The sequence below is a fragment of the Amphiura filiformis genome, chromosome 14 (assembly GCF_039555335.1).
Source record: "Amphiura filiformis chromosome 14, Afil_fr2py, whole genome shotgun sequence".
NCBI lineage: Eukaryota > Metazoa > Echinodermata > Ophiuroidea > Amphilepidida > Amphiuridae > Amphiura > Amphiura filiformis.
Genome location: NC_092641.1, coordinates 18,741,605 through 18,796,366, shown reverse-complemented (window position 1 = coordinate 18,796,366; position 54,762 = coordinate 18,741,605). Strand labels below are relative to the sequence as shown.

Sequence of the window (54,762 nt, the reverse complement as noted above, 5' to 3'; positions counted from 1 at the left end):
TGGAATACGAACGACGAAAAGTAACGCCATAGGGATTACACGGCGACCGAGGTGGCGTACGGTTAACGTAAGGTTAGGGTATTGCGTTTTGTTCGTTTTCCATAGTGACGTATAGTTTTATTGTCAGTTTGCCAGCAATAGTATGTATTTATTTCTTTTGAAAAATATATAACAATAAAATCTATTTAGTTTACTACAGAAATGTCACATCATTTACAAAATATAATGAATGTCTGATTTACACAACTCGATTTTAAATTGGCATTTCTTCAAACCCGATTTTCTCGAAAAGTTGTTTATTCGCGGCGCCCAACTATACGCCACTATGGAATACGGACGACGAATTGGCAGGCATTCCTCTGCTGTTTCAACCAAGATATCCCTCATTGATTCCCATGTCATCTCTTCTCCTTCGTCTATAAGTTGCTCAAACCTGTTCTCCACTTTGATGGAATACTCCATTCGGATCTCTGGTTTCTTCAGCTGTTCAAAATCTACCTTCTTCGTGATATTCGCTCTCTTCAACTTTCTCAGCTTGCAACGAAGTGTGCATACTACTGGAATATGATCACTTCCGCAGTCTGCCCCTGGATGTGTCTTCGCATGTTTCACTGCTCTTCTAAATCTGTCATTAATGGTTATGTAATCTATCTGGTTCCTTGTGCGATCCCCAGGGCTCTTCCATGTATATATTCTTCTGGGGTGCTCCTTAAACCAAGTGTTTGTGATTACCATGTTGTTTGCTTCACACCACTGCACCCATCTATCACCACGCTCATTTCTTTCTCCAAGTCCAAACTCGCCTACTGTTTTGCCATCTTGTCCTTGCCCCACCTTTGCATTCAAATCTCCCATGATCAGTTGTATTTCATCTGATTTGCACTGAGACTTTGCTTCCTCCAGTTTATCATAAAAAGCATCAATCTCCTCTTCTTCTCCTCTTTTTAAAAAAATGCTAACCTAGGGAATTACTCAGGCAGAGAGAGAGATACCGAGTTAATTTAGAGGAATACTACGGCATAGGCACAGAATCTGTTACTTCGACGTTGTTAATGTCAGCATTCTGTCCTGTGCGTTTGTGGTGCTCTGCCATTGCTGATGTATTTGAGGCGGTGTCGGCAGTGTGTTCTTTCAGCCGATCTCTTAAAACTCGCATCGTTTCTCCAACGTATACTTTATCGCAATCTCCACAGGGAACGCGATATACCACAACTGATTTGTCATCATTCCGCGGTTCATTCTAGGGCGCGACAAGTACTTGACGAGGGATTGGATGTGGTTTGAAGACCGTGGAGATGTTGTAGTTGCCGAACACTCCTGATTTTCTTAACAACAAAAGTTGTCTTTTTGGAAATGGAGTCTTGATCGCTCATAGATTTTTAAACTTTTTAAGTTGCCAAGAAAAGTGAGAGAATCGATTTTAGACCCTTAAATTCTTTCTGCAACCATAGTTGGCCGCAATATATCACTAACCGCATAGTCCGAGGGTTAGGGCTAGGGCTAGGGTTAGAGTTAGGGTTTGGGGTTTAGGGTTAGGATTAGGATTAGGGTTAGGGTTAGAACTAGGGTTTAGGGTTAGGGTAGGGTTTACGGTTTGGGGTTAGGATTAGGTTTAGGGTTCGGGTTAGTTTTAGGGTTAATTATATACATATTTATTGTCGATTATACTAGTCATAGTATATCATGTGTATGTAATTTATTCCGTAATCAATAAGTATAATAAACAAACGCCTCTCTGACAGAACGACTCGTAGCATAGTGATATAGCCTGTTGACTATGGATTCATAGATTTTTTGCCGGAAATTTATAAAATGGCTGTATTTCTAAAATAAAGATGATGAAAAGTAGAAACAAAAACCCACCCACTTGATGCATAACTAATATCAGTCTACTCTCTTAAGGTAATACACTATTTTAAAGTGTTGCGATTTGGTAGTTCACAACATCTTGCGAATGGTAGTGAGCTTCGGCAAAAATTGCATTGCTCATTTCCTTGCGAGCGTGTAGAAGGATTCAAATATCACAGAAATGCTTTTATAGGTCCTGTGGTTCTTGAGTTATGTTGAAAAGAGGGCTGAAACAACAACACTTTTGTAAAATGTACATAACTCATTAAAAACAATAAATTAAGCACGTTTTCAAAGTATATGATTTGTAGAATGAACTTTTGCAAAACATCAAGGTGTTAATTTTCAATAATATATTGATCTAGATAATGAAAATCGATTTTTAGGTTGCTTCGACCAACAATACCTCGTCTACCCTTAAAACCAAAGATTGTGTTGAGGGTAAAGTCGAAAATTGCAAATTTTCAATCTTTAAGACTGATTTTTCAATCTTAATTTGGACTTTTCCCTCACCCCAATCTTTCCATTTAAGAGAGTATGTTCCAAGTTATAAAACAAGAGAATTGATTGAGTCGTTTTTGGATTATAAAAAATGTCTTGGATGGACTTACTTTTTTGGAACCGTTTATTTTACGTCCCAGTTTTTAATACGTCATCATTAGCCTAGTATGGTCTTTTATGTTTCAATGTTACTGTTTTGTGATGTTTTATAGGTTATCAAGTGTTTAGAAAGTTTGTGAACATACCGGCTTTATTTATAAATCCACATTGTTGATACTAGGGTCACCCTATCCTATGTCCCATTTATTATCCGTATACCTACAATACGACCCAAAATTTTTAGCATTTCATTAAGTTTCTGGCAGGGAAGGAGGGAATCGGTTGAGAAACGAAACTAGTTTATAGGACGTCATCGATCCAACGGTCTTGGTTCCCATGGTAACCGGTATATAGGTGTAATCAATCTTACTATCAATATTCTGTCAAGGTGCAGTCTCTCGCAATTCCACATTTTCAACTGACATGACTGAGTAGGCTTTCCTACTCGTCTGATTAGCGTCTTGTGTACCAACAGCCCATAGTAACAAAAAAGTGCTGAAATAGGCATAATTTATGTGGTTTTCTTTTTTAATTTGTCCGTTTTTAAAATTAACTTTAAGTTTGGGCACTAGGCCTAAATTCAATTATCAGAATAACCCATAGATAGCTAAAGTAAGCATTAAAATGAGCAGAAACTTGCATAAATTTGGCAAAATTAGGATTGGTCAGTCACGTTTAGTTATGTTAAATACTACAAGTGTACCACAGATGGGAGAGTTTGAATAATTTTCAATGATTTTAAGCAGCCTTTTCTTAAAAGAAACACTGACATGATTTTGCATGTAAAATAGGTAATTCTCGGACATCGTAGACTTCGAGGCCAGTCGTAAAAATAATGACGGTCAACCTATATTTTTCCCAGCCAGAGGGATCAGGCAAGGGCTGATTTCAACCATCATAGCTATCGCTTAAAACTGAGTCGCTCCTGTGATGCAAAAATGACGTTTTCTTGGGCAAATTTAGCACATATCTCTATGGGAGTCTGATTTGGTGGTGTCAGATCTGCATAAGCAGGTACACATAAATAACGGGATCTTATTAACGGTCTCTCGTATTTGCTTGAAAATAAATTGTACAACTTCCTGAATCTAAAAAAAAAATGTGTGCTTTAATAATGCTTTTTCCATCTTTATGCAAATTATACAAATAAGCTTAAGGGTACGGTAAATCCTGCACTACACATCATTAGATTTATAAAGTTTACTTACTTTGAGGACTGTTAAATGTCAAACATATCATTTCTTTATTAATTTGTTATAAAATTTATGTTAAAAAAAATGCAATTTGGTGTGTCTGATGTGTTCTCGGGTCCCACAAAATACTGTGTAAACGTCGCTATTCGAGCCCTTAAACTGTGTGGGGGTGTGTGTACGTGAGTCCAGGTACGTATATTTAGCTTGTTATTGCAGGTTACAATGGGTTCAACTGCTGATTTTTATGAACGATAATAATTTTCTATTATTAAGTAAGGTATAACTTAAAATTAAGTTCAACTTACTACAGTTGTCTTTAAAAAATAATTGCAAATCCTACGTGCGAAGAAGAAAATGATAAATATGAAAGAAAATTATATTTTAAAAGAAGCTAAATCCAATGGCAGCCATTTTAAAACGTTGCATTGGAGAATTTTTAGGGGAGAAAATGATGTTGAAAATAGTTACAAAATAAGCTGGAGTTACAATCATATCCATTGCAAACGTTAAATGTCATTGAAATATAAAAATGTACCAGAAAAATATGACACAGGGCAGCTATTGCATTTAGCACCTTTTGGAAACAAACTCGTCAATTCATGATACTTGTATATGCCTGGTCGAAATATAAGCAATGTCCAAATATAGGCAATGCCCTATTACATGCAGGAAGTCTTGATTCTTGGCACTTTACTTGGAATAATTACGTTTCAATGTTTCTGGGAAGTTATTTGCTGCATTTCAATTTTCACAGTACGACAGCAACTTAGCTCACTTCCGGTAATTTTTACCGGCGTGACTTCTGCTGTTACGTAACGTAATGTTGAAAATCAGGTGGCAAATACAGTTTTTCAGAAAACATCAAAAAATGTAATGCACGAGTCGTTTCTCCCTTCATTTCCACATTGAGCCCATAGATAAGATATGAAACATGAGTATAAGGCAAACAGTAACGTGTAAAAGTCCAATTATTGTGGAGAAAATGAATATTTATTGTGCGCGAAGTAGCCTAAAAAATGAGAAAAAATGCATGTCACGATCACCAAAATGGTTATATCTGCAACTATGAACCAACGCCGGTTATATGCTTTTCTGTAATGATAGATATTAACTAACTTGAGCTTGTATTAAATTTTCAGCGAAAATGATTGGTGGAATAATCTAGTCGTAGGTTGGAAAGTTGCTTTCAAAAGGGCTTCTCCTCGCAATCGTGCGTGACCATTAGTGACCAGTGTCACCAGGAAAATTAACAGCCGGCCTTGTCCATATATCGATTAATAATTGTCAGGATCGTCCAGTTGACTACAGTGATATTTATTTATTCATACAAAATACTGCCATGTCTTACAAAATATCGAAGTCAATATAAAACGTAATTTCAAGCCATTTGACTGAACTTACAAACAGTTTATAAAAGATTTTTGTTGAACGAGACACTGAATTAGAAATAACATTGCAAAAGGTACGTGAATAAATTAGCAGGTTGTGATGGTCTAGTGGCTAAGGCCGTGCCTGGAGTGCGAGAGGTTGGAAGTTCGAACCCTACCATAGCGGGGTTTTTTTGGTTTGTTTTTTATTTTATTTTATTTTATTAATATTTATGATATTAGTAAACAACTTTCAGGAATGGTTTCTGAGAGTGTTAACATTTTATAGTTTATAGTTGTAGTTGTAGTTTATAGTTGTAGTTATAGTTGTAGTTGTGGTTATAGTTGGAATTATAGTTGAGTTTATAGTTGTAGTTGGAATTATAGTTGAGTTTATAGTTGTAGTTGTAATTATAGTTGAGTTTATAGTTGTAGTTGGAATTATAGTTGAGTTTATAGTTGTAGTGGGAATTATAGTTGAGTTTATAGTTGGATAGATCGAGTTATATAACTGAAGACATTCTCTGTACCATTGTTTAAATTATGCCATAGCTTCCCATAATGCGTTGTTGAAACTATATGCTATATCTATACTCTGTAGCGGAATATCTTCCCATAATACATTGCTGTAGATTGTATTGGAATGCTTTCCCATAATGCATTGTTAGAATTCTTGCCCATAATGCATTTTTAAACCCATGTTATTGTCATGTTAAATAGGCCTACATGCATCAGCTGTACCTTATATTCCCATACAAAGTATTGATGAAATGCCATAGCTTCCCATAATGCATTGTTGATACTATGCTATACCTGTAGTAATGCATAATAATGCATTCCGTACCCTGTACTGGAATGCTTTCCCATAATGCATTGTTGAAACTATATGCTATACCTATACTCATAATGCATTGCTGTAGATTGTATTTGAATGCTTTCCCATAATGCATTGTTGGAACTCTTGCCCATAATGCATTGTTGGAACTCTTGCCCATAATGCATTTTTAAAACCACGTTATTGTCATGTTAAGGGCTGGGGTATGAACGTTTGGACAGTATTTATTTTGGGACATCAGAGCACATCAGACATATCGAATTGCATTCTGAATACGAAGAATGTCATTCTGATATCAAATAATTTTGATTTTTGAAATTCGCAATTTAATACACATTTTATGGCAAATCATTAAAATTGATATTTTTGATATTTAACAGTACTTGAAGTAAACTTTATAAATCTGATGATTTATACTTAAAGTGTATGTAGGTGGGATGAAGATATGGATTTTTTCCCAAAACACCAAAAAAAATTAGGTCTTTTGGGAAAAAATCCATATCTTCAATATGAAAGGTCAAAATTTTCAATTGACCGTCGGCTTTTCCTCCTGCTACATACACTTTAAGAATATATCATTAGATTTATATAATTTACTTCGAGGACTGTTATATATCAAAAATTTGAAAAATATCAAATTTTTATAATTTGTCATAAAATTTGTATTATATTGTGATTTTCAAAAAATGAAAATTATTTGATATCAGAAAGACATGCTTCGTATTCAGAATGCAATTCGATAGGTCCGAGGTGCTCTCATGTCCCACAAAAAATACTGTTGAAACGCAATAAACGCTCATTTTAGATCCCTTAAATACTAGCTTTGCTCCAAAGCCAACCTATTTATCATCCAATTGAAAAATGAAAAACCATGCCATATGCCCTCTGACACTAATAGTAAAGACTGGCGGCTCGGTGAGTGGACTTTCGCGGTTAGTGGGTTTTGTAGACCAATATCTTAAAGGAGACAGTGATCTTTAGGCCTACTGCATAGTGGTCCTACTGCATAGTGGTCCTACTTACTTGTTGGTGACTTTTGAAGCTTGCCAATAGTGAAGCTTGCACCATGTACATGTACTGCTGGGAGTGGTATTAATTTTTTACAGAATGGTCTAAACCAGGCAGGGATTGGCCTATATACATTTTCTTTAAAAATACCAGTCACTTGCTTGGGTTTATTTTACTTGGGGATCACTGGATCTTCTATTAGGTACTGCGAGGGCTCTGATCAAGAGCTAGTTAAATACATGTACACTATGTATTCTTCCCAGAATGCATCAGCTGTACCTTATATTCCCATACAAAGTATTGATGAAACTAGAGCGGTTCTCGGCTTTCGCGGTTCTCGGCATTCGCGGTTCTCGGTAGTGTGGGTTGGTCCGTATGTGACGTTTCTGTTCAGAACCTTGTGTGACCCTTCCCCCCCAGAAAAAAATCATCCGCCACCACTGGTTATAACAAGGGCCTTGTAAATGCAACTGGTGAGACAGAGCCTCGAATGACGTTTGTGTTTTCAATCTGATTTCAGTTCCCTAACAGGTACAAAGTTTACGCATTATCATTAGGCCTACCAAGTATTGTATGTCCTATAATCTCTTATGTATGACATGGATCTTTACCATGATTGTGCAAGCCAAAAAAATATCATTTCAATACCCCAAACATGCGTTAAAAAAGACCATGTTTTACACATGCAACCTCAAGTTTAGACATATAATTTAATTTTCCAGGCTAAACCCTCATGCACGGGAAAAATCATGCCGCCACCATTGGTTATGACAAGGGCCTTTTAGGGTGCACACCAGTAAATAACCCCACTGACTTTCTGTACAGACAGGGGCCGGGAAAACAACTCAGTTCTTCAAAACTTCCCCTTTCTGCAAGCAGAAGGTCAGATGACGACATCCATTGTAAAAATTAATATATGGATTTCAGGATTTTTTTTCCATAAATATTGTAAAAAGTTCAACCTATAACCCATACAGCTAACGCCACCTCACAAACAGCTTGGTGTTTCTGAAATGTAACACATTTTGAAAGTCGTCATAAAAAGTCGGATCCTGCTAAATTTACACAGACAATCTAATTTACAGGCCTAAATGATGATTAAATATGAATCAGGGCCTAATAGTTGCCTTTTAAGCCTTTTCTAATGTATTACATTAAGTCATATTGCACATTTCCTCGTTTCAAATACTGTTTTTTTTCCTTCCATGGTGTAGCTAGACTTCTCCGTACTCCACTTGCCAATTGTGCTTCTGGCTATTGCATTTAAGCTTAAAACTCTGATTATTATTTGTGCACAATTGATAGATCTAATCTTTTCAGTCACCGTACGCCCTCTGTTTGTTAGCTTCCCAAGTGGACTACTGACTTTGGACTGCGGATAACTTTTTAACACGGGATTCTATGGAGAGTTAGGCCAATTTCTGACCTAACTAAAATTGGTCATGATGTAATGCATCTTTAAATGAATCTGGCTTGTGATTGGTCCCCCAGATATCGTTATTGATTGAACAAATTCATCAGGATCGGTAGAGTAAACTAGTAAACCAGAGTTCGTAGTATCTGATCCAAGAAAATGCACTTACTGTGTACGTTTCAACAACCACTGTTGTCTTTGTCAACACTTGATGAGGAGTGACTGCAATCTACTGACAACCAACGCTAGAGGGATATGTAAAATCAGGCGGTTTTTGGCGATTTTAGCCATTAAGCCCCCCCCACCGCATAAATCTGAAAGCCCCTCTGAGCCCCCCCTCCTGGAGACGCTATTGCAAAATCAATGGAGAGAAACTATACTACCTTGTTTCTTAATAAAATGTAACGGGGTACATCAGGCAACTATGAGAGCCAAAAAGGCCTCAAATTGAGCAAAGAAAGACATTAATTTTCACGTGCATTTCAACCAAGACGCTTCATTAGTGGTGTTCGCCCTTAATGTCATATTATCATGACCGTTTTATTTTGTTTTATGTTAAGGGCTGGGGTATGAACGTTTGGACAGTATTTATTGTGGGACATTAGAGCACATCAGACATATCGAATTGCATTCTGAATACTAAGAATGTCCTGATATCAAATAATTTTGATTTTTTGAAATTCGCAATGTAATACACATTTTATGACAAATCATTAAAATTGATATTTTGATATATAACAGTCCTCGAAGTAAATTTTATAAATTTAATGATACATTCTTTAAGTATATGTAGCTGGGAGGAAAGGCCGACGATCAATTGAAAATTTTGACCTTTCGTATTGAAGATATGGATTCCCCCCCCCCCCAAAAAAAATAGGTCTTTTTGGGAAATAAAATCCATATCTTCAATATGAAAGGTCAAAATTTTCAATTGATCGTCGGCTTTTCCTCCCAGCTACATACACTTTAAGAATATGTCATTAGATTTATAAAATTTACTTCGAGGACTGTTATATATCAAAATTTGAAAAATATCCAATTTTAATAATTTGTCATAAAATTTGCATTATATCGTGAATTTCAAAAAATGAAAATTATTTGATATGAGAAAGACATTCTTCGTATTCAGAATGCAATTCGATATGTCTGATGTGCTCTCATTCCCCACAAAAATACTGTCGAAACGCTCAAAACGCTCATTCCAGATCCCTTAAGTATATGTCATATTACATGTTTCACATTTGTACGATTTTAAATAATTCTTTATCATGTTTATAGGACATGCTCTGTTATATTTTTATATCCTCTTTTCATTCTTGAAAAGATAGATCATGTTTTTTATTTCACCCATTGGGTATTTCTTTATTAATTTGTGTTTATATGGCGATTTCAAGTGGGATAATAACTCCTGGATGACGTAAGCATAATGTTGGTAGATTTAAATATCATTATAAATAGGCACTTAATAATAATGATATTGAAATAAATTGATAAATAGATAAATTAAAAGATAAATAAATAAAAGATATATAAGCCTAGATAAATAATAAATAAATGATAAACTAGGAGTAAATTGCAAACATTAAATATCTTAGAGCAAATGAGCATTTAATAAGTTTTTGCGACAAATATTTTGCCCCTTCTTGTACGTTTTATCATTATTTTATCTTTTACTAATTTTTTTGGGACATGCTCGCTTATTTATTTTTTATGTGTTCCTCTTATCATTTGTGAAGTATTTCTTTATTTTTGTTTTAGTACAAGTGATCACTGAGTATGTTTAACTGTGGAAATATCGGTAGATAAGGTGTTTTTTATTTCACCCTTGAGTATTATTTATAAGTGTATCAACATACATTTCACATGTCATGATTTTTCATTGTTTTATTTTAAAGCAATTCTTTATTGGGGTGCATGCTCTCATATATTAGGTGTTTTTTTTTCATGTTCCTCTTGTCATTCTTGATAGATGGCTGTTTATTTATGTCGCGTGTTAAGTATTTTTTTAATTTTTGGTCGAAGTGTATAATTATCATCACATGCTGTACGCTGTTTATTTATTTCGCCCTCATTTTCTTTACTTTTGTTTTTAGATCTTTAGTTCTTTATTTTTGTTTCTGTGAATATCATCCGAAAAGTAGGCCTTCTGCACATTATGATTTTTCCTTGCTTTATTTAACTCTTTACTGGGGTGCATGCTCTCTGCTGGTTTTTTTCATGTTCCTCTTATCATTATTGACAAGATAGGACCTGCTGTACGCTGTTTATTTATTTCGCCCTAAATTATTTCTTTACTTTTGTTTTTAGATTTTGAAGTTGATATCATGATATCACACGCTATGTTTTATACCAACCGCATTGTCTGGTTAAAGACAGTTCTTGTTTTAAATCCTGAATACAATGTCAACATTCAGTTCGTTCACCTCACAATGCGGTGCGATGTTATATAACTGTATATATTGCAGGGTTGCCAAACCCGCGATGTAATAGGCCTAGGTCAATAGGATGAGTTTTGAAGATTTTCCTCGCGACAATTTCCTGTCCTATAGACACCAATTGATGGTTAAGAAAAATATTGCATGACTTCTCAACATTGGCTTACGCGACTTCTGGTAGTTTTTATCTCATAGAAACCAACGGTTGATAAAAAAAAAATATTGGGCGACTTTTCAATGATTTGACCCGCGGTTTGCCCTCATTTGTTTGGCAACCGTGGTCTGTGTTAAGTGAATATATTTCGGTAAGAAAATCATAGACCATGTAGACAGAACGGACAATAGTCATAGGCGCTCTCCTCCATTTTGAGAAATATACTTTTACACACACACTACATTTATAATTAAAATGATCAGCCTTAAAGTTTTACCTTTTAGTGGGTTAAGCCAAACCTAAGTGGATGAAATATAAATCAACACTTCTGGCACTGATTGGTTTCCGTAGTTGTTATATGGAATACGAGCTGTCTGTAGCTACAAAATTGTCTGCAAATCGGCTTTTGCCGGGCCTCTCTTTTTCGGCGTTTTTCTCATTAAATTAGGGTCCCGTTCAAATAAAAAATAAACTGGTGTCTAGATGTAATCACAGTTAATACACCAGGAAAATTATAGAATATACAACAACCTAGTTACACCTGTAGACTGCGAACAAACATGCACCTGGCCAGACCTGGCCGTAAAACAAAGTGTTCTCCCTACGGATACCCTTAAGGGTCACACAATTATGTCATAGCTTCCCATAATGCATTGTTGATACTATGCTATACCTGTAGTCAAATGCCATAGCTTCCCATAATGCCATAGCTTCCCATAAAATTATGGAATTATTTCATTCCCATGAAATTATGCCATAGCTTCCCATAATGCATTGTTGATACTATGCTATACCTGTAGTCAAATGCCTTCCATATTGCATTCCGTTCCCTGTACTGGAATGCTTCCCCAGAATGCATTGTTGAAACTATGATATAGTTTCCCATAATGCATTGTTGAAACTATATGCTATACCCATACTGATGAAATAGTGTCCTTTGATACCTGTATACCACTACATGTATACAGGTCTAACCAACCAATTATAACAATTAGCCTCAATCCATTTGGCATTGTTCATAATTCTGCATTTTTTTCAATATGATGAAGCCCTTCTTGGGTTCACTGTGAAATGTTACATGAGTCCTTTTTGTCAAGGTAAACAAAGATACTAAACTGGGGTCCTGGGAGTTCTATAACTTCATGCTTGGAGTTGAGACACACAGTGAGGGGTCAATGTGTTGCAGGAAATGAAAGCCTCTGGGTGGTCAAATCATGGCCAAAACAGCAACCCATTATGCAATTTATAGATAGCTCATGTCACTTCATGACTTAATTAATTTTTATAGCATGATCCTTCATCAATTCAAAGACCCAGAAGAGCAGAGGCATACCAGCATCAGCAGTAATGGGGAGTGGGAGAGGCTGGTCCCGGGGGGGGTCACTCAACACAAATGACCATACGGGTATGCTCCCCGGAGAGACCCCCCTTTTTGGATTTCGCAGCTCCGAAAGACCCTCTATATTTGACCAAAATAGAACTCCGAAAGACCCTCTGAAAGGTTTTTTTCAGGCGATTTTCAACCAGAAAGCCAAGATCATGAAGATAGACCCTTGATTTGGACTGTTCGCAGCTCCAAAAGTCCCTGTTTTACTTGTTCGCAGCTCCAAAAGATCGGTACGCAGTCAGCTCCCAAAGACCCACCACCTCAAAATTTCGGGGGAGCATACCCACCAACATTTTTGATGTGCCCCCCGGGTGGTCGATATTGCCTCGGCTCAAAATACTGGGACAAAATTGACTAAAACTAGTATCTTCTTTTGGCCTGGTTAGACCACAATTTTTAAACATTCTAATTTTGACCCAAAATTTCTCAGTGAATATCAACAATATTTTAGTAGAGGGACAGCATGAAGATTTGGAAATTTTTCACCTCTTGCCCCCTTCTTAATTCTCCCACTCCTGTAGAAGTGTCTTATATACGCTGTCTTTTGAAGGTGAAAATAAATAGGGTTCTATGTACAGGCCTGTCAGTGGTTTTACTTTTGGCTCCATCACCCAAACACCCCTCATTTTGGACTGTGCACTAATTATGAGCTGTGGGGATTTGGCACTTAAAGAGAGGGGCAGTACCCCGGGCAGTACAGAAATGTGTGCAAAATGTCATGCTTGCTATGCTCCCGGGGGGCACTGAATCTTTTTTTTTTTGGTAGGGTGTGCCACCGCCAGTTTCGAACTTGAGGTCTAAGGAACTGATCGGCCAGCCAAAAAGGAGGGTCTAGGGAACTGATGGGCCGGGCAAAAAGGGGGGTCTTGGGAACTGATTGACTGGCCAAAAGGGGGGTCTTGGGAACTGATCGGCCGCCAAAATCTGAAAAATTTCGGAAACTAAACCCGCAGGCCAAACCAGGGTTCAATTTTGTTGCGTTTTTGCCACAGATTTTTGAAGGAATCGATTTCACTTTGAATTGTGCATTAAATTATTAATCAGGAAAATCATTAATGCAAAATAGGTCTGGTTTGGCCCATTACGATGGAAACCTCAACAAAGCAAAACAGCATTCAAATCAAAATTACTAGACCCTGTAGACCTACAATCTATGCTATTAGCCTACTGATAATTATAGCAGCATTACAAAAGCCCACCAAAAAAACAAACCCACAAGAATTTTTTTCAGTGCCGAATAGAAAAACATTTAGACTACATTGAACTGTCATGCTTATACCATGAGATGATTGAGTGAAGTGTGCAGAATTTGACAGCCATTCCACTCCCGATTTTACTAGACCAGTATATCGTAAATTACCTTTTAATTCATTGTTTATGGAGAGCTGCAAGGATGTGTACATAATTATTAAGGTACTTTTCCTCATATTTGGCAATTTTATTCCAAAAAGAGATCTCAAAATCATTTATTTCTAGCTATTAAAATGTTCACCAGCTGGACTCTCGCGATCGGCATTGCTGCAATGTTTATTTATTATCAGTCAACCAGTGTTGCCACTACTAAAGGAGCCCAAAATCCCACCCAAAGTTCACCTTATTCCTTACAATGTGTTTCAATGGGGAAGAAATTAATGGAAAATTTCCTTTGAAGTTTTTGGGCTCGCAAAAGTAGCTTTTGGTCTGCTTTTGGGCTTGAAATAGTAGGACAGAAAACACGTCTCTCAAGATGCCGATGAGAGCGGAAATCGATGATCTGAGGGTCTATGGAACGGCTAGAAAAATGTTGGGGCTTCAGAGCGGGCAAACAATGAATTCAGAGGGTCTAAGGAACGGCCAGTGGCTCTGAAAAAGGGGGTCGTCGCCGCGGCACATACCCGTATAGCTGGGAAATGTGAGTGCCCCCCCCGGGGCTATGCTCGCAAATAAACTATTTAGGGACCGTTCACAAACACTTGTAAGGGGGACGTGATGCAAAAAAGGGGCACAATTATGCACCACAACCCCTGAACTACATCACTGAACACTAATTAAACTAATAGAGTGCAATTTGCGCTAATTATGTTATGCTAAATGGTACTAATTGGCATTGTTACACCCACCCCACTATCATGACTATTTTAGCAGTATAGGCATGTCTATACCAAGTCACAGTGCTCCTGGAATTTATTTCCAGTGTCTGTTTTCACAACTACTAATCACATGAATCATGCTAATAGTCTCCCACAGTGAAAACATTTAATATGGCCATAAAACTAATTTCCCTTTGTTGTGCCCTGAAGTAATTTACCCAGGTCTTCCAGAAAAAAAGAGTATCTGATGTTGGAGTATAGTCAGAAGATTTGAATCTATAGACCTAGGTTTTGAATTTACTAGGTTTAATACCTGATCATCATGAAAGATTTCTTACTTCTGTGATCATATGTAGCATAAGTGAAATATTCAACCCTAACTCTAAACCTACAACTACTATAAAGTAACTATAAACTCAACTATAACTCTAGACTCAACTATAACTCTCTAATTATAACTCTCAATCCAGCTACAATTCTAACTGCAACTATAAATGCAACTATAATCCAACTACAATTATAAATGATTATAAAAATGTGATTACAACTATAACTACAACTATAACTACAATGTCAATGATAAAAATACATTTACTCGGTTTCTGATCATTTGAAGCAGAAATAATGAGGTCAAATGAAAGAAAGCATTTTTTTTATCTTGACCGCCGTGTGGTGTTCTATAATTAAAGTTACTCTAGACAACGAAACGCTGATTCCAATTTTGTGTATGTCTGGGTAGGGTGTAAGAACGGTGTAAAAATTACAAATAATATTATGTCAAAATATTAATCAGGTTTGAAATTCGTAAATTATGGCTGACGCTATCTCATTTTTTAATATGTAGGCCTACACATAAAGAAAAACATTGCAAACGTGTTGCATAGAAATATTTTCAAATGATCATATAAATACTGACGGGCCACACACATACACTATAGGCCTAACAGAACAAGAGAGAAAAAAATCGAAATAGGATTCGAACCTTCAACCTCTCGCACTTCAAACCACGGCGTCAATCACTAGACAATCACAACCTGCTATACCATACTCGTATCTTTTACAATCTTATTTCTCATTCAGGGACTCGATCAACAATAATATTTTTAAAACTGCTTTCAGTTCAGTCAAATGAGGTGATACTACTTTTTATATTGACTTCAATATTTTGTAAGTCAATGCAGTATTTTGCTTGAATAAATAAATATCACTGGAGTCAACTGGACGATTCTGACGATTATTATCCGATATAATGACAAGGCCGGCTGCTATTTTGCTAGTGACACTTGTCACTAACGGGTCACGCAAGATTGCGACACGGTGCTGTTTTGAGAGTAACTTTCCAACCTACGACTCGATTATTCCACCAATCATTTTCGCTGAAAATTTAATACAAGCTAACGTTAGTTAATATCTATCATTAGAGAAAAGCATACGACCGGCGTTTACTCACTGTTGTAGATATAAGCATTTTGGTGATCGTGACATGCAATTTTTCTCATTTTCCCGGCCACTTTGGACATGTTCAAGCTTCTTTATTTTCAATATTATTCAACTTTTACTCGTTTTTTGTCCTTTGCACAAATGTTTGGTATCTTATCCGTGATCATGGTACGCAATTTAAGCAAAAAACGACCCGTGTCTCCCATTTCTGGAGCTATTTCGCTAAAACATGTTTGCCGGTCAAATTGTCAACATTTAGTTACGTAACCCGTGTTCACCAACCCGTAAAAAATTTCTATCGAACAAAAGAGGTCACGAAGTTGCCGTCGTACTGTTCAGTTTCAATACGAAGCACAATGATTTATTGACAGAATGTGGTTTTTGAGAATATTTTGTAATGTACAAGATTTGTGTTTTTCGCAGTTATGGTACACTGATTTCTATTGAAATATAATAGAATAGAAATAGATTATTTGATACTATTCTCTAAAAAGGACACAACTACAAGTTTCAAGAAAATTAACAATGTGGGGATAAAATAATGGACGCCATAACGACTTCTATTGCTGTAATAAAGAAGCAGGTATGGTGTGACTGTCAATTATAACACACTTTCACATATTTTGATGTAATTGTGGGAGCACCCACAAGTATGAACCCAACATTATGCCCATAACCTATGCAAATATGTGGATATGAGCATAGATAATCTATGATATGAGTGTTTGGAGATGGGTTAGTGACGAAGGGATGCATTGGTACGTGCGAGCGTATGGATGAAGAACCGCCGTTGTTATTTGGAACAAAAGGGCACTTCCAGAGAAGCATTGACATGAGCATATGAGGCACCCCCTAAGTCAGTCCCCCAGATATTATGACAAACAGAAATAAAATATACACCACCAACCGCAAAGCACAAACCTCCCAACGCACACCATTACTTGATTACAATGATTATACATGTATTTGGTGACCACAAAACTAAACGCTTCAAATAAATAAGGGCAGTATAAGGTGCTTAGTTGTTGAAATTACGATATTACATAGTGTGTTGCAATTTAACACAGCTATTAAATCTGAATGACATCATTTTGTTTAATTTGAAAGTTTGAAAGGAAATAGCAAAACTGTATTTAATCTTAAACCAAATTTTAAATTGTTGCAGTGGGCACAAACCTACATTTGTAATGCTGTATACAATGGTATTTTTAAACATAATAAATACAACATTTTCATCATCCTGGTCCTTGTAGGGCTACATGACTAAACACCGCAGGCTTGTATCTTATAAAAAAACAAATTATAGAAGTCATTGAATTGAGAATCAATGTACCATGAGCATCCCTATAAAAGTAAAACAAATGCCTTTCTTTGCTTACGAAAGTTGTGATTATAAGGTTGTAAATCCAGTTTTATATTAGTTCATTAGTTCATTTGTACATAACACAGGTACATGTATGTTTCAAATACATTTTTGCATTAGCAAACAATATAGTTTTGTTTAAAATACATCAGTATATAGCTTCTTAGTTCTATGGCGGACTTAAAAAGTGATGTTCATTTATGTCAAGATTGCCCTGTTGACCTACAAACACAACAAATTTGGAAGATTTTGTGTTGGTGTATTGTGTAAACATTACAAATATGCCAAAATTAACCAATTGCATATAATAAGATCGTACATTATGGCTTTAAGCAAGCAAGCACTAGCAGGTGGGTACCACTGCAGTATACTAACAGTTGGGCACTACTGTAACATCTGTACTAGCAGTTGGGTAATGTCGTATGGTAAATTAGCAGTGGGGTACTGCTGCAGTGATTTATACCGTGTGCAATAAGTTCGTTCCGCCCCCACACCCAAGCATTTATAATGAATTAAAAATCAAACTTACACAATACATTTTAGGATATATTGTGTTATTTGTTATTTTGGTACATTAGTAGAGATGTTAAACCAATTTATTTGAAGTCGTGGTATCCTTGGTGGTCAATCTCATGATCACCTTCAAATCACGCTTTCTCCAGATACTGTTCACTTATGGCACAAAAACTTCCTTATTCTTGTCTAGGCTTGGCTACACACTCTGGACTCTATCTGCAATTGTGTTATGATTTTCCAATGAAGAGTTTCACAAAATCCTTTCTTTTAGAATAGACCACAATTTCCCTATGGGATTAAGACCTTTCTTCCTCAATTCTCTAGCAATTTCTCTCTCCTTGGACAAGCCAATGTCGGGGTTTTTGGACGCCATCTTTAAATTCTCTGAGGTTTGTGATTCTTTGAATTCCTCAAAACAGACGTCTGTCCACACTACAAGAAATGCAAAATGCCAAGAGAATGTTGACAACATGTATGCCTTAAGAACATTCATAGTAAATAAGCCTGAGGGTAAACGCTGATGGCCCTCTAACTATAGTGATGACATGATTGGGGTAAACCAGGCATAAGCACACCGTATAGCAGTTGGGTATTAAGAGTAACAGATGTATTAGAAGTTGGGTACTGTCATATAGTAAACTAGCAGTTGGATACTGCTGCAGTGTACTAGCAGTTGAGTAGTGCTATAACAGCTGTACTTGCGGTTGGGTACTGTCATATAGTAAACTAGCAGTTGGGCACTGCTGCAGTGTACTAGCAGTTGAGTACTGCTATAACAGCTGTACCAGCAGTTGGGTACTGTCATATAGTAAACTAGCAGTTGGATACTACTGTAGTGTACTAGCAGTTGAGTAGTGCTATAACAGCTGTACTAGCAGTTGGGTACTGTTGTATAGTAAACTAGCAGTTGGGCTCTGCTGCAGTGTACTAGCAGTTGAGTAGTGCTATATCAGCTGTACTTGCAGTTGGCTACTGTCGTATAGTAAACTAGCAGTTGGGCACTGCTGCAGTGTACTTGCAGGTGGGTACTGTCGTATAGTAAACTAGCAGTTGGGCTCTGCTGCAGTGTACTAGCAGTTAAGTACTGCTATAACAGCTGTACTAGCAGTTGGGTACTGGGGCATAGTAAACTAGCAGTTGGCCTCTGTTGCAGTGTACTAGCAGTTGAGTACTGCTATAACAGCTGTACTAGCAGTCGGGTACTGTCATATAGTACACTAGCAGTTGGATACTACTGTAGTGTACTAGCAGTTAAGTAGTGCTATAACAGCTGTACTAGCAGTTGGGTACTGTCATATAGTAAACTAGCAGTTGGCCTCTGCTGCAGTGTACTAGCAGTTGAGTAGTGCTATAACAGCTGTACTAGCAGTTGGGTACTGTCATATAGTAAACTAGCAGTTTGATACTACTGTAGTGTACTAGCAGTTGAGTAGTGCTATAACAGCTGTACTTGCAGTTGGGTACTGTCATATAGTAAACTAGCAGTTGACCTCTGCTGCAGTGTACTAGCAGTTTAGTAGTGCTATAACAGCTGTACTAGCAGTTGGGTACTGTCATATAGTAAACTAGCAGTTTGATACTACTGTAGTGTACTAGCAGTTGAGTAGTGCTATAACAGCTGTACTTGCAGTTGGGTACTGTCGTATAGTAAACTAGCAGTTGGGCACTGCTGCAGTGTACTAGCAGTTGAGTACTGCTATAACAGCTGTACTAGCAGTTGGGTACTGTCGTATAGTAAACTAGCAGTTGGGCACTGCTGCAGTGTACTAGCAGTTGAGTACTGCTATAACAGCTGAACTGTACTGGGGCATAGTAAACTAGCAGTTGGGCTCTGCTGCAGTGTACTAGCAGTTGAGTAGTGCTATAACAGCTGTACTTGCAGCTGGGTACTGTCGTATAGTAAACTAGCAGTTGGGCACTGCTGCAGTGTACTAGCAGTTGAGTACTGCTATAACAGCTGTACTAGCAGTTGGGTACTGTCGTATAGTAAACTAGCAGTTGGGCACTGCTGCAGTGTACTAGCAGTTGAGTACTGCTATAACAGCTGAACTGTACTGGGGCATAGTAAACTAGCAGTTGGGCTCTGCTGCAGTGTACTAGCAGTTAAGTACTGCTATAACAGCTGTACTAGCAGTTGGGTACTGGGGCATAGTAAACTAGCAGTTGGCCTCTGCTGCAGTGTACTAGCAGTTGAGTAGTGCTATAACAGCTGTACTAGCAGTTGGCTACTGTCGTATAGTAAACTAGCAGTTGGATACTACTGTAGTGTAGTGTACTAGCAGTTGAGTAGTGCTATAACAGCTGTACTAGCAGTTGGTTACTGTCGTATAGTAAACTAGCAGTTGGGCTCTGCTGCAGTGTACTAGCAGTTGAGTACTGCTATAACAGCTGTATTAGCAGTTATGTACTGGGGCATAGTAAACTAGCAGTTGGGCTCTGCTGCAGTGTACTAGCAGTTGGATATTGCTGCAGTGTATTATCTGCTTGGTTTCCACTGCCGTCTAGTAAACTAGCACTTGGGTACTACTGCACTGTACTAGTAGTTTGGTACTGCTATAGAAGTAGTAAATAAATAAATAAATAATTAATTAAAGAAAATAAATAAATAAATAAATAAATAAATAAATAAATAAATAAATAAATAAATAAATAAATAAATAAATAAATAAAGTAAAATCAATCACGCGGTAGGCATAAGGACATGAGGAATATACGTTAAGTTGTTTTGATATGCTTATTGTTCTAGGATAGAAGAATAACACGGTAGACAAAACTCTAAATAGACTACAATTGAAACTAATAACGTAACATTTCTTGAAGAAAGTGTTTCCATTACTTTTCTAAACTAAAATTAATCATAATATAAACTTTAAAATTTTGGAAAAAGTTGAAAACAATCGGGTTAGGCAAATTGAAACCATTGTCATTACGCGGTGACTGTATGAGGAAAAGTTTGATGACTTTTTCTGTCCATACTCTTGTGATCATATTAGAACGTGTCAGGACACAGTTCCTTAACCCCACTATATTGCACACTCTTAGAATGACCTTTGAATGTGTTGAGTACACAATCTCATACTCTATATTTTGAGGTCTAATTTGGAACTATGAGCGTAAATGGGGTTTATTGAACTATGTCACTGTGAATACGGTTCATGTTTATAAATAAAAGGTAGGAATTTCCGCATAACCATTTTGTATTGCTTGAATGGTCTTGTGGAGGTTCACCTTTACGGAATATCCCGAAATCCTTTGTAATTAAAACTGGGAATATATCACCAGGGGCGCAGCTAGGGGTTGTGGCGCCCAGGGTTAAGAATACATAATTGCGCCCCTTCCTAATTCTTGAAACAAGTGCGCGCAGAGGGCGAGAAAATTTGCACAAATAGGGCCTATCACTCATTAATTTTGATTATAATTGTTGAATACGAAGAATGTCTTTCTGATATCAAGTTGAATATCGGTGTTAAATTGATCTTTCAAATGATCTTCTGCTGAAATGCGCGTGAAAATTTTGACTTTCATCGCTAGGAGGGGGCGTAGAATCGATGCTGAATTGGTCCTAAGGTTGGCGTCCAGGACACGTACCCCCTCTGCCCCCACCCCCGTCGCTACGCCACTGTACGTTACGTCGATGCCACCGGTCGATATTATGAATACGGTGCGCATGGACGATGACGCAATCTTGGTTTAATCACAAAGTCTTTCGGGAACACTGAAATGGTCTATTGTATTCAAGTTCAACTGTTGTATGACTGATTGTTTGAGATTTATTTTCTATGCAAAGTTGCAAATATTTTTCATTTTATTATTTGTATGGAAAATCACTCAACTAAGACATGCTATTCACCTACTCTCTGATTTATATACCGGTGTGCTTAGTAGTTGCAACTATTAGTTTGCAGATATCAACCAGGAAACACTAAATATCTTTTCTCGGAGTTCCTGAAATCTATTTAATTGGAAACGATGTCAACAACAGATTCACGTACGTACACTTCACCTAATCTGCAAGTTTGACATGTAGCAAGTCACTGGTGATACCAACTAGCATCAGGAACCTGAATGTTAACCTGATTTGTAAGAGGTAAGTTAGTTAGCAGTCCTAAACATCAATAGCCATAATCATTGGTAGGTGGGCTAGCTGTTTACGGTCATACAATCCGCGGAACTAAGGGACTGAAATATGCCCAAATATGTTCAATCTGCATACATTTTCAGAAACAGGTAGGGATATCCGATGATACCAGTAGTACCCTGATGCTGAATAAGGGTCCCAGGGGCTGCCAGCGTAGTGTTTTTAATATTATGTTTTTATGATCTACATCTAGCCGCTCTATCAGCAAAGAAACTTTTAGAAGTCGTTAGCAAGGGGAGCATAACCTACATAACTGGTGTTTGCACTCAAATAAAGCTGGCACACAGACAAAAAAGCTGGCACACAGGAGGAATGGTATGGTTTATTGTATGGGTTCTATAATAGCCATATGGCAGTATGCTTTGACTACATTTGTAAATACTTATTTATAAATACGCACGTGACCACCACCGCGCTGCCATAACAGCTTGTGACATTTTGAGGTAAAACATTAGAAAAGTCCTGTTTACCATGGAAAAGGCATAGAACGCATGGGTTTCAAAATTGTAATAGATTCTGGAGACTCTTTTTACATTTTGATATTATGATTTGTCCATTTGAAACATATGTCCAACAACACGAAAATTAATGAGGCTTGGCCAGCCTCTATACTGCAAGATGCATAATGAAATCAAGATATCATATTTATCATGGATAATGGAACAATAAGGAGGCGTGATAAAGAGGAGCATATTCAATTTGCAACTGCAAATTATATGTAAAACTGTTGACTGAGAGACAAGAAATTGACGAGTCATCTACTTTAATATCATTAAGTCCAGTTACTGGTCTAATCGTGGTATTCTGTGAATAGGAAATCAAATATCATAGTTAGTTTCAGTTTATTTACTCCATTCAATTAAATCATATTACAAAAAATATTTACAAAATAGTGACAGTGATAGTGATAGTGATAGTGAGGAAAATGTCAAAATATGACAAAAGTATGAGGAGCAGTCGATGAGGATGCCACAACACGCACAGTATGATGTTGTGGCATATGGTTTCAATTATAAATAATAAAACTAAATAAAGCAAAAAAAAAAAAAAAAAGGATCAAGACATTTAGAAAAAAAGTATATACAATGCGTAAACTTGTTTATAACCAGAAGTCCATAGTAGTGCTTTTATAACTGCACAGCAAACATGATTCGACCTTTGCAGTACTTGAACTGTACGAGTACTTAAATGTAAATTGTACGAGTACTTAAATGTAAATTGTTTAATTAATATCAACCAATCTGGTTTCCGGCCATCTCACTCCACTTCGTCTTCTCTTGTAAACATCACAGAAGACTGGTATAATGAAATTAATAAAGGTAATTTAATTGGATTATGTCTGCTGGATCTGAAGAAAGCATTTGACACCGTAAACCATAATATCTTCTTGAGTAAGCTTAAAATGTATAAAGTAGGTGAATATTGTATTAAGTGGTTTACTAGTTTTCTTTCTGGTCGCACCCAATGTACATCTGTAAATGGGACTCTTTCCGACTTCGGAAGAGAGCGGTCTACAAGTGAGTGATAGTCACTAAAAGTTGCATTCGATTTACACAGGGAATTTTGGCAGGCCATGCCGTGCCCTACTTGCTAAAACACCAAAGTGCGAATATTTCCAAATATCTAAATTAGCTACAAATTTAGGACATGCTACAAAGCTACATTTCCTAGAATTTCAGAGAGTACAATAAATATTGGCTGGGTATTTTTCACACAGTGACGTTAACTAGGAAAAACCCTATACCTCTTACATACACTGTTTGTAGAGGTCACACCTCAATGGTGAGAGCACTGTGTATGCATATTATCTAGAGTGATTAGTCATTAAACAATTTCTAAATTACTACACGTACTATATTTATTGCAAACGTAACGGTATTGGATAGAACTTTGAAAACAAAACATTTAATTCTGAGTGTTTAAGAATGGGAATAAAGGTATTGTTTTTAGCTGCTGTCGTGCATCTATCGTCTCATTATTTTTTGAGTAAACAACTAGGCTTCGCTTCGCTCTTTTACTTAAAATAATGATGTCACCTGCGTTTTATAAGCGGCTAAAAACAATACCTTTATTATCAAATTCTTTCAAAAGCAATGAACTGCTCAACGTTTAGCTAAGCCCTGACATGTCTTGGGAATAGGTTTAATCTCACACGAATAATAATGTGACACGATCCGGTCCATGGGGCTAAAGGAGGACAATTTGGCATTGTGATAAATGCAAAGATATGGAGTAAAAAACAATAGCATACATAAGAAATTGACATCACAAAACTTCAGAACTTTTGAACCAAGTATACCAGATCCTAACATCCTTGGTGTTTTCAGTATATGATAGCCTAATGTTTGTATAATATTACTGTAACTCAATTTCCAATAATGCCTACTTTTGTCCTCATGGTTGATCGTTGCAGATATATTGAAATTAATGCGCATGTTACAGGTAGCCTAAAATGATTCACTTGGCAATTAAATTTTAAATGCATGGTTGCTATGCTATGCTATGCATGGTTGGATTATACATACAAACATGGAACGACAAAAATTATGGTACCATTCAGCGCAATGCTTGGGCCTCATGGAAGAACAGAGGATACATTAAACATGTTAAAACATCCACTGAATGAGTAACCCAAGCAAAAGAAGAAATAAAACAAACAAACAAACAAACAAACAAGTTAAAACTTATGTATATACAAGTTACTTTAAGCCACGTTTAAGCCTTTACCCGAATTGCTAGCAGACATGGTAATAAAATTCATTAAGGCTACATGCTCTTTTTGGTTGAAATTTTTGGCGGGAAATATTCCCGCCAAAACATTAAAGTAATCGTTTCCCACAACTAAATATCATAGTCAGGCAATTAATGATGCATCTGGTAGCTTAGATCATAACTTTCATTATACTTAGTTGCAATTATCCCAGATAATAACTTGATTTGTTTTTACAGCGTCTTGAATTGTCGATGTTTTTGATCAAAAAACATCACTCGGTGTATTTTGAAACTCGAGGCATTAACTCTTCTCAAATTAGCCCCAAATCATAATTTATTATATGCACGTGTAGCAAACACCAATGGGAATAATTGGACGTTGTTTGTGGAGCCTAAATTTGGTTTGATTTTATTTCACAATAAGGTGAGAATTTTGACCTGACATTTCCTTTTTGGATTTCCAATTTAAATTCATTGATATGTGATATTTTGAATAAATAAAGAGTACGCTTACCTTTCTGCAACACTTCCCGGTATCATTGAGCATCTGCTGAGAGCCAACAATTTGTCTGAAAACAGTCCCTTCCTATCATTTTTGAACAAAATATGGTTCAAAAGTGCGTACACTACGCGTATATGGTCGAATCCAACCAAAAGTGTCCACGGGCCAAAAATAAAAGTCCAAAATAAAAATGTTTCAACAATTTTTTCCTTTTGCTCATTGATTGATAACATATTGGCCTTATAGGAACCAAAAGTGCCATCACTAATCTTGAAAAATAAATCCAGGACGTGTGATAGTAAATGTGACATCAAAACCCAATGTTACCTACGAATACCACAAGAATGCTTTCACTATCGCAATACTAATCAACCTAAAGCAAAGGGAATATTCCCATTAACACTTTTTCGTGTAATGTAGACCACAGGGTGTCAGGAAAATGCTAGCTCAACCAGAAAATATTTGTTTTTATTTTCATAACGCGATCAATATGATCTTAGTCAATTTATGCTAGTTTATTTTTGAAAATGAAGTTTAGGTCAGTTTCTGTATTTTATTTATCAAATGAGTATGAATCAATTTACATATTGTATTAGAACGAGTGGGATATCTGTTTTCAGGAATATTAGGAATTATACGCATACACCTAACGGTTTATAAAAAAAATAGGTGAAGAGACCCGGGTATTCGTAGGTAACATGAGCGATTTAACAATATCTATATTACGTTTAGAGGTTCAAATTTTGCTATTATGATAATGAATGAATAAAATGGTAGTTTTAGATCTCTTTCAGATGGTACGTCCAAATGAATAAATGCTATTACCTTAGATCAAAATTTTTGATGCTTTTAGCAAGATTTTGAACACTTCATTTTGATATACAAGTAGTTAAACAGCAAATTTACATAATAAATAATTGTTGAATGAATCCGTATATGGGTAATAATATTGTCCGGGAGTACCGCTTAAAGTTTTTGACAATTAATTTCCATTGGTAGGGACACTTCATTACATATGTCATGTATTATGCTGTATTCGTAAGTAACATTTCAGTATTTGTAGGTAAGAATTAGACTTTTGGTGGATATCGCAATCAAATCTTCATTTTATAAAGCACTTTGAATGTATTATTTTCTTTATGTGCGTTTATTGATACTTGAGACCCTATCATGTATATTTAATGTCGGTTCACAATGGTTGAAAGAGGATTGAAGTAAGAAACAAAGGCACTAAAGTGACTTTAATTTGCTTAATTGCACACAAATCGCTTAAAACCGTTATTGCAGGCTTGTGAAGTCCATCTTGGAGTCAGTTACGTCTTGTGACCTTTCGTTTGGGGGCAACTATAATTAGCTTTATACTAGGGTCCACCACTGTGTTGTCTAGATCATGAGACAATGAGAAAAGTCGTTTTTGTCCACGGTATTCGTAGGTAAACTTAGCGAATAAACCAATTTGGACACAAATTACTCAGAAACCAGAAGGTCGGTAAACGTTTAAAATGAAACACACATGACAGCTGACAAATCCAAGTATTTATCCCCTTCTAATCTTCTTCGAATATGATTTTTCTTTCAAATGAGCAGACCGTCGTCTATTTCAGTATATATTTTTCAACAATAAAGCCGTTTTCAGGTTTGCATGGTGGGCATGTATGTGAATTCGCAACTTTCATTGACATATGATTTGATAGCAAACATATAGGCCTTCGTTATGTACCAATATGGGCATTGGCATGAATGGCGGTGTTTCACAATACTGTCATGATGTCAAATCGTATTCGTAGGTAACATTCGGTTACCGAAATTTACCTACGAATACTTGCTTTTATTGTTGACATCTCAGAAATTTTTAAACGCAGGCTATTGAAACTTGGTAGAAATAAAGAGTGTATTACCCTGCACCTATTGCTTAACTATTGTTTGCTATTCTCTCAGTTTGTAGAAATGACACAGCTTTTAACATGTATTCGGAGGTAATGCATATTTTTTACCAAATCTACCTTTGTGCCATTTAGAATTTCTGGCAGCTAAACACAATAATAAAGATGTCCGAATGCAATGCATTTCAGTATTGGACATATCAAAGCTTGTATCAATTGCGCATTTATTAGTGATTTCCATTTTTAAAGATATATCTAGTGCTATGAAAAATTGTATTCGTAGGTAATGTAAAAAAATACCACTCAAAAAATTATCACAAACAATTCATAATTATGTACAAATATGTGAAAAATTGAACAGGCAATCTTTGAATACACACCTTTCAGGAAATCAATTTAGATTCAATCCAATGACTTCTTTTCATAACTGATTTAGATGTTTTTAAAAATACTTTAAGAAATATTTTGAAAAAATGGGTAAAAATAGCATGTTTTGGGGTCTCTGTGTCTACGTTTTTCACAGAAGGGGGTCTTATTATATATGGCGCGAAGCGTATGATCAAGGCGAATAAACACAATACAAAAACGAGTCCAAATTGATTAATACTTTTAAGTTATGGCCCTGAACATGCCGTGTACACTTTTCGTTGGATTCGACCATATACTGGCACAGCGAGGTAGCGAAGAGAGCTATTTACGGTGGGGTATCTATTGTAAGCTATAATTAGTATAGGCCTATAGTATATCTTCCCGCAAGTGAAAAGATGTGTCAAGCAGGTGCATACATAAGGGCAGTATATTCAAATGGTATTGTCTGGATCATTAATTATCGATTGCGCACGTATACACGGATGTGTGTGGTCCTCCCCAGGTTTTGACATGAATTACAAATGACGTCGTGAATAACCCAGCGTTTTCATTTTATTATTACAAAATTAATCGTCGTTTATCACTAAGAGTCGTACCAGTCATCAAAATTAATTTGTATTAAATGAAAAACAAACAGACAAGTAAAGTCATATGTCTTTCTATGACTGTATTCCTGCCAAAATCTGATTTTCAATACACTAGAATAAACGTGTTGATATGTATATCTTTGAAAATCGCCGAATGTTAAACACAGTCACCGTGGCACAGTAGCCTATGCATCTTTAGCATTCATAGTGCCTTGGCAGTGGTTCGAACCCTGGTGAAAATTTTAGTATTTTTTATTCTTTTTACTAATGCGCTGTGCCGTTTTTCAAACACGCCCCTGAATGAAATTGATGGGCAAGTACCCTTAAGGGCTGGGGTATGAGCGACCTTGAAGTACAGGTATCTGGAGAAGGGAAGCAACGAGTTACCCCAAATCACAGCGACAGGTAGTGACTGGGCCGCCGAGTGTTAATATATATTTATTTTGGAAGGTTCGTGTTTGTTTTAAATTTTGGGGCGTTTTTCCAAAATTTCATATTTTTGGCGATATTTCACAAAAGCGACATGCCAAAGACAAATCCTTTTGCACATACTTTGTTATTGCTAATACAACTCTTTTCTGCATACCTACGTTACAATTCGTTGTGGTGATTTAGTAATATTATAAATTTTGTGACTGCATTTTGGCGTTTTCGATGCGATTTTAGGCTAACCGTGATTTAACGTTGATATCTGGTCTTGCTCCTTTTATAATTTTACTTTGACCGTCGGCTTTTGTAAATAACAGAATGTAGATTGGCTCTGAATAAGTATCGTAGTCCTCTTGGTGGGTTTTTTCATGATATAATTAGTTTGTTTTTGCATGTAACAACCCAAAATCGACCTCTGAATTCGGGGTTGAAGGCTGTTTTCGGAATACCTGTGGACTCAAACAAGTGCACGAGTGGCGACTATGGTTTTATACTTCCCGCATTCATGATTGCGTCAACGCCTAATAATATACTTATTTGTATAGGTTGAGTGTACTGGTATACAAAGAATTGGTTACATGTCAATGACCATTGACTTCAGGGATAGACCCTTTACACGTCTTTCTATCGCAGTATCTTTATTTTTAAAGACTTGGAAAATTACTGCAGTAAGTTTATTTGGCGCGCGATCTCAGTTATTCATTTTCTGATGGCTGTGCCTCTTACAGACACCCTCCCTCTGGAATCCAAACCACGGTTCGCTCATAACACCTCCCTTAAGTTACAGCTAGTCTATATGATTGAAAATATTCCAATAGTTTAGCCACTCCATGGACCTATATTGTATGCACTCGTAAGATATGCATGGTTGGATTACATACAAACATGGAGCGACAAAAATTATGGTGCCATTCAGCTCAATGCCTTGCTGAAATACGGGTTAGTTTGGACAAGTATCAAGTTGTGTGTTTCATTTTGCTGACTTTAGTAATAGCCCCAAAATACTAATTTGTTCTTTTGGATATTTGTTATGAAATGAAGCTGGGCTTTTCAGCATTACGCCACGTGGCAAAGCTGGCGAAGTAAATTTTATATACACACGTGGTAATGGCACAAACTCCACAGTGTCAGTCATGCATGCAGGTTATTGCAGAAACATTGCAAACCCGCAAACCTCCATCCGCCGCGAATGAGCACAGAAAGATTTCGAGATTTCCTCTCCATTTGCTGGGTTGTGGTTAGTCTTGGGTAAATGGTTGAAATTTGTAACTAAAAATAATCGCTAGAATCTTGTGTGTGTGGAATTATCTATGGCAATTGACGTTGGACATGTCATTTCAATATACAGACTTGACATTTAATATGGAATATTTTTTGCAAAATTCCAAGACTGGTCTGGACGGAGTCTGCATAGACCGCACGGGCTAAATATTAATTGGGTTGTGTCGGGAGATGGTGTAAAATAATTGTTTGATAGAAAGTGTGCTTTCCATATGTTTACATTACGGTGCTCATAATGTAGCAAATTTGCCTAAAATGGCGGATTTCGGGAGTCTGAATTGGAGCTTTGTGGGAGACACAATTTCGGACTTTATGTAACATGGTTCTGTTATTATCAAATTTAGAGGAGTTTGAGGTGATATTTCTTAAACTTCGTCAGCAACTGGCATTCAACACAGCTGAAATACACTTACAGCGTACCAAGTTTTTGAACAGGGAGGAGCTTAAAAATAGGGCTCTTAAAAGCTGTACGTACTCAGACAGTTTGAATGGCCCCTGGGGTCAAATGTTATAAATTTACGGTAAAAAAACAACTGTGCGGATTCCTGGTTGTTCAATGAACTCACACTGTTTCTTTGTGTACAGTAAGTTTATAACACTTGGCCCCAGGGGACCATTCAAACTTTCTGAGTGCGTACCACTTTTAAGAGCCATATTTTGTAAAGCTCCTCCCACTTTCAAAACTGGTAAATGACAGGTGCAATTCAGTTCTGACGAACACTTATTGGTATTAAGGTTCAGTAAAATCGCCTCAAACCTCAATAAATTTGATAATATCAGAATAATGTTGCTCAAATTCCGAAATTTTACCCCAACAAAGATCAAATTCAGTCTCCTTATATCCGCCATTTTAGGCTAATTCTCTACATTATGAGCGCCATAATGTAAACTAATGGAAAGCACATTTTCTGTCCAATAATTATTTTACACCATCTCCCGACACACTCCAATTAATATTTAGCCCGTGCCGTTTATGCAGACCTCTACCGGACCAGTCTTGGAATTTTGCGAAAAAGTATTCCATATTAAATGTCAAGTCTGTATTTGAAAAAATTAATGGGGAAAAATTCACTCAGAGTGATTACTATAACAGGCACTGTAAAACAAAACATGTGCAAATGTTTCATTTAATTTGCTGTATCATATCGTTATGAATTCGGCAGAGTGACGAATCGAGAATTTTGAGCAACTTGAGTTTTTGTATGCTTATGATTAAGTATTCAGGTTATCTTTTATTTCCACCAAAAATTAAAGGTAAATCTTACTCACCGACGTAGTTATAGAAATTTTGATTTGGACGAATCGCGCCAAAGTGCGATAAACGAATTCAGCAGAGAGACGAATCGTATACTTAGCTGTACAAATCATGTTGATCTATAGTATTGTATAGCGGGAAACCCCGAATTTTCTATATTACATGTCCTGTACTAATATATTTGATACCAACGTATAGCTGTAGGTATCTTCTATCCAGTGATACCAAAATAAGTAGAAACTTTCCCCACATGATATTGCTGTGGTTTAATAATGTGAGTGCGCACCCGTGAAATTGGAAAATCCCGGAAAATCATACGCAAAATATAGACCAATATTGTTTTTTTGCTTTAACATTGTTTAAAATCCTCGAGTTTTTGCTAAATATTACAGGGATGACTATTTATAACTTATATAGCAAGTTAAGTCTACATAGCCTTAGGACAACCAGTAATGTCTACACAAAAGCCTCAAATCAAGAATGCGTGCTATGGTTTACACGTAGTTGAATGCTTATTCGACTCTCTCTGCGCAGTGGTAGAGACATTTTGGATACAGCATAAAGCCGAATAGCTGTTAAAACGCGTTTTGAGGGATATATCGATTATTTCAGAACATGCAAGTATTGCCAATAATTCGTGTACATTCACTTCTATAATATACATTTCAAATGAGTGCTCACGAATGTTCAACATTTTCAGAGGGACCAATGGAATGGTACCAAGATTTTCAAACGCCGTTTACTCAGAACAGCAATTTTGCGTATTCGGCACTCTGCCGTGTTCATAACGAATTATTATTTAACAATTTTCCCTGAATTCTGTTGAAATGTATAAATTCTTATAATTTTTTTCCTTTCGATTCAAGTATTACGTTTTAAACTTTATAGGAAAATTAAAGTACTATATGACTTATTCATATCTAAATCATTTCCAGCGTATTACCAACGAATTGAAGCTTCCCTATTCATCAATATTGTGCCCGATTTGAGCGCTGACAAATTGAAAAATGTTACTTATCAATATTTATGATATTGTACAATCAGCGTCCAGTTTCCGAAATTGGGTGACTTTTGTTAGGCAGGTGCGAAATATACCTGACTGGGCATTTTAATTACATAATGCATAAAAGGCTTTGATATCATTAAATGGTTACCTTCCCAGCAAACACAAAACGTTTTCGACATCATACGCAAAAGGTTATAAAAGGTTGTCAGAAAACGTTTAAATGTCGTGTTATATAAAGAATACATTAATGGTATAAAACGTTTTCATAACATTAAATAACATTTGTTTGTAATTTACTGCACAGCAAACACAAATGTTTATAGAAAGATTTAACTCTTGATCACAATACAAAATATTTACCTCCGAAATTTTCAGCTGTTGATACTACAGCTTTCTTCAGCGGACTGACCCGATCGAGCACACTTGAAGTGTGACGTAATGATCGGGTCATAGACCATCTGGCAGCTTGTAGCGCCCTCCGTCCTTGTTCAGAGATGGTTGGTTGGCCCTGATGTGTATGGCTTCCTTAACTCCCCTCTCGAACCAGCGGGGCTCCCTATCCAAAATTTGGACTTTGTCCAAGTCAACGTGGTGGCCCGGTGACTCAATATGGATGTGGTTGGAAACCTCGGACGAAGTGGTGCTTGGACGTCTGTGTTCTAAAAATCTGGTTTTAAGAGAACGTTCCGTCTCACCGATGTATGATTCTTGGCAGGTTCCTCTTGTGGTCTGCCCCTGGCATGGAATCATATACACCGGACCAGTGACGTCCTTTTTATCGGTTTTGTCCTTTGGCGCCACTAAAAATTGGCGCAATGTTCTTGTAGGTTTAAATGTCACTCTTATACCAACTTTCTGGAAGTTTCTGCGAAGTGCTTCCGAAATTCCTTTGATGTAAGGTAACACCACCTGTCCTTTAGATGTAACAGTACTGTCCCTGTTGTGGTTGGATTTCGCGCTCTTGGGTTTGTTGATTTTGTTGAACGCCCATTCGGGGTAGCCGCACTTAGTGAGAGCTTGCGTTATGTGCTGTTTTTCTTCTACCACAGCTTGGGGTTTAGTGATCACAGACTCCGCACGGTGAAACAAGGTCTGGATTACCCCAAATTTATGTTCTAAAGGGTGGTTAGAGGAGAAATGCAGATATTGATCTGTGTGGGTTGGCTTGCGGTAGATTTTTATTTCTAAGCTGCCGTCAGCTTGGATCACAGTGGAAGTGTCCAGGAACGCTAATGATCTATCCTCCTCTCCTTCAGTTGTGAATTTGATGTCTGGGTCTAATGAGTTAAGATGGTCTGTAAATTCCTCCGCGTACTCCTTCTTGAGTTTCGTGTGCGTGTCGTCGACGTAGCGATACCACCACACCGGGGGGTGGGGTGCTGTTCTAATGGCTATTTGCTCTAAATGTTCCATGTATAAGTTACACACAATTGGTGAAACCGGCGAGCCCATAGCTGCCCCATGAATTTGCTGGTAATATGTGCCATTATAAACATTGTTAACAAAATCAACAATTTAAACCAAGAAAAAGATCGTCTTGAATCGGTTATTTATAGCGCCAGTGAGTTACCAAGCAACGTCACAGCTGAAATAAAAACACGTACGGAAAGGTCACAGGTCAAGGAACACGAGCTGTCCAAAACACGGCAGAAAAACAAATTTTCGCGATTGTTGGAAAGGAAAAAGGAGCTTGAATCTCGCAAAACTAACAACACTCTAGCGTCCGATTGCATCAGTAAATGGGTGAAAAACTGTTCTGAACGGCTCCTGAACGATTCTGAGCTATCGGTGTTGGTTAAAGGTTTGAATTACTCAGTTGCACCAACAGAGGTTCCGTTGTTGACATCATTACCAGCACTGAATCGGCGTGCCGTAAGTTACCCGAACGGGATGCTAGTGAACTTAGATCAAAAGTAGTTGGTTTGTTGAGTCGGCCAAAGAAACTTGAATCCAATTTGAATGCAGATGAGCATAAAGCTCTTAATCAGTTAAAGAAAGATCAGGACATTCGGATTTTGCCTGCCGATAAAGGCAGAATTGTTGTTGTTTTGGATACTTCAGATTATCAACAAAAATGTGAAAATCTTCTTAGTGACACAGCAACCTATAAGAAATTAGGCAAAAAAGACCCCACGCCTAAATATAAGAAAGAACTAGTGGCAGTGTTGCAAGAGTTGGAGAATGAGAAAGGGATTAATAGGGTAGAATATCGCAAGCTTTATCCCACCACTGAGTCGCCACCAAAGTTTTATGGGCTACCAAAGGTTCACAAGCCGGACATTCCACTTAGACCGATTGTTAGCAGTGTAGGCACCATAACTTATAACTGTGCTAAGCACTTGGCTGAAATTTTAACGCCTTTGGTTGGTAAGACTAAACACCATGTCACCAATTCCCAACATTTCGCGGACTGTATAAAAAGTGAACGCGTTGACGATGATGAAGAACTTCGGTCATACGACGTAACCGCATTATTTACATCTGTGCCTGTGGAAAAAGCACTTCCAATTATACAGTCCAGACTTGAAAACGATCAGACTTTGAAAGAAAGAACTCAGTTGTCTGCGGCCCATGTGGTCAAGCTTCTTGAAGTGTGCCTTCGCTGCACGTATTTTGTTTATAATGGCACATATTACCAGCAAATTCATGGGGCAGCTATGGGCTCGCCGGTTTCACCAATTGTGTGTAACTTATACATGGAACATTTAGAGCAAATAGCCATTAGAACAGCACCCCACCCCCGGTGTGGTGGTATCGCTACGTCGACGACACGCACACGAAACTCAAGAAGGAGTACGCGGAGGAATTTACAGACCATCTTAACTCATTAGACCCAGACATCAAATTCACAACTGAAGGAGAGGAGGATAGATCATTAGCGTTCCTGGACACTTCCACTGTGATCCAAGCTGACGGCAGCTTAGAAATAAAAATCTACCGCAAGCCAACCCACACAGATCAATATCTGCATTTCTCCTCTAACCACCCTTTAGAACATACATTTGGGGTAATCCAGACCTTGTTTCACCGTGCGGAGTCTGTGATCACTAAACCCCAAGCTGTGGTAGAAGAAAAACAGCACATAACGCAAGCTCTCACTAAGTGCGGCTACCCCGAATGGGCGTTCAACAAAATCAACAAACCCAAGAGCGCGAAATCCAACCACAACAGGGACAGTACTGTTACATCTAAAGGACAGGTGGTGTTACCTTACATCAAAGGAATTTCGGAAGCACTTCGCAGAAACTTCCAGAAAGTTGGTATAAGAGTGACATTTAAACCTACAAGAACATTGCGCCAATTTTAGTGGCGCCAAAGGACAAAACCGATAAAAAGGACGTCACTGGTCCGGTGTATATGATTCCATGCCAGGGGCAGACCACAAGAGGAACCTGCCAAGAATCATACATCGGTGAGACGGAACGTTCTCTTAAAACCAGATTTTTAGAACACAGACGTCCAAGCACCACTTCGTCCGAGGTTTCCAACCACATCCATATTGAGTCACCGGGCCACCACGTTGACTTGGACAAAGTCAAATTTTGGATAGGGAGCCCCGCTGGTTCGAGAGGGGAGTTAAGGAAGCCATACACATCAGGGCCAACCAACCATCTCTGAACAAGGACGGAGGGCGCTACAAGCTGCCAAGGTCTATGACCCGATCATTACGTCACACTTCAAGTGTGCTCGATCGGGTCAGTCCGCTGAAGAAAGCTGTAGTATCAACAGCTGAAAATTTCGGAGGTAAATATTTTGTATTGTGATCAAGAGTTAAATCTTTCTATATATGGATTACCAATACAGATGAACTTTCATGCTAAAACACAAATGTTTTACAGAAAACATTAAAATGTCGGGTTATATAAAGGGTATAAAAACGTTTTAATAACATTCCAAAAACATTTTTGAAAACTTGGTACAAATCATTCTAAACAGAATGTTATTTTGGGGTTGAAAAATATTTTGCAAAAATGTTTGCCCAAAATATTTACAATAACGTTTTTAAAATGTTTTCACGACCTTTATATAACCCGACATTTAAATGTTATTAAAACGTTTTGTAAAAAACATTTTAAGAACATTTCTGTGTTTGCTGGGTGCAAATATTTTAACATAATGTTATTTAAGTGTTGACAAAATATTTGGCCAAAAATGTTTGCAAAAATAGTTTACAATGACATTTCGAAAACATTTTAAAAATATTGTTGTAGTGTGTTATCATACAAAACGTTTTAAAACGATTTCATGACCTTTATATAACCCGACATTTTAATGTTATTAAACGTTTTTACCGAAACCAAACCCCAAAATATAACTTATTTAAAACGTTTTAAAAACGTTTTTGTGTTTGCTGGGTTATGTGATATATGATTAGTTCATATAAGTTCCATACTTTCCCTATTGAATAAACTCATCCGGAAGGGTATAGCAACTGAAATGGCAGACATGTTGGTTCTAAATTCTTAGTGACAGAGGGATAGGTCTCTAGTTCGATTCCACAACCATTCATACCTATCGCCTGTTGTATTGTATTATCATGCGAATTGTCCCGTGGTACCTTATGGAGTACAGAATTTTATTTAAATGAGGACGAGTGACGTAGTCTGTCACTGCCTCTCAATGTTAACCCTGCTTCGATATTAAGAGTCCACGGTATCTAAAGTGGTATTATGGGTGGACATTATGAGGACATTCACTAACATGATTATATTTTTGTTCATACTTGTACGGGTGGTTATAGGTTAAGAAATTAAAGCAAGAATGTCTGACTTGCTCACAAGGACGCCCTCATTTTTTGTTGAATTTTTATATTTTGCACGATGGTAATACTAATGGTGTATCTTGTGATGACTAAGCATGAGGTACTTTAATTACAGTAAAATGTTTTTGACTAAAGCTGGGGATCCCCGGTTTTATTTGCCAATTCCAGCTTCGAGCTCAACAGGTAAGCGCCAAAGTAGGTTCTTTCAGGGCCGGATTTACCATTGGGCCAGATGGGCCCGGGCCCAGGGCCCCCAAATTGCCTTGTGTATCTTTCTTTTTTGCCCGAAAAACACCATGTCTTGGACCAAATTAGGGTAAAATTGCAAAATCGCGCTGGCCCATTATATAGCAAATTTACCTTCATTTTAGGGGCCCCAAATTGCCTTGTGTATCTTTCTTTTTGCCCGAAAAACACCATGTCTTGGGCCAAATTAGGGTAAAATTGCGCGCGCGCTGGCCCACTATATAGCAAATTTACCTACATTATAGGCAACAATAGTCTGAATTTGAAATTTGTTTGCGCGCTTCGCGCAAAGGTGTCTTCGTAAAGTCTGTATTCGTCTCCCTCTAAATTGTAATGCTCCCTCCGCCACTATCGATATTATACATAAACCAAAACTTAGCCACTTGAGTACGGTGAGTGTAGTGCCTCCAAATTTTGGCCTGGTCCAGGGCCCCAAAAAGGTGAATCCGGCCCTGCGGTTCTTTCATCACACCTCATTATTTCTGTTTAAAATGATCAGAAAATATTACAGTTATTAGTATTATACTAATATCATGTAATAATATAAGGCAAAGAATAACAAAAGTAAAATTTGACCGAAATCATACATTATGGCTTTAATGCTTAAGTTTATTGTTTGTGGCTGTAAATATTTGGGATCCAACAATTACGAATTATCTATTTGTATTCATATTCTCTATTTATATAGCACATAAAAATTACAAAATAGATGCTTTGATTTAAAATATCTCTAGGTTTTCAAGCAGAAACAAAATGGCTGTCGATTTGAAAGGAGCGCAGGAAACCCTGCGAGAATCGTTGCTTATCTTACCCGATGCCCTGAATCCCAAAAATCTGCTTCGGAAAATGACAGGCAAGGGAGCCTTATCCACTGATGATGTCACCAGAATTAACATAGGAGTCACAGATACAGACAAGGTGACGAAGCTAATTGACACATTAATGCGAAAACCTTTAACATCGTATGAAGTCTTCATGGAGCTCCTGGAGCAGGAACGACCCGACCTTTACAAGGAAGTCAAAGAAAAGGAGTCAAAGCATACTCATGCGGGTAAGCTTATGATTAAATAAAATTCACATATTTTCATCTAAATTATTGAATAACTTGAAAACGTCTTCCATTTGCATTAATGTGTATGTTAAAATACACTGTGTCATATTGAGGGCTGTCATTTTCTGAGCAAGGAACACCAGCCAGATTCCTAATTGTACCAATTTTATTCCTTGATTTTCCTGGGAGGTCATGGTAGTTACCCTTTATTCATTGTTATTCCTGATTCAGTATTAGGCTAAAAAATTATTACGTCTCAAAGCCTATGGCAGTTTCAAAAACGAATGAGGTTTTCATTTTTTTCAAAGATTGTTTTAAAACTAAATTTTGAATTAAGATGTCATTTTCGAGTGTTTAAAAGTACACAGCATAAAATTGTGGTTGATTTACACAATTGAAGTACAAATATAAATTGTTTTATACCTAAACAATGCGAATATCGAATCTAGTAACCTTTCTTCCAAATTAGTATCAAAATGTTGTGATTTTACGGCAAAAAATAAAAATAATAAAAAAAAATGACGGCATTTCATATGATAAGTACCAAACTAAACATAAAATACTGAGAGTGGTTTACTTTAATTCATCATTCTTTCTGTTTTAGTGAAACTTGTGCAAGGGTTGACGATTTATAAATCGAATGAATTTGGTAACCAAGAATTTCTGAGGAGAGGTGGGTTTGGAACTATTTACCTGATGAATCACAATGTTTTGGGACGTGTAGTCATCAAGGCGTTTGAGTCTGACATGTAAGTATTTAGGCGCCCCGTCCAAAGTAGTCAGCAACATATTGCTGAAGTCCTCAGTTACTTCAGCACTTTTGGATCCGCAAAATTCAAGTCTAGCTTCCTCAAAAATGCTTTATCACTACTCCATACATACTCGTATAGTTGAGGCATCCCCAACCATCAATTTCCCGCGAGACATACAAAATCGATTAACTAAACAGCTGAAGTATCGCCTTTGTTATCAACTCATCATATATTACGATGATTTAAGTTGTGTATCGATTGAGAGAGTTGAAGAAGAAATTGAATCTATTGACTTCTTTAACTAAAATTAGAATTACAACATTTTGATTATCGTAGTAACCAATTATTTGTGACTGGACGCGGCGAATCAGCCGTAAAGTCGGCCCGGTCAATTTTGTTTTATTTCGTGTTTATAAAATATATACCATAAGCTTTAAAATGGTATATCATTTGACTTCAAATGATATCCAAAAGCGGGTTTATGATTTGTTGAACTCTGTTCCTTCGACAAAATTGTATTTTTTATCGGTTCTACATGTCTCTCTTTTTCTACATTTCTGGTAATAAATATCCAACAGTCATAATTGGCGGTCATTTCAAATCATCCCCAAGTCAACGAGGCTCAGAAATATCCTCTCATAGTTCATTGTTGATTATACATACCTAGACAAAATACAATGCTTTGTTATCTACCACTTGAACAGGATTTAGCCAAAGCAAACAAAGACAAGAACTATTCTATAGAAATAGGTAGAAGCTTATTATCCTCTTCAACAGTAGTATTATTGATTGATTTAAACAGCGTTTGATAAGATACTTGTCGCAACGAATTGATACACCTATGAATACGACCTTCACATACATTTTACACTTTAACTCAGAATACAATTTGCCGAGTTTACGGCTGATTCGCCGCGTCCACTCACATTTTACAGATAGTGTGATTGTAAATAAAAAAAATGTATTATATTATCTGATTATACTAATGTTTATTATGAACTTCAAATTAAGGCCTATCCTTTTTTTTTACCACGGCCTTTAATCTAATGCCTTTTTAATGATTTTATTACGATATTTAAATAGCGGTACTCAATTTCGCTGATTTAGTAGATTTTTATGTTCAATATAATGGGAAATGGTCACTACAACTAGGTAACTAGTTAAAAACATCTAGTTTGATTTATAGTCCATTACCGTATGTTGATATTTCCTGTCTCAACACTCCTGTCTCCATTCGTCGATGTTATCATAGCACTGTTGTTTGTGTTTACCAATTTTGGATTTTGCTATTCCTTCAATTATTTGTCATGCAAGGTGACGGTGAATCAATTTACTTTAGGTTTTTATTCTTATTGTTTGTAACATTTTGATATGTGATTTCCTTAATTACAGTTCAAAGGAAGATATTTACAAAGAAGCCAACAAGATGCAGCGAGTTATCAACTGTCCATACCTAGTCCGTATTATGGGGTTCATTGATGAACATGAAAAGAAAATCGTTATGCAATACTACACCGATGGCAATTTGCGAGATTTCAACAGGAAGTTTTTGATGCATTGTGAATGCTGGCCACGGAAGATCAAAATGGTACATGATATGTGCATGGGTATGAATTACCTGCATACTCTGAAGCCAGAATACATCATCCACGCAGACCTGAAGCTCCTGAATGTATTTGTGGAAGGATTAAAAGTAAAAGTAGGTTATTTTAATATGCGTTTTCCCACAGAGATGTGTCACATCATCATGATAGAATAAAACACAAGTATATACGTAGCTATCTGACTTCAAATGACTTTGGTAGCAGTGCCTTCAGATCTTGTGGGCACAAGCTGGTGTGCACTTTAAAGAGGAATGCTGCTGCAGCCACTCGACGTCTTTGTGGCAAAATTTGGTGCATGATGTTCTTGTTTATAGTGATATTATTCCAGATATGGGTGAATCTTGGGTATCCTGAAAGAAAATACGCTTATGTACACTATAATTTTTTGTCATACCTCCTAATTAATTGTTTGATGATATTTATAATCCATATTTTCTTTCTATCAGATTGGAGATTTTGGTTTAGCAGTCAGTAACACCTCCAAAGCTGCTTCTGGAATGAAAGGAACAATTACTCACATCCCTCCAGAAATTTTGACGGGAAAGGTCAAACCAGATAGATTATGTGATGTATTTGCGTAGGTATTCAAATATTTAGGACTAATATCGTTTTTACGGAATTGTGTATCCCTTAATGGGTGTCAATTAGTACTTACATACAGGACAAAGACTATGCTGCAAGTTCCTTTTTGATCAGGCAGTGAACTATAATGGCTCTTGAACCCACATCTCATATGCACAGTGTTAGGGTCACTAAAATGACCCAGGCCAAAATCACCTGCTTCCGAGCTCACTCAACACCAAACACCAAAAACTCCCTCTCCAAGTAACATTTAGAGATAGATAAACGAATCATGAGAATACCCCGTACTTTGGCGGGGCGTTGAAAATTAAAGGCAGTAAACCGATTCTGATATCAATATAACCCGCAGCGATGTGATCTTGATGAAAAGAGGAATATCTATATGTAGGCCTATATATAATTATTTTGCTTGTTTATGATTTGTGTGCAGATTCGGGATCACGTTGTATGATTTCGCAAGTGGAGAGGATCCATACAAAGCATGTAAGTTTATTAAATGAACTGTGCTTCATTGATATCTTTAAAAAAAAATGTTAGCAAACCAAACATCATTTGGCACAATGCGACTTTATTTCCCCAGGTTATACCGAATTGAATGGGAAAAGAGAACTTTTTTTAAAGTGACAAATTCGTGCTTTTTCCTCCTTCAGGTTGATTCATTAATAGCGTGACAGATCAACACTCACTCGCCGTGCTCATAATTCGCGTGTTTCGAGAGAACATACTGCAGTTACTGTCCGTTTTCCTATACACAATACACAGTGCTCTTACCATTGACGCGTGACCTCTACAAATGGCCTATGTTAGAAGTATGCTTAACGTCGCTGTGTGAAAAATAACCGGCCAATATTAAAAGTACTCTTCTAAAATTCTAGAAAATATAGTTTTGTAACATGTCTTAAATTTAAGCTAATTTAGATGTTTGGAAATATTCGTACTTTGGTGTTTTAGGAAGGATATGTAAACGATGAAGAAATTATTTCCAAACCGTATTAAGTCTGCAAACCACCATGCTTCTCATTTTCAAGAACGCTGGTTAACAATAAGCAGAGTTTTGTCTCATTTCGTAAACAAAAGCCCACACAGAATTGTTCTCTAGCGTTCGCTTTATAATCGTTCACCCAACTGAAACTATAATACCAGCTCATTGCTCCATTATACGTGTAAAGCAGAAACATATGTTGTGTATATTTAACCAGAGAAGATATGATTTAATCAGTTGAGCTGTTTTCAATGAGTGTTATCTTGGGGACTTAAAAGTCCTGCAAAGGTCGTGGTGAATTCTACTGTAGACATGACTGCATCATGGCTGGCTGTGTAAATGTGTCACTCCTGAAATACTCTCGTTTTTAATTCAAATTGGTATAACTTTGGCAAATAAAGTCGCATAATGTTGAATGAGGTATAATTTTTCCATCTATTGGTTTCTTCATTTGGTAAATTATGTTCTAGTGTCTGTAAGATATTGCTGTTGTTTTACGTGTTCGGAAACGTTTTGTATGCAGTATAGAATATCCCTATGCTTCTAGTGCCATGTTCATTCAAAACTATGATGTATTCTTTTCCCGTGCATTATAAATTCATTATAACTACCCTTCGTAGTCCTTTTCTTAAATAGAACAGTGTATGATGCATCCGACGAAATGTATTTCCTTCTTTTTGCAACTTTTAATTCTTTCACTTGTATTTTCATTTTTGCTGTAGTATTTATTTCAGCACAATATTCCGTAATAGCATTCACACCCTGTATGTCTTACTTAACTTTCTTGAACCAAATATTTTTTTCGGTTGGGGGAGGGTGGGTGAAATATGAGGATCGCTCCCCCGTGACACCGCTGCTCTATATGAAGACCTGAGCGCAAGAAGACCGTAAGTCCACTTGGCCCCTCAACATGTATACACTAGAGTTACGTATAGTTTCTTAGGGTTTTATAATGTTTAATACATGTTCCAGGGTGAAAACATCATGAAAGGTTGTGAAAGATTTGTTTTGGCCCCTGAACATGTATAAAACATTACCAAACTATACAACTTTAGTGTGTGCATGTTGAGGGGCCAAATGGACTTATGGTCTTCTTGCGCTCAGGTCTTCATATGTGAAAGAGAAGTTGTGATGATTACCTTCAATATATTGTGTCACTTAGATGGCGATTCCCATTCCTATACCATTGGAAGAAAAGTGGAGAATGGAGAGAGACCAGACCTTGATGCTATTCCATCTGATGCCATTCCATCTGATGTTCGACAGGGAATTATTAACCTGATGAAGAAATGTTGGGACGGGGAACGGAATAACAGGCCCCAGTTTCAAGGTAAGATAGAATGGCGAATGTTAAGATACGTGATGGTTCTCTGCAATGAAAGCTTCTAGAAGTCGAAGTGAACGCGCAAATCGATAGCCGTACACTACGAATGAGCCGTACATACTGCAGTTACTGTCCGTTTTCCTATACACAATACACAGTGCTCTCACCATTGACGCGTGACCTCTACAAACAGTGTATGTTATAGGTATATGGGCATTGCCTAGTTAACATCACTGTGTGAAAAATAACCGGCCAATATTTTAATTATTCTCCAAACTTCTAGCAAATATATTTCTCTAACATGACCTAAAATTACAGCTAGGTTAGATGTTCAGAAGGGTCGCACTTTCGTAGAATATGAGTGAGGGCAAAGCATAGCTAGCTCATAGCTAGCCAACTCCCCGTGTTAATTGAATGGAGATTTGACCGAAAATATTGAGCTATATTGGTAACGGACCGCTCCGTTCTGAAGGATGCCACAAAAAAACGGTACAAGCTACATTTAAACTATTCTAAATATGTTCTAGAAAATATAGTTTTGTAACATGTCCTAAATTTTTAGCTAATTTAGATGTTTGGAGAGGGTCGCACTTTTGTGTTTTAGGAAGGATATGTAAACGACAGATAACACCAAAAATATGAAGAAATTATTTCCAAACCGTGTTAAGTCAACAATCATTTTCAAGAATGCTGGTTTACAAAAAGCACGCCATTGTCTCATTTCGTGAACAAAGGTACACATACCATTGTTTCCTTTCGTTTCCTTTATAATCGGTTACCCAACTGAAGCTATAATACCAGCTTTATTGCGATGTCGCACATGTAAAACAGACACTTGTGCACAACCAGAGAAGATCCGATTTAATCAGTTGAGCTCGTTCCCGAATATTATTGACCATAAATCAAAGGGCTCACTCGTGGTGTATACCCGTGGATGTAAGTTACAGCCACTTTATTTGTTTTGTGGTTGTAACATTGAAAATATCAAGTTTGCTGCAGCGTTGTTTTCCCAGATGCAAAGATTGCTGCAATAACAAAACATTGGGAGCAACTAAATCCATACCAATTGTCCAAACGGAAAATAATAACGGAGAAAAAAAGGGTCAAGTGTAGAGTAGGACACGCAGCAATAAACGCAAATGAAAATGACATCAAATTGGATTAATATTTTCATTGCAAAAACAGAAAAGACGAGCGAGTGTGGTGGATGTACCTAGCAGCGAAACAGACAGTGGCAATAGGCGTAACAACAGTCGTGCACAGAACCAACCTAGCCAAGATAGTGGCATTGGCAGTGCACAGGAAATGTCCCCGCATCGCAGTGAGGGGAGCAATTATAGGCGTAGCAACAGTTGTGCACAGAAACAACCCAGCCACGATAGTGGCATTGGCAGTGCAAAGGAAATGTTCAAGCATCGCAGTGGCAGTGAGGGGAGCAATAGGCGTAACAACAGTGGTGCACAGAACCAACCCAGCCAAGATAGTGGCATTGGCAGTGCACAGGAAATGTGGGCAAAAGGAGCTACAGCGAAATCTCCAAAGAATGTAATCAGTGCGTAAATTTTAAATATTTTTGTACTGCAAACCATATTATCCTGTAAAATAATTTCTGAAAGCTTAAACTGAAGCCCCGAATTTCACATACTATTTGTATGTACACCTGGAGGCATAAAACCGTCCTCAGAGTAATAGTGCAGGCAATCGAGCTGCAAGTTTGTCAAAATAACGTTTCACAAGATGGACGTATTGTCGGCGTTACAGTACCAAAAATGTCATACACAATAGAGGGCAGAAAAGTAGCGCCCCGTAGGTTGAGTCAATGTCATGTATCAGTAATAATCACTTTGAGTCATGTACATGAATTTAGATAATGATAAAATAAGAAAGTTTATACATGTAGTAAAATGTTTTCTTGTATTCGTACTTGTTACCATGTAGACAAACCTGATTCACCCGAAAAGCCTAAAACTGAGATCATTGACAACGCTAAACTCAAGATTACCTGGTCACCTCCAAAGAACAACAACGGCTCACCAGTCAGTGGATATATGGTTGACCAATGGGATGAAAAACGTGGAAAGTGGTGTTTGAAACTGCACAGGAATACGGTAGGCACCTGATAAAATAATATAAAGACCAAAGGCAGAAATTAACGCTAAAATACACAATTAAGCCTACGGTTTCTGAGTCATACGTCTACCAGAAAACTACTTCACCCACTGTAGACTCTACCTTAACAATATTCCAAAATACCTAGGTTGTAACGGGAGTCTAAAATTGGAAAATTATTTTAATAATTTAAAAAAAAATGTTTTAAAAAACGTTATCCACTGGCTTGAACACTCTTACTGCGGTATGTTTGGCATATACTTGTTTCATATTGGCCTGACCCTGTTTCAAGTTTCTTTAGCGGTATCAATTTGATTAAGCATTTGCTTAAAAATGCAGATACAATCCAATAGGATGAGAACAAGCAGCAAACAATAACAAGCAGCAAACAATGTACACCTTATTCAATATAACACTAGAACATGTTCCAAGGCTATAATTGGTTTCAATGTGCAGTAGGCGTTTTTTTTTGTACTTGGCTTCAATACTACTTGACATGAATGACATGTTACGCAATATTTATATAATATTGAATGGCTTTAAGAGTGATACAAGAATATATTTTTCTACCGAGTGCAATATATTCTTGTATCACACGAAAAAGAGCCATTCAATATTATTATTATTATTTATATCAGACTTTCTCTCTGCTGTAAAATGAAAATTTAATCTTACCTAGCCACCGGGCCTAACCAATGCGTATTGTAAGCTTACCTTTTGACCTTCTTGTTTTCTGTTCTTTCCTTCCCCGCTTGTGTACTTGTCTTCCAAATTGAATAATTATAAATTTGGTTATGGTTGTTCTCGATCGTTTTTAAGGCGATATTTTGGTCTCCTCCGTATTATCATCATGAAAACAGGACTTCAGGAAAAACCTTCCCCTGGCAAATCATTTCCAAACAACATGGAAACTCTTTCTGTCAAACTCTTGCATGATTGGTTTTCGTTTTTACATTGAAATGGATTTTACAGGATATAGATTCTCAAGTATTTGGGTCACAGTCCAAAAAAGACGTGTTATATGGACAGGTACAAATAAGCGCATTCAACTGACATTTTGTGTTTTAATACCAGGTGACTTCTACAGAGTATACTACAAGTGATATTGAGCCAGGGACCAAATATCAATTCCGTGTAACTGCTCAAAACGCAGGAGGTAAAAGCGAACCGAGTGAACCTAGTGAACCAATATCCATCGGTAAGATTTTATTTCTTTATATTTTTTTATTCTAGTTGGATTCCTTGCATCATTTCGTTTCTGAAAACATGCTTTTATATACTTCGTATCATTACATTTAGAGATACAATAGAAAACATAACCTAAATTACTGATAACTCGAGGAAGGTAGGTATACAGACTGTGAATAAATCCAAGTAAGGTAAGTGCTCAACCAAGAAGGGAGCTGTAATATATTTAAAATGAACTTGGTTTATCCAAGCATTGTTGTTTATTAACATTGTCGACCTACACTCATCAGAACATAATGCAAAGTGATGATGTTCACTCTAGAACCAATTTGTTTGATATCTGCTGGAACTGATTATGATGTTCCGATTTCTAGCGCGGAGCGCTTACGTTGCGAAGCGAGTGTTAGATATTTAGACAATTCAATTGGCAAAAACTTCAGTCAAGAATGGTTACATAACAACATAAGCAGGCAATTTGTGTTCATGATGGCATCACAGATGTCTTCGACATCTGTGAAGTTTTGTTCAACTATATTATGTGGTAAGTTTGCAGAATCAGTGTGATTTAAAGTGCGATATGACAAATCTTTCATTTATTTTTACATGTTTTGTTCATGCCATTACAGAAAGGCCAGCCCAGTTCCCTTAGATGAACCAAAGAGCAGTAAAGTGACAGTATTTGGCCCTGGTCTGACGCATGGAATCTGTGGTGAGCCTTGTGAATTTACCATCAATACAAAGGATGCAGGAGCTGGTTAGTATTGAGTCTTATAGTCGGGTAGAACCAGTCTGCAGTTTGCTATGACCTTAATTGGCTGTTGTTAAGCACATTTGAATTGGATTGGCCTGATCCTGTGACTGCACTAATGCTGATCCAGTGTAGTAAACACTTTAGACTAAATTAAGTTAAAAAGCAATCAAATTATGATCAAAATTCCTTGAAATTTTGATTATTATCAACGTTAACTTCAACCACGACTTTAAACCATCGCAATCGGCCACACAAAGGCCGAAATGCAAATGGTACACAAACATATGCAATTCGGCACAGAAACAATGGCGAAAACAACCCTCAAAATCGCTTTTCTGTAATTGCACACGTTCAGATTTCAAGTTTAGTTTGAGACATGAGAGAGATGGCGATGTTCCATACGTGGTGCGTAGACCGTGCGTTTATACGGCGTACATATTGCTAGTCTCGGTCACAAGCTGGAATGTACCCCTTCATCACGTATGAGCACAAGACGGCTGGAACAAAGACCAATATAGCCCCTCAGCTAGCATCGATTTAATCACCCCTAGGGTTTCAAAATTCTAACAGGGTCTATTTTGTTCAGAATTATCCACACAATTAAAAATTCAATTTCTTACTCGCCAAAGCGCTGGCCGTGGGGGTGAAAATTTCGAATTTCCAAAAACCTCTTATTTTAAAAGAAAAATCCTAATGAATAGTTACGTAACTTAAATTTGACACCAAAATACATCAATAGCTTACGAAATACTGATAAAATGATCAAAATACTGCTTGAGGAATTTGCCTTTAAAATAGAGGTTTTTTTGTAAAAAGTGATCTTTTCACCATCATAGTCAACGCTTTTGCGAGTAAGAAATTGATTTTTGCATTTTGTGGAAAATCGATGCCAGTTGCTGGGTCAAAAAATATTGACTCTAGAAGTTTCCAAGTGTCCAGTTCCACCACCAAAGTATTTCTAAACACTCCTTAAATTTCAGAAAAAATAAATACAGGGGTAGTAAGCTTTGAGAAAGTATGTCAGCTGTTACGTGAATGTTTTTACTTTTTTACAGGTGGTCTATCCCTTGCCATTGAAGGGCCATCAAAGGCAAAGATCAACTGCGTTGATAACAAAGACGGCACCTGTAGCGTTACATACTTCCCAACCACACAAGGAGAGTACGATATAGTCATCAAATTCGCAGACAAGGATATCACAAAGAGTCCATTCAAGGCACAGATTGTTTGTAAGTTTGTATTTGGTATAGGCATATTATATACTGCTCCAGAAAAGTATCCATACACTTGGAAAAATAATCACAATTTCAAATCTGAACCATATTGGGGTAATTTGTTTTTTTTAATAGATCCGGCACATTTTGACAGCCCATTGAATAGACGAAGTTCCAGTTTTAAAAGTGACAAACTCGCCTATTGAAAACTCCACGGACTAGACATCTGGTTTGAAAGTGGTAAATGGCTAATTTGTGCGTGCCTTAATTTAAAACAAAAGGAACAAAAGAATACTGAAACAAAAGAGCTGACAAATGAAATGGAAGTTATGAAAAGTACAGAGTAGTAAAAATCTGAAATAAACACTGCTTTAAATAAAGCTTCATTGAAGAAACTGTGTTGTCTCTTTGTTGCGCTTGTTGGAATCTTTTTGCGCCTTATATAGGCCAGTCTGTAAAACTGGACCTTGGTCTATTCAGTTGCTTGTAACTTTACTTCTTGAGGTCACATTGGATTCAATGTGGTGTCATAATACAGGATTAGATAGTGCATCTATTACAAAAACAAATTTAACCCAATATGGTTCAGTTTTGAAATTGTCATTATTTTTCCAAGTGTAAGGATACTTTTTTGGCGCGGTATATTATGCAAAATCTATGTTTGTTAACCCCAATACATACAGCCTGTCTCAAAAATATTGTGCAAGTGAAAAGCGCACTCTTTGACAATTAAATACTGTTATAACATGATGCTTACATAAACGTCAAGGGCGCAGTCTTAGTTCTCAAATGCTGTTTGTTCTGTTCAATTTGCTTGTTTTAATCGTGAGATATGTTTACTTAAGAATGAAGGGGTAAAATCACAATTGTGTCACTTTTACCAGGGAAGAAGGCTATACATGATGTAAATCAATGATAGCATCAAGTTTTTTTTCTGTTTTTACTGTTTTATTATGATACAGGTATAATGATGCTCTTTTTCCACTTGAAACAGATCAAAATATAAATAAATATTTCACATTCTGCAGAAAAATTAAAAATACATGTACATGTCAATGACTTTATCATGGTAAATACTGTTCTCTATGTCACTCAAAAAGACCAACAAATATTGCACACTCTGTGCCAAAAATCGTGCCAACAAAATATTGCATATCGTATACGTTTGGCATTTTACTGAGCTGTTGTTACATAATCATTTTTAATCCTACAAATAAATGTTCTTTTATTAACAGTACTGAACAGGTATTTGGATACAGGTATTTCGTATAACATTCTATTTAATTTTCTAAAAGTGGCACAAAAGGGTTTTCATACATTCGTGTTTAGTGAAGCAGATCTCTGGATTGCCGAAACTAAAATGAATGAAACAAACGGCATTTGAAAGCTATGACTGCTCTCTTGACGTTTATGTAAGTAACAGTGTTTTCTAATTGCCATAGATGGCGCTTTCCACTTGCACAATTTTGGAGACAGGCTGTATGTGATAATATAATAAGGGCTATCATAATTAACATCCTTGTGCTTTACATCTATAGAAATCTCAAGCAAAGATTACATTGCTGTAGATGAACAAATCAAATTTCTCCCCTCATCGGTAAAGGCCTATTAAGACTCACAGGCTAGTAATTGACTGAGTTTAAGTTTAACCTTTTCTGCAGAGAGTTCATAAACTTTGTCAGAATTTACCTTTTCACAGTCGGATCTGACCACAAAATTTTTACAGCAAAAGTGTGCGCCTTAGTCTACGTACGTGCTCTGAAATTAAACACCAGGTCTCCCTCATTGAACATCAAAGCCTTGTTTCTGGATCAGGAGCCCCAGGAAAGATATACTGTAGAGGTGTTAATCGTTTGAATCCTTTACAGGATGAACACAAGACTCTACCAACACAGGAGAAATATGACCACCTGGGCAGCAGCTTGCAGCTGGATGTAGCCAAAGATGTACTACCCAAAAGTCCAAGAACAACTTCAAAAGCACGCCCCAAAGCCGGATCGCACAAGCAACAAGAAAGAAGTTCAAAAATGCAATTAACAATATATTAATGGAGATGCCATCATCAAACCCCGTCAAGAGCTTAAGGAAGCATATCTCACAGAGAGAAACCTACTAGACAGATACGAAATGCTTCTTTTTCCAACATGCAAACTGAGGCATGGAGAGTTATTTATGATATGGGAGAAAAGAAACAAAAACAGCGCTGCTCGCAGGTACACTAAAATATGCTTCCTGGCTACTTCACTTTCAGAAACTCATGAAAACAGCCTTCAGTTCCTGACACTGACATTGACATCTTTCCAGTGTATGAATGCACCCTTCCAATTCACACTTAAAGAAATCAGCTCTCAATCAAGCTAAACCAGGAGGAGCATTGTGTTTGGATAACGCTCGAACTCAGGAAATCAAGTCAGTTTAAAAGCCTTTTGAAAATCTGCAATAGAGCATTGATTAGCCATGAGATCCCCAGTCAGTGGTCATTCAGTACCATCATTCCTATCCCCTAGAAAGGAGACCTCTCACAACCAGTTAACTACAGAGGATTAGCCTTCCCTGCATATGAGCAAAGATATACAAAAGTATGAAAAAGATTATATTCTTCACTGGAATTAAAATAGCTGTAGAGATAAAAGCTCTACGACGGCCCCGATCCTTGCATTGACGAAAATAATAGAGGAATGAAGGAAAGGAATCTCACACAGGCAATGGTTCTTATAGACTTCGCTAAAGCATTTGACTCGCATGTTCGACATCCTTCGACTCCCGACATTGTGAGTGCTATAAAGGTCAGCTATGACATCTCTTCAGCTATTGTCGTCTCTTCGGACGGAGATTATATCACCAGGAGGACACTTGGCAGTTGGCACCATTCATCTTCATCACAGTTCTGGGCTATGTTATGCGACATGCATTGCAAACATACATATACATTATGAAAAAGGATTTCTAAACAATCCTATGATCCAATGACATTTCTAGGGGAATTAACGTTGAACACTTCGAATCAGTCAATTTGGTGTTAGAGCGAAGATGCTAAATATATATTTCAGTCACTGAACGAAGGCGATATCTCGAAGTCATCACGAAAAGAAAGACTTATTTTGTTTTTTGTCGTCATACTGCTAAAGTCTGTCAAGTGGAAAGCAATAGACCGCTATTTTAAATGCTCTCCTTACCAATCACATCTTGCCAAATGAGTTACTAAAATACGCAACATAAAATGACCCCTCTATTGGTTATTTTATATTGTGATTTAGAGGTTAATGACTGTGAATCAGTTATTTTGAGGATATTGTGAAATCTAAATATTGTGCTTTGGAACCGAAGAATATCCCTCGGGGCTGCGCCCCACGAGATATTCCGAGGGGTAATGCAAAGTCATTAGATGCAATATCAATCATTCACAACCGTCATAAAGAGGGCACGGTGGCTCAGTGGTTACGGCCTTGGACTCATAATCCGAGAGCTTGCTCGACGTGCTTGGGTTCGATTCCCCATCCCACCATTGTGTTGCGCCCTTGGGCAAGGCGCTTTGCATCGCTTGCCACACCCCACCCAGGTGCAATGGGAAGCTGTTAGGGGTAGTCACAGTCGTTGTACTGATGGACCCCGCGCCACTTGTAGGCTGCAAACGTGGTTCCGACATATTCCAATAACGGCTGAATAAATGTAAAGCTCTTTGAGGCTGTTTACGGCATTAAGCGCTATATAAATATCAACATCTATCTAACATTTCACTTTTTAATTCAACTTACGGCACATTTTCATGCAATTTTAACCGTATCTTGTGTTTTCCCTGAAAAACATTGGATAGCCGATTAGGGATATACGTGTACGGCTAGCGACCAATAACACCAACGCCCAATCATGCGATGTCCAAATACGGTGGACAGGTAAATTGTTCGAACGCGTACCACGTCACGCAACGCGATCATTGTAAAGCGTACTTTTAGAGCTACGTCACGAGACGCGGTCATTATACTTTTTCAATAACCTGCATTTGCGTCCGCGTACTTAAAAGTTATTATCTGTGATTGGGTTAAACATATCGCGTGTTATTCACGAGGTTATGGTTAATATATTGCTTTTGATTTAAGTTTACGGACACTGATTTTCGCAGTATAATATATTTTCCATTTGTTTTTGTCAACAGCAGCAACTGTTAGTGTTGGTCAGGAACCAGTACATTCGGAATCCTCAGCATCTGGTAAGTTACAAAAGGTGTCCACAATTAGAATACTGTTGAACAGATACTTAAAACTCAATCTGAATTATGTCGAGAACAAAATTTGACAAATTAATATATGTATAATTTTAAGTTTAATGGATAAAGACAAGTATAAACATTAAACCACGGCGAGAATAGATAACGTCACCCTCTACCATCAATATAGTATAACAGAACCGTTTATAGTTATTCGTGGTTGGTCATTATGAGCAAACAAAGGACACCGGTTCAAATCCTTTGTTTGGAGCCAATCGATAACAGAATGCAGAGCCTCAATTAATATATATCTATAAAAACAAACTTCTTGTGGTCTCTGGTAATCATTCTATTGATTCTATTAATAGGCAATAAAAATCAATTATTGTCAAAGAAATGTTATAACGAAATCATTTAGTTGTTCGAAGTAGTGACCTACTTGACGATAAATCATTGTTTATTACAGATATTGGTGTATGGAAGAGGAGTGAATGGACCATAACTGAAAAGCTGGGAAACCCACGAGGCATTACACTCAATTCCAATGGAGATATAGCAGTGGCAAACGGCCAATCACGGGTTAACATATACTGTGTTAATACGAGCTACAGATTTAGTCTCAATACAAAAGAAGGACTACAACTTGGTCAAATGTCATTTCCACGAGGTGTTGTATACACTAAAGGCACGTATTTTGTGTCAGATCAAACATCCCATGTCAAGTGCTACAATGCGAACGATGGCCAATTCAGTGGTAGTTGGTTATCTGTAGCACCAACAGATAGGGACAAGTACATTAACACAATGGCAAAACTAACAGGGATCTGTTTAGATTCCGAGAGTAATAATATACTTGTAGGCGAAACAAATAACAAGTACATAAGCAAACACAAGAGTGATGGTACCCATCTACTCAGTTTTAATGTGAATGTAGAACCGCATTATTTGGCCATTACATCAGACAATAACATTGTCATCTCAGGCAGTTCAAAGGTACAAATAGTCGATCAGCAGGGTACAGGTTTACACAGTGTCCAATATCCTGGAATGAAAGTCCCTTGTGGTGTATGTTGCCACAGTGATATTATTTTCGTTAGCGATTGTAAACAATCCAATATCTACTGCTTAGGTTTGTCTGGGACATTCATCTGTTCCATTCCCACTGTATCCGAATGCTTTGGTTTGGCAGTGAATGGGAATGGGAAGAAGATATTCGCAACCACAAAAAGCAATAAGGTGGTAATGTATGAAAGGAAGAAGTGAAATACAATACCAAGTCTTCTCGGTGATAAGCGGATTTTGGAGGTCTCTGTAAAATGGTCCTATATATCAACTTAATCAAGGAGGATTAGGCTGACAGGATGGATATTGAAACATGTGTGTCTTGAATTGATTGCCTATTAAAACCGTACCAACATATTTTCACTTCCTGAAAACCACTGTGATAGGCCTCCCGTGTAATTCTACTCTTATCTGTTTCAAAGATTGCTACTCTTTTTCTTATTTTTTTACATACGAATGTTTAGTGGTAGCTTCTTATGTGACTCACATTGTGCGTTTAATTGGCACACTTGAATTTCACACTGGGGTGTTTGATTTACAACTGTGCAGTGGGCGATACAGTTACTGTAACTCGTCGCTCGCATAACAATCGTAACTAACGAGAATCGTGATTGAAATGATTTCTGTTACTAAATGCCTCAAAAATTGAAGCAGAAACACCCTTAAAAATCTAAATCACTGGTTATATATATTCGTCATCCTAATCTTTAACATGTTTTAACCAGTTAATAGTAAATAGGTTGGTATTATGACTATATATGACCATTTTGTTTTTTTACACAGGTCTTTGTGCTTTGATTTTTAAGGCATTGTCCATGTGACGCGAAGTACACTTTTGTCATATATGCTATTTCGTGAAAGTAAGGCGATCGCAGTAGATACAGCGAGCGACGAACTATAATGAATGTAGGGAAGGATTTAAAAGAACATCGAAATAAATAATTTAACACCACGATTACGAGCGAAAACTGAGTGTCCTTCATGATTCACCGAGCGAGGATAGAGATCAAGACATAACATGACTGACTTTGAATAGAGGTTATCCACTTTACTCATGCGTGACTTTTAACAAAAGGCGCCGATTCCCGTAGTATTCCTCATTCACACCAATTCAATGCACGACCTCGGAGTTCCCTGCAT

At 37.1% G+C, this 54,762-nt stretch overlaps 2 protein-coding genes across 2 annotated transcripts; one reads left to right on the top strand and one right to left on the bottom strand.

The window, feature by feature from the left end:
• Positions 1-21,550: 21,550 nt before the first annotated feature.
• LOC140169250 (uncharacterized) lies at positions 21,551-54,273 on the top strand. The gene is made up of 13 exons (XM_072192507.1): positions 21,551-21,716; positions 37,534-37,850; positions 38,455-38,599; positions 39,995-40,301; positions 40,653-40,783; positions 41,219-41,271; positions 42,933-43,129; positions 44,280-44,646; positions 45,033-45,174; positions 47,018-47,145; positions 48,198-48,371; positions 52,510-52,563; positions 53,027-54,273. Exons 2-13 carry the CDS (start codon positions 37,553-37,555, stop codon positions 53,821-53,823), a joined length of 2,793 nt encoding a protein of 930 aa, XP_072048608.1. The 5' UTR covers positions 21,551-21,716; positions 37,534-37,552; the 3' UTR covers positions 53,824-54,273.
• Positions 32,239-33,204, bottom strand: LOC140169251 (uncharacterized). Its single transcript, XM_072192508.1, has one exon. The coding sequence runs from the start codon at positions 33,202-33,204 to the stop codon at positions 32,239-32,241; it is 966 nt and encodes a 321-aa protein (XP_072048609.1).
• Positions 54,274-54,762: the final 489 nt, after the last annotated feature.

Coding starts and splice junctions, on each gene's coding strand:
- LOC140169251 (XM_072192508.1), bottom strand. CDS start 33,204: ATGGAACATTTAGAGCAAATAGCCATTAGAACAGCACCCCACCCCCCG.
- LOC140169250 (XM_072192507.1), top strand. CDS start 37,553: ATGGCTGTCGATTTGAAAGGAGCGCAGGAAACCCTGCGAGAATCGTTG. Junction 38,600..39,994: donor AAGGCGTTTGAGTCTGACAT/GTAAGTATTTAG, acceptor CCTTAATTACAG/TTCAAAGGAAGATATTTACA. Junction 45,175..47,017: donor TGGGATGAAAAACGTGGAAA/GTGGTGTTTGAA, acceptor ATGCCATTACAG/AAAGGCCAGCCCAGTTCCCT.